The 60,948-nt window shown below is 39.1% G+C and overlaps 2 protein-coding genes and 1 long non-coding RNA gene across 5 annotated transcripts; 1 reads left to right on the top strand and 2 right to left on the bottom strand.

Annotated features, from left to right (window-relative positions):
- Window positions 1-980: 980 nt before the first annotated feature.
- LOC148154760 (uncharacterized) lies at window positions 981-18,808 on the bottom strand. The gene is made up of 3 exons (XR_015765922.1): window positions 18,694-18,808; window positions 16,552-16,607; window positions 981-1,385 (listed from the first exon to the last, which is right to left on the bottom strand). It is a non-coding gene; the product is annotated as an uncharacterized LOC148154760 (long non-coding RNA).
- Window positions 18,809-28,484: 9,676 nt separating this feature from the next.
- On the bottom strand, window positions 28,485-40,662 carry ss18 (SS18 subunit of BAF chromatin remodeling complex). Of its 3 annotated transcripts, XM_015005742.2 has the most exons (11): window positions 40,483-40,662; window positions 39,928-40,004; window positions 39,765-39,849; window positions 38,736-38,892; window positions 37,607-37,837; window positions 36,391-36,561; window positions 36,002-36,079; window positions 34,186-34,308; window positions 31,679-31,809; window positions 31,206-31,268; window positions 28,485-30,005 (listed from the first exon to the last, which is right to left on the bottom strand). In XM_015005742.2, the coding sequence occupies exons 1-10, from the start codon at window positions 40,546-40,548 to the stop codon at window positions 31,251-31,253; spliced, it is 1,137 nt and encodes a 378-aa protein (XP_014861228.1). In that variant the 5' UTR covers window positions 40,549-40,662; the 3' UTR covers window positions 28,485-30,005; window positions 31,206-31,250. The 3 variants fall into 3 exon arrangements, with proteins under 3 accessions (XP_014861228.1, XP_014861227.1, XP_014861229.1); XM_015005741.2 differs by lacking the exon at window positions 31,206-31,268; XM_015005743.2 differs by lacking the exons at window positions 31,206-31,268; window positions 36,002-36,079.
- Window positions 40,663-41,731: 1,069 nt separating this feature from the next.
- Window positions 41,732-45,211, top strand: psma8 (proteasome 20S subunit alpha 8). The gene is made up of 7 exons (XM_015005746.2): window positions 41,732-41,936; window positions 43,289-43,415; window positions 43,582-43,706; window positions 43,796-43,918; window positions 44,062-44,181; window positions 44,566-44,628; window positions 44,709-45,211. The coding sequence occupies exons 1-7, from the start codon at window positions 41,835-41,837 to the stop codon at window positions 44,802-44,804; spliced, it is 756 nt and encodes a 251-aa protein (XP_014861232.1). The 5' UTR covers window positions 41,732-41,834; the 3' UTR covers window positions 44,805-45,211.
- Window positions 45,212-60,948: the final 15,737 nt, after the last annotated feature.

Raw genomic sequence — 60,948 nt, 5'->3', positions numbered from 1 at the left:
ACCCCCACCCCACTCATATCTCCTGAATACTCTCAAACACAAACAAACATTGCGCCGCGGTCCTCCAGGGCTCTTTGCAACTTTCATTAGTGACAATGCAAGGCTTGAGTCGGCTCACAGCTCACGCAGCCGAGTCTCTTAGTAAAAGTGCACGCTCCCTCAGAAGTTTTTCTCTTTTTTTCCCCCCCTCTCTTTCAAGAACCTCTAGAATAAACCTCATGCAAAGAAGGCAGCTCATGATGCTCCGAAAACTGCCTGACATGACTTTCCCCTCATGGTTTACCTTATAAATATGGAAAGGAGAGTAAAAAGTACAAATTTTTGGAGCAAATAAAAAAATAAAATCAACCAAAATGTTCTTTTCTCAAGTCTTACCTCTGCGGAAATAGCAGGAAGGGAATCGTGCAAAGATAACAAAACAAAGCACATAAATTTATATCAGCACATGCGTTTATGCTCCTTCAAAATGTGATGTGTTCATTCTCATAAACGGCATAAGCGAAAGCCTAATTTCATTGTCCTTCTGTGGCTAAAAGCCAGTGAGATACGATTGAAAATGCAGAGGCGGTCTTCTTTTAAGAGCTTTTTTTTTTTTTAAGAAAATATGAACAGTTCTGTGTGCATTTTTTTTTTTTTTTTCCATTTTCGTCAGACCTTAAACCACCATACCAAGAAAGTCTGTGCTGCAGCACTGGAGATTTCAATCTGCCTCCCAGCAGGGTGAAATGTTCCCCAGTGGAATCTGAGGCCCTCGGGTGTTTGGTTCCTTCAGTAGCTCTTATTGACCTGTGCCCTCACTCACCCTCTGTCCATTTGGCTCAGATGGTCTCCAAAGGAAAAAAAAAAGTACTAAATAAACTTCTATAAACAAAGAAAGTTTAAATCCCAATGATACATCTCCTGTAAAAAATAATAATAACTGAAGGCTATTTAGCAGAATAGGCTAAGAGACGGTGGAGAAAGGGTGGCTTAAAAGCATAGTTGGTCAATTATGATCTTTAGAAGAGGGCAGATGCACAGACATGTAACCACACACACACATTTGACTTGCCTCATTAAAACCCATCCAGCTCCTGAAACTCAGACATGTGAATGTTTCCCTTGAGGAGTGAGGCAAGCTCATTCTGAGAAAAACAGGAGACTGAACTTTTTCTTTTTTTGTCTTACTTGCTTATAATTACAGAGATTGCTGGAATGCATGACCCCGGAATAAGGCTGAATCCTGGGAGAGTCCACTAGGAGCATCACCGTCTTCAGTCTGTGGTGCCTCCCCGGTTGGATGCCACCCACACTGTGTACGGGTGAGGTCGTTGAGGTGCCTCCAACACCAGAAGAGCCCCCTCCGGAGGCTTCACACTCTGCTCCAATGAGCCAAACTCCTGAGGCTGAGAGAGGGAGAAAAAGAAAAAAAAGTAAAGAGTATGAGTGACTGAAAACGCTGGCCTCTGAGTACTGATGCATCTACTCACGGTAAACTGATTAAAAAAAAAAAGAACAAAAATTACATGGAGAGCTAACAATCAGAGGGCTTTAGATTTGGCAAGCAAGGCGTGAGTTCTGCTTTCCAACTTCACTGTTATCCAAATTGTTGCGCAATTAGACTTTGGAGATAGAAATTATCATATGTATGCAGTCCAAGCAAAATCAGAGTCTGTCTATACTAAGAAATGGTGCAAATAATGAGACATGTCAGGAACAGTTGAGGGTAACAATTTAAAGGACGTCAACAAAAACAGAGAAATATGTAGCGCAAGTGGTCATCGTCCACAGTGACCTTCCAGCTGGAAATCTGCAACTTCCATCTTCCCAAGCCAAGGAGCCCCACGGAGCAAATCCCAAAGCAGGTCATTAGCACAGTGGTGTCACCAGACAGCAGATCCTGGGCCAGAGAGGGAGTGAGAGGGGGGACTCCTGGCACCAAGGCGGCTGCTGTGCGCTTTGACATTCAGGCCTGGCTGATCTATGGGGTTGGGGAGATAGTGCCCTTGCTCTGGGTCTTCATGAGGAGAAGGTCCTGGCAGCTTCCCTTCTGACTTTACTCAATCATGAAACTGAGGTCAGAACATGTTGCACTCACATATATCCTTCATGTAACGGTAAGATGCATGGAATGTTAGCTCTACCGTGGTGACAACAGAGTAAGTTGTGTGACTTCAACATGCAATTACCGTTTATTTAGACTAAAACGTAGCAAAAACATTCATATATCCTGAGGTTTTGGGGTGTTTTTTCCATTTATGTCACCAATTAACCACAAAGTAAGTACAAATGTAAATTTGTGCTGTCCACTTGATTTCTGTTCTCTCACAAAATTCAGCAGAGAAAAACCTCAATAATGAAGACAAGAGAACACAGCAAACAGGTCAAGGATTGAAGATGAAGAGAATTTTAAAGCAATTATAAAGTAAAATAATGTCCCAAGCTTTGATTGTCTCATGGAAGACTGTCATAAGGCAATCAAAGCACAGAAATAAGATAGCAACGACTGTAGCACAACTACAAACCTACCGTTGACAGGGCCTTTCAGAAAAAAAGTTTGGATAGCATTTATCAGGGGAGCAGCCAACAAGTTTGAAGAAAATATTGAGATCAAGAGCTCAGGGGAGTCTTTTGACCAGACAGTCTTTTTTGGGAACTTAACAAGTCTGGCCTTTGAGGACAAGTGGCAAAAAGAATCTTAAAGAAATTGTTGTTGTTTTCCGTGAGCCATGTAGGAGGCACTACATGGCAAGTAACTTTTTGGTTTGCAAACTAAACAAGACTGGACAATTGCTGTACACAGACAGCCCATGCATATTCATGTCAGAATTAACGAATAACAAACATTTTGTGTTTTTATTAGGTGCAATTTTATTTTATTTTTTTTATTTATTTTTCTTATAAGACGAATAGTTTTGTGTTGGTCTATCAGATAAAATCCTAACAAAACAAATCAGATCAGTACTTGTAGTTCTGATACGACAAAAATGTGACGACTCCAAGCAGCATGAATACTTTTACAAGACACTACTATAATCAATAATAAAACACATTCACAAGCTGACTCCTTTTAAGGTACAGAACATGTTTAGATTGTAGATTTGTGCATTTAAACCAGCTTAGCATAAGTTTTTTGTTGTTTTTCTAACAATTGTGTAAAGAGTGGTACAGAGTAGTGTCATACTGTGATAAAATTATTCCAGGGGTTTCATGTCCTTCACAAATAGCTTTGACCTCCACAGCCCATATACAGCAAGTGGTGACCACTATAAACATGCCAAGAAAGAGGATCCTCTGGGGACATTAGCGTGCGCCAAGATGAACATAAAAACCTCCCAGAGGAAGATGGACATTTTTCCACTTGGCACTACCTCACAAGATGAAAGGAACATAGAGCATACCTTTCTTCACTTTAAAATGGCTCTTTTTTTTTTTTTTGTGTGTTCATTACCGCACTCTCATTAAGAGATCCTCACATTGAGATTAGATCAAATGTGCTCACCACCATATTTGCTGGTACAGTGAGTAACTATGCTGCAACATGTAGCTGTGACACATAGACCCTCATCATACAGAGCATTTTACACAAGGAGCTTGACACCTCAAGACGTGTATGTTTATCAGGTTCAGTGGATCTCACATTGAATTTATCACATCGGTGAAGCAGAAACAGTCTATTATCTGTACATTAATGAATAAATATATGAGGAATTTGCAGAGTTTCCATGAATATTTTTAGGCTTTAACTCCGTATAATAGAGATACGCAAAAGTATCCATTGAGTTTGAACTTTGTCATATTTTATCAGATTAGAATCACAAACTTCATTGTGTTTTATTAGAATTAGATGTGATAAATCAATACAAGTCGGTGAATGACTGTGAAGTTAAAGAAAATGTAAACATATTTTCCTACTTTTTTTTTTAGGGCTTTCAATGTATGAAGGCCTTCAAAAAAATTCAATTCAGAAACTTAATCAATAAATAGAGTTCCCTGCGCCATCCGCCTGTGAACTATGTTCATTATCATGCTATGGAGATACGTTTATTCAGTATGGATAGTTAGTAGTTAGAGTTAAAGAGACAATGAGTAGAAGTAAACACAGGGCAATACTGGAAGAAATGAGTTAAAGATTCATTTCTTCAAGAGACTTGAGGCTGCCAACTGAACACTGAACCTAAATATTCAGCAGTATGGAAAGATTTAGAAGAAAACATGTTTAAATAATAAAAGGCCCAGTCAAACCTCAGACCTAAAAGTGATTTAGAATCTGACTTAAAGGGGAAAAAAAGGTGCAATCTCACTGAGCTTGGAATGTTACAGAAGACTTTGCAAGCTGCAGATGTGCCAAGATTGTAGCAACATCTTTAAAGACTTGAAAATGCCACTGCATTAAAGAGTGAATTCATCTTTAATGAATATTGACTTAAGGGAGCTGCATACAGATGCAACACATGTTTTTTTTTCGTGAGGTTTCTACATGTACAATATGTACAAATTTTGGGTTTATATTTCATCTTATTAAATCTCAATCGAGTGCGTTGACATTTGTGGGGTGAGAAAATGTAAAAAAAAAAAAAAAAAAAAAATCAATGAAATTCTGTAAATACTTTTGTAAGGCACTGTAAACATTTAAAACCAAGAGCAGTCAAATCAGTTTATTTAAAATATCCCCATCTGCATTCAGTTGCAAACTGTCAATAACAATTTTGCTGTAAAAATTAAGAGCAACTGTCACCTGCATCCAATTTATGTTAGGGTTGTCTCTGGAAAACAGTCATCTGTGTAGAAAGACTGACGACGTGTGAAGAAATGTGGACTAGATCGACTCCAAAGGATTAGAAGAACTCCCACTCCCAGGCCATGCAGGCATTATTCATCCTTCCTCCTCCTCACTTCTCTCACCTTCACCGCTGCCACCCATCAACCACCTCTCTCGCTCCCCGATGACTCCCCCCTCCGCCTCTCTTACACTTGCAAAAAACCTCTCCCTGGACTGTGGTGGCGGGAGTTGGGAAAGCGTTAATTAAAGGAAAAGGTCAACACTCTCGGGGGCGGCAGAGGGTGCACACAGGAGGCTCCCATGATAGAACAGCTGCTCGCTGTTTTCTCCCACAGCGTCCACAAGGAAGGCAACCAGCAACTAGAGATGGAGGCCAGGCAACTTGGGACTGCAGGCTGAATCTGGAACCAGGGCATAAAGGATGGAGCTGATTTGACCCTCGCTCTAAAGATGAGGCTGGGAGTGCAGGCGGCGATTTGACTCACCTGTCCAGAATTTTGGTCTGAGTCTCGGCTATATGCCGATTAGCCAAGGCCTCTGCTCCCTGCTCTCACATACCCTTATTTAGACAACGAGATGTATGTCAGGTCTGTTTGCAGAGGGGAACAAAGAAATGGCACTAAAAAAGGAACATGAAGAAATGAAAAAAGGAGACGCAAGTCTTGTTGGACACTAAAGAATGGGTCAAAGGGACTTAGCACGCAGAGACGCTGAGACTCTGTGAAGACATCCTGCACAGCTGTTGTCGCTGACTGCACCATGTGTGAGGTAGCGTGCTTGAGACATCATTAAATAATGATAAATCATCTCTTCATTTTTCCCAAATATATAGCATTATGTTTTTTTAAGGGACGCTCATGAGGGAAAATGGTTGGCCTAGTTTAGGAGAGTTAGCAAAAAAAAAAAAAAAAAGGTGTTTTTGCATCAGCTGGGAATAAATGATAAATGGATCACATTGAGCAGCAATATCTTAAAAATTAATTTGTTAAATCAGGAAAAGAAAACGAGACTAAAATCTAATTATTCCTGTTCTCTGTTACAAAAGAAATCACACACTGAATTCAAAGTATGGTGCCTCACAGTCGCGATATTAAGCCAATATTTTGACATTCAAGAAAATAAAGAAGAAAGAAAACACTGATTGCCACTTTAATTAATTCCAATAAATACTCATGAGCTTTTTAGTCAAACAAAAGGGAGTGTAACACTTTTTCCTTCCTTTAGCCCCCAAACACGCAGACATAATTAAACATCTATCCTCAGAGAAGAAGTGTTCCCAGTGGAAGGTTGTTTGGTTTAAGGATTTGCTCCGTGATTTGACTCACCGGGGACTCTCCATTTGAGTTTCAAGGTTTTATATCTCTAACAAGGCTTTAATTGCCAAGGTAACAGACCACCTGATTAAGCCTGACAATACGTCTGCCTTATTTGTGGAGCAGGAGAGAACGAGTCGAACTCGCCGAAACGAAAGGGTGACAAAAACTGAGGAGGAACATTCAAATTCTGTTTTGAGGGAATTGTGCATTCATGACAAATACATGCGGTTTATTTGGGCAACGAGCTGAGAAGCATATTGTGTGGACATGCACTTCAGCAGACTGAGATCTCCTCAGAAATTCTATTTACTGCACATCAGCTTTAGAGATGCTCTGTAGTTGCAGGAAAGATCCCAATTCTACTGAGAGTGTGGAGGAGGCGGCACTCAAAGCCTGAGGTCCCATGCCATGTGCCCTCCTTATTGTAACGAGTGCATTTCTCTCCTCAAACTCTGACTGGTGAGTATGTCAAGGAAGAAGAGCAGGAGCAGGAGGAAGAGGAGGAGGAGGGTGATATTCTTCAGAGGAGAAGGGGAGCGTCTGGTGGTGGAAAACTCTGTCTTAAAGTCCCATTTCTCCTGTCAGAGGGCTGACACGGAGCATCCAGAGACTCGGGGCCTTTGGTGCTCTGAGTCTGGACACTGGCCTAGATTCACACCCTCTATCCCCCCCTCTACTCATCTCTACCACCCTTCTCCCTTCTGCAACATCTCATCTACAAAATACTCCTCAGCTGCCCCATCTCATCTGTTCTTTATTTTCATCCAGCTTTCAGTGAACTCTTCCCTCCCACTCCAGTCACAAAAAAGTTCTTGTGTGACTTGTTCTTTTCTCTGGCATCCTCATAGTTTCCCTGTAGTTATGAATTAAGAAAGTCTTTCATGTGATCATTGCGTCCCTCATCAATACTGAATTGATTTTCATTATATAGAAAAAGTTAAGTTGACTAACAGGTAGAAACACCTACAAAACCCAAATCACAACAAACAATATAAGTCAAGTTATTGTCTCGGATTATGTATGAAACTGTTTTATTTGGTTGGTTTTTATCGGGTTGATCTGTTAAATATCGCAACATCTATATAGTACAAGGTGTTAGTGTTTGTTATCCAATATAACCTGTTTTTCACAGTATTAGAATTAGGTTTTTCAGGCCTACAGTCAAGTAAAATCCTTCATTTGTTTTTAAATGTTGCATGTAACGATCGTAATTTGTGGATGACTACGATTCAATTCTTTTTCATACATATACCTGCACACTTTTTTATTAGAGACCTTTAACAAAGAAGTTGTACAGGTTTTTGAGAAGCTACTGTGTTAATGTTTGCGTCAATGTTAAATGAGGAATTATTGCAGTGAGCAATTTACAGCATCAATACATTATGCATTCCAGACTATAGTTGAATAGTTTTAATAAACTAGATTTATTTTTAAGAGTTATTTAAAGTACATCAAACCTTTGTCCACAGCAAAATCATTCAGGATCAAATCACATGAGAAGATGTGTGCAGTGTAAATTTGATTGCTGCTGGTTGAAACATTGTTTCTATATATGTGATTATGTTTATATATAGTGGTATTTTGAGAATATTAAATCTTTTTATGAAATAAAATATAGCTTTCTGTGTATCCATGACAACTGATTAACAATGCTGCTGACTGAAACCATCTGCTATGCAGTGTTCACAAAACCTACTCAATATAGTTAATGCAAAAGTAATAAGTGATGCTGGAAAAGAATCATTAGATTTTTTTTTTTAAGTATATCATATTATGTTTTACTAGCTTATAACTTTAATAATACTGGTGACAAAAAAAAAGTTTACTTGAAGTACTGTATCCATTAAATTTGAATTGTGGATTTGACAGAGCAGCTGAGATTGACACCATACATACAATAAAGTTGACTATAGCCAACTTTATTGACTATAGTTGAGAACTGCTGTTTGGGTTTTGAAAAGTTAAGCAACTTAAGTCAGTCAGTTCTCTCTGTCTGTAGCTGATATCCAGTATATATATTCTCTCTTCTGTGAAGTTTACATGCACTCAGATCTGTCCCCTGAATACAGGCCCGTCCTCATTCGAAGCAGTCCGAACATGACAATATAAATGCACCTCTGTATACAAATGACTTATGTTCACAACCCCCCGAAATAACACTTAAAGCGCCCCTGTCATGTGAACATGTTGTATCTGCCACTTTGTGAAATTCAGCCTGACACAAAGCTTCAACTTTTGCACCTCACATCATGTTGTGAGTGTGTGTGTGTGTGTGTGTGTGTGTGTGTGTGTGCGTGGATGCGTGTGTGGTTATGGAAATTTTCCATGTCAGAGTTGCGCTTTCTCCTTGTTTCTCTCTCTGGCAGGTGTAAATGGTGCAAGTTTCTGTCTTGTTCAACACCCGTGCTATTTTGATGTGTTGGCAATTCCTTTGCCAGACCAATAACTCCCTCACACCAACACTACTCTTTCATGCTGCCTGCTTTATTCTCATTCTTAGGGGAATCCTCCTGAGATACATTGGTGCGCCTCTTAATTTCCCCAGGGATGCATGCAGGAAACATACACTAGTGATTTTCCAGGGATGAAACACAGACAAAACATTAGACCACAATATATCACGACATCTACTGTTGCTGGGTCACATAACCAGTTAAGCGGGCTCCATAACTTGTCACGAGCTGATGTTTTATAATTCTCTTATTTGCTTGTCACTCATTTTAAGTTTGCTCTTTTGTTTTCCGGGCTGGGGGAGAAGAAAGAGGGGAGGTGGTGGAATTATTATCAGCAGCAACACGCAGCCAGTCAGCGAGGCAAAGTGAGGAAGAATCCCAGGAGGCGGTGTGGCCCGGCGGGTTTGGTTTGTACACCCGTCACAGACTTCTGAAGGGGTGACGTGCATCACTGCTCCACTGAGGGAAAGCCTCTGCCATGTTTACTGTCATGTTCCAAGGTATGCTACGTGGCTTCAAACACATCAAACACATCTACAGGAATACTGATTTTGGGAATGCCATGGGGAGCCGCACAAAGGTACACAAACACTCCTGAAAACACACAAGTGTGCCTTAAGCTTTCCAAAGTAACAGAAATAAATACAGTTTTAAAAATTCAGTTTATGATTATAAAACAGTGGTATGTGAATAGAGCTCAGATAGATGAAAATTACTGGATGACAAGATAATGTATTAGACAATTTCTCAGACTTGTAACTAAATCTGAAAATGTCCACTCCTCTCTGCCGTACTATTACTAAAGCTTCAAGTGAAAGCCGTAATACATATAATATGATGTGTAAGGTGAAAATGAAGTCAGTATTTTGTTCACTCTAAAAGAACTGACTACGAACTTTTTCTGCTTCAATCAGCATAGCATCACAAAGAGTCTCTACAATATGAGCATGTGTTACAGAGCCAGTCAGAAGAAATTATTATGTACAGTCATAAAAATTTTGGACATGAAGTAGGACAGAGTCACAGCTTTTCAAGTCGTAATTACAGTTAGTCTTTATCTCTTTCAAGCAGAGATGGCAACTAACGTTTGATACTCCAACTCAACTCTCGCTTAAGTTAGAGAACTTAAAGAACTCAGAGGCTTGAAAAAATGTAAAAAGTTTTCCAGGTTAGATACGTCTTATCTAACCTGGAAATTCTGGCTATTGAGAAATGTCTTTTTATTAATTAAACTTAATCACAGCTGATATGAGGCTGCTACTGTTCAGTCTGTGCTTGGGTCCAACTCCTCAAAACTATACTACATACTGTCCATTAACTTTTTAAAAGGTTTAGGTCAGCACAATTCTAGAAGTCTAACGTCAGCCTGCTTTATCCATCCTAAAACCTGCACAGTCAAAAGTAAGTAAAATAAGAACACTCTGCCAGCTGTCAAGCATTATGGTGGCAGCATCATTCTGAGGGTCTGTTATCCTGCCATAACATGGGATTATACAGAAGGATGACAGACTATTCTTTCATTTCAATTCAAATAAAAAAAAACAGTTGAAACTTTGACAGAATCCATGATCAAGCTCTAAAATGATCACAGATCACCAAAAGCAGGTTTCCAAAGTGTGGGAAAATATCCAGCCAGAAATTTTGCATGATGTCTTTGATGTCTACAGAAAGTGGGGCGTCATAAAAGGTGAAAAATAAATGTAACCTTGTGCACCCAGTTTTAAAGGTGTTTGAAAATGTTTGTCATAACATCATCCAATCCCAAATGCAAAGTTCAAATGCAGCATTAAAAATCAAAAATTTATAGAACATTCATGCCAGTGATGAGTGTGTCTGTGTTTGTCGATCGCACCGTACATGGATCAGTTGATATAAACACAAGGTTACTAAAAACGTTATTCTTCCAACACAATCAGAAGTCTTTTGGAGTGTGCCATCAAAGAGCCGAGCTTGATTTATGAGGAACAGTTAAGAGCGATTTGACTAGAGAAGGGCTCCCCTCCCGGTTTGCCGTGCACGGTGCCGAGGAAGGCTGAGTTGTTTGCTGTGCCTCTAGGCGTGAGGATGAGGGGAAGCAGCCTGGAGTTCCTGCCTGGCTCAGGGGGAGGTTGGACTGGATTAGACGGCTGACAGCTGGGCCACATCTCTGGAGGCGCGGGGCGAAGAGACCCCCCGTCTGCCTGCCTCTGCACCAAGTGTCAATTTGAGCATGAAGGAAGGATGGAGCGAGCCAAAGAGTAAGTAAGTGAGCAAAGTGGGGCCTCTGGTAGTCCTGGGTGGATTGACATCAGCTGTGCATGGACTGTGCACACCGTTAGGCATCAGGAAACACACTGTTTATTTAGTGGGTTTGGACTTGGGGTGCACAACGGAACACGGACACAAGACAAAGTACTCCTTTAAGGTTGCGGCTTTTGACCTCTCTAGTTGAAGCGGCAGCGCTTATAGTCAAACACCGCATGGTATCAGGAATATAAAGCAGCCTTAGTTATTTGGATTTAAAATATATCCTTTGCTATTAGCGGAAGCATTTATTAATCAAAGCATAATCTCCTTTCCACTAAATCAAAGCCTCTCAATGATGCAGAAATGGCAATGAAATGAACTCCCCTCAGGTGGTATCCTGTACAATTATGTGCAATCAAGATTAAAAACTACTTCAAAATCAAGCTCACTTCTTATTTATCCGTATTTTCAGTCCTGCAATATTTCATTAAATCTTACCGCCACCAGAGCTTGCATTATTCCATAAGCTTGAATTTCAACATTTGCCCCAACTTTCAGAAGATAGTTTGATAAATTACTTGATTGCTGGATGCACAACCAATGGCATAATTTACCTCAGCATCTCACTGTTAATATGAAGAATGTTCCAGGGCCATATGAGGATTCTTCACCATAATCGGTCTTCTCTAATCTTCAGAGACTGCTTTGTGTTTTTTCTGCAACCGAATCTTGGCGATCATCGGCACGTGGGATGAGGGCTGCAGTCTACTTTATTAGCCGGTGATGTTCTAATGTGATTTATTTTTATAAATGAGAGTAAGATGGGAACACAAGTGGGGGTGGAGGCCAGTATGCAAATGCGGACCCTCATTAAACACCACCAACACCACACAACATTATCCCCAGCACCTCGGATTGTTTGTGCGCATTAACGAGGTGGAACCGAGTCAGCTAACTAATGACAGTGTAATGATCACAGCATTTATGATAAAGTCATCAGAAGGCTTGACACTTATGTATTTGATGTATTATGGGGGCCTTCTGCCTCCCTAAGACTGTTGCGGACCTCAGCTTGCTCCTCGTGGCTTCATCTACGTTCGAAATTCGTAAGTCATTAAAATGTTACATATAAAATTGTCAGCAGTGACCCTTAGTGACTGCATACAGCTCATTACGTTAACTTCTGAGGCAAAAACTTTGTACATTCAGTCTAATGGAGATACAAAAATATACAGAATTGAAATCAGTTATGGACTTTTTGTTACAGTTCATGGAATCAAAATTACACAGAAAAATATGTGCTTTTATATACAAATGCTTACATAGAATGTCACAATTAAATATTTATTATTTGTATTTTTTCTGATATTTTGGGGGAAATAATATCAGAAAATGTAGTATTTCTCATCTCAGTTGAGTCTGCCTCTCAAAGTGCTAATTGCTGTTGCTGAACAGAATTTTTTAGACCCACTAACCCATTAATTACAACTCTTAAATAATGTGAGTTAAAACAGCATTTAACTTTCCCTCTGGAATATTTTTTTTTAATTGAATTGAAAAGGATTTGCTTTATTTTGACCCCTCCAGTTTTTGTACTCTTCTTCTGGTATTACGAGGAGTCATCTGTCTTTAAAGGTTTTATTCTGAACATGCCACAATTTTTACTGTCTAATTTGTCCATTTTGTGCCTGTTTGGCATCTTATGATTTTAATGATTTTTCTGAAATCAACTGATGGCGTACTGCAAGGAACAGTAACCCTCGTACAAACAGTTTTGTGATCACTGATGTGTAAAGGAATCAGAACTCCAATCAATGGATGTAGACAGTACACAAAGCCTACAGAAAATAAGCAAAAGTTCATGAGATTTTAACACTTTGTGAATAATCATCTATGTAAAAAAACGAACATACCTAACTAACTTATAACTTTGAACTAAGTTCAAATGTAAAAACATGGTTTGTTTCCAAATATTAAACATAAGTAAAAAACTGGTCAAATGGAAACACCTAGTTAAAGTTTGGGAGTATAAATTGATGAAGGGGCAAACTGACAAAGTGCTATTCTATGTAAAATCTAAATTGAGATTCAATCTTTCTTCCCGTCTTATATTGCCCAGATAAATTTCTGTCCTGTGCTCAAAGTGACTTTTATAAGGCTGAACCTCATTTGGCCTTGAAAAAACAGTGTAATATTTATTAAACCTTATTTCATGCTCAAAAACAAAACCTAAAGCCTCTTTGGTACTTCTGTATTAGTTACTAGAACCACAGAATTATGGCAGCATAAAAACAATGCCATAACTCGTACATGAACGAGTTAAACCTGGATTTAAATATTTAACACGGATTAGCATTCTTTTAAAGGCATTTTGAGAATATTTATGTTTTTTGTTAGAAATATAACAAAAAATGTGTCTTTTCTCAAAAAAATTTGATTTTTATCTCACGCCCCCCTCCCTAGTTCTCCCTGTTGTCTAGTCCCATTAGCTGGATGTATCATTACCACCCCACTGGATTCAGCACAAAATGTTGTTTTAAATCTCAGAGGATGAATCTCACATCTTGCACCACCATGTGTTTAAAACATTTCTTAGCTTGCTTTGTGTTGTATGTGCGGGAATTTGCAAAAATGACCACGCAAGTCACTGCAGCAGTTTTATTTTTGTTCCTTCAAACTTTCTTATGATGTCGGGATGAAGTTCTCTGGGGATTATCATGAGCCCATTTCTGCATGGAGATATTTATCTTTATGGCGATTGCAAGAATGAGCAGATTAACCCCATAACTAGCAGACATCTTATAGCTGATCTGAGCATCATTAGTCCACATTAATAACCCATGGAAGTGCAAATGGGCTTTTTTATCATCTTAATTACATGACATTGGAGCTTTTTATCTAAAGATGACTCTTTAAAGATGAGACCAGCCACGTGACTTCAAGGTGCTTGTTTTTTTTTTGTTTTGTTTTGTTTTTTTGTGCGCACTTCTGAGATAGAAACAAAATAGTACTAAAGTTTTGTGCATGTAGACACACAGATACAAGTCATCCAAACTAAAAAGGCTGCCACTGCCCATTAGAGAGATGGATTGACAGCAGTGCAGAATAAATCTTTGTGGCACTGAGTCAGAAATATAAATAGAGCACCTAAGATAGATTTGTCTCCGGTGTTGATGAAGTTACCTTTGGGGGGTTAGAGCTCTACCTTTTTAGTAATGAGGACAACAGCTAACAGTTTGGTCTCCTAATGAGAAATGATGCTTTTGGAGGTGTGATAGAAAAACAATGTTGCAGAATAACACCTCTGTTTTGTGTTATCTGAGTCTGAACAAAAATAAGCAGATTGGAATTGAAAGAATCAGCCCCACCTTGTGGCTTTGATGTACACACACACTTCTTTAAACAACAAAAAAGAGGGATTTGGTATATAAGAACTGTGGGTGTGCACATTTTCATTTAGCATAACAGGACAGATTGTCATTGAATTTTTTTTAGATTCTTTCAGAAATTTATCTAATAAACTTTCAAAAACTGATTAAAATGAACATGCATTTAACTGAAAGATGAAGTGCGGCCTTGCCCATGAAAATATCCTTTGTATTCCCAACAAAGATAAGAAAGTACACCAATAATGCAAAAAAAAAAAAATTCTAATTAAATCAACAAATGATGTTGGAATCAGGTAGGAGCAAGAGGGGAGGAGCGTTCTGTTACCCATTTTATCATCCAAGTGAGCCGTGTACTAATTATGCTATAGCACCCAGTCAGAGCCCACATGAGACTGATAACACAGCTCTGCCCAGGGTTTCTGTGATTGCACTCTCTTGCTCCCTTTCCACCATCTTATTGGACAAGGCTGCGCTGCTGATATTCATGCAGTAATAGGATGCATGAAGACATAAAACAAAGACAAAGGTGGTAATCCATTTCGTTCCCCTCCTTTTGTTCTCCTTTTAACCCAAGTTCGAGAACTGGCATCCCATTAGAGCTCTATTGCTAATCAATGTGCGGCATTATAGGTTGTATAAATCACAGTCTGACACCTGCTCTATGAGTCGTTAACAGAGAGGTCACCAGGGAAGAATAAAGGGAGCAAACATGCAGACAAACTGAACGACATACCTCCACCTCAAATTGAGCTATTGATACAGGAACATTAATACGGAGCTGATCAGCTGAAATGTTTTTTTATTTAAACTAGAAGGCCAAACCTTCAAATGACCACATTTCCCCTTTGCTAAAGCAAATATGTGTAATTTTTTTTTTCTAAAAGCACAATCAAAATCACCCCAATTCCAGATAATGCTTCATAATCTTGACTTAAATAATTATTTGCAATTTAGCAAACAACCCGCCAACCACCGGAGGTGTTTTTCAAATTTCAGACAGCAAGAAGAGAGAGTGGTTCCTGTGAAAATTTTTAATTGAGGATGTAGTCATTCTGCCTGAAAAGGCATGCAGGAAAGTGCACACGCAGGCATTTGTAACCTGAGCGCAGTTACAGAGGGGGGACCATCTGAAGACTTGCAGCGCCTTTGATGTTTTCTGAATACGGGCATAATGCATGTGTAATTAATAAGCCATTTGCATATGATGAACTAGGGCACTTAGTCAATGTTCTCGGGATACAAATACCTGAGGAAAACAATAACAACTGAGAACATTAAAAAAAGGGATTCTTTGCAAAAAAAAGACAAATCTTTGGCCCACTTTGGATTAGAGATACATTAGCCACTAATTATGTCCTAATTGCCAATATTTTAGCAGGTGTTTGTACTTATCCAGTGGTAATGCCCTCCTGGAACAAACTCATTAGGGTTATTCTCAGGTGGATCCCAGCAGTCCTTTGTGATTATGAGGGGAGATGGACTCATGGTCAAAAACATTGATATTAATGAGGCAATTGAAGAGGACAGTGTTCATAAAAAACAACAGTAATACTACTACTAATAATAACAATAACAATAAATACAAGTAATTATTTAAAAAAAAAAAAAAAAGAAATATGCAGAAAGAGATGCCGTCCTGGGCACAAGGAATTATAAGTATTACAATTATGATACAGGCACTTTTGACGAGATACTTTTTTTGCAAGAGCCCCTTTCAGAGAGGAATATTAATGTTTTGGTCAAATATTGCCAAAGCAATCAGAGACTCTGAGAAGTAGAATTTTCTAACTAATCAAACAGGAAATGTAACCCTGTTCTTGATTAAATATTGAACTTAGGAGTTTCAGATATCCTTTTTCATAGGCCTGCTGGCATTTGGCAACAGGGGAGAATCAAACTCCCATAAGTCCCTGGAGATGGTCCACTCCAGAAAGGAGCTGAGCCAGCAAGTCAAATTGTAGACATGTCACAGCGGGAAAGGGAATGAACAAAAAAATAATGCATCATGTGCCAGTGCTCTTCATATCAGAAATTATGGCGACAGTGTAAATAATGCTATGGAATGCAGAGTTGATGCATGCCTGTTTTCCATTACATATTGAGAAAGTTTTTATTAGTGAAACACATTTTAAGTCTAGATAGCACTGCTATGTTGTGCCAGTAAATCTACAGTAATTGATAGTACTTAAAGGAATAAATCACATTCATGATTGTTTCCTTCTATAAGACTTATTTGTCATGTTTAAGCCAAATTTTTGGCTCACCAAGAGTGTCAGCTGTATGTTTACCGTCAGCCAAAAATTAGTCAGTGGGAGGCCCCAAGACATTTGAATACAAATGTCGATATTCCATAAGAAATCAAAGCAAATTTAGAAATATTTCAAACTGTAATTTCTAAAACTAACCTTAAAAAGCCGTCTTGTTTCTTCATCTTCAGAAATATGCGCTCCATTCTGTCGGTCTATGGCATGAAATCCAACAACATTCAATCAAGTTTGTGGTTAAACAGTGTACAATTTAAGGCGGTAAAAAATAAACCCACCATTATTTACTGCTATTGCATCAACAATGATATTTAAAGCAACACATCCTGTGATTTAATAAAATTGATTTGGCTAATAGATTAGTTTACTGCTGCTATATTTTACAAAGCCAATACAAATTCATACACATCAGAGTGACAGTGCTAGTCAGAACTGGAGAGAAAATTACATCTACCTTAAATTGACCTTTTCTAACATACATTTTTTTCACAGTCAGATATTCCTGACTCTAGCAAATCACAGGCAAAGTAGACTCACTTTTTAAACCATTAAGTAGGGGCTCCCATCCTACCCACTGCCTCTTGGACCACATTTCTATGAAATTCCTTCTCCACATTGGGTAAAAAGTCACATATAAATTATATGAACTTGCATTTGAGTTGGAGATTTTACTATCAATATCAGTTTTAGGGTTTTTCTGCTGCAAGAAGCACTTTGGTTCAGGGAACTCTGGGAAGTGGGAACACTCTGAGCAAGAGGGTGAGTGGGATGCACAAATAGACGAATTATTGCAGGTGACAAGAGAGGAGAGGTTTACTGTGAATTAGAGTGAATGAACACCAGGGATGAATAATCTGGATAATCTGGAGTGTCAGTCCATATGGAGGTTTGGAGTAGGTGGAGCGATGGAGAGCGTAGCTGGCTTCCATCTTGGTGGAACAATGAGAGCAATGGAGGCTTGAAGAAGGAGGAATGGTGAAAGCGTTGGAGGGTGGATAGGTTTGTTAGGAAGATGAAGGTGAAGAAGCACACCTACTTAACTCCTCCCTCCAGTAAAGACCTGCAGCTCCAAGATTAGCTGCACCTTTTAGTCAAGTCCTGGAACTCCAGAGCAAGGGAATAAATCACCACACAAGCAAAACACCCCGGACACCTGACATCACCCACCTGAACGGCTGCCAGCAGGTGTCTCAGAGGATCCAGAAGGAAGCGAGGACTGATAGTCCTGAATAAGTATTTCGCCTAAAATGAAAAGGTGGGACACCCAAGAAAGATCCTCAAGGCCATAGCTCTCCCAGTCAATGAGATCTTTCCATCCACGACCTTGTCAACAGGAATCCACAATCAGTCACACTGAATAAGTTTGCCTACCAAAGTCACAGGTGGATGAATGAGGTTCAAAAGAACGACACAAGGTGCTGGAACAGACAATATCGTTCTGTGAGACTTAAAAGTTTGCACAGGTTATCAAGGAGGCAGTCTTTAAAGGTCCCAAATGTCAGGACCGCTGTAACAGTGATACGCATAATTTGAAGATTGGTAAAAGGGGATTCAGCAGTGGCAACCGAAGCGCTGCTTTTAACATTCAGATTGCTTCCCATTTATTTGCTAACCAGCAAACCTTTTACAGTGTACAATATTAATGTTTTGCATTAATTTTGTTTTGTAAACCTTGTTTCTTTTACTCACAAGTAACAATTGACTTCACACATTACCATCCTTCACTTAGATTAAGACAACTAAGGTGTAGTGTATTAAAAAGGAAAAATCAAGTGTTTTTAAAGATTTACTGCATTTAGCTGTATATTAACTGGTATGAACATCAAAATTTCACACCAATTTTAACTTAATAATGATCAAAAATAGAATTACAAGAATATCGAGAATTTAACATGGCATTAGCTTCTGGCAACTTTAACTTCTGAATTCCCACGCTTCGTAAACAAGGAATATTTTCTCTACGTTTAACTTCAGCTAGACTCACTTTCCTCTCAGGCTCTAAGCTACTTTATGAGACAATAAGCAATATGCACTGAATATTATTCAAACAAAAGCAAAACAAAAAAAACCTAAAACCCGAAGATAGTAAGATATCACAGTCCTTCATTTAACCCAGTGAGACTTCCCTCGCGCGGGTTGGCATCCTGCCAATCTAAACCTTGACCGGTCAAACTTACAAATTAGCAAAAATGTGCACAGGAAACGTAACACAGTGCTATCGACTGATCAAATAAGATGACAACATCGTACAGAGTCGTTTTGGTGTGTTTACCATGTACTAACCTGAAAAACAGTAAAACAGGATCCAGCAATATCGACCTAAGCACTGCCTTTAGCATTGAGGCAAAAAGGAAGTCTGCCCAAAAAGCAACCCAGAAGCAATGCACCCCAAACAAAGGTTCCCCCTTGCCACTACTGCTCCCATCTCAACCTCATGAAAACAATGCATGCAGGCAGATTTAACATGCCAAAATTCAAAAACGGCATATTTTGTTCATTTTTGAGCATTTTGATGGTAGTAGATGGTGACCAAGTGAGACTTGAAAAGGGGATTGATTCTTAGGTATACATCTACTTCAGGGTTTTTAGGCACAGTCCAAATTAAAGTAAAGGGTTTTCAAAATTATCTTTTTTCTCTTCTCTCAAATGTTTCTCAAAAACATAACATCATTTTTTAAAACATCTTCAATGACACAAACTCACAACCCAAACAGTAATGAGTTTGTATGAGTCACATAAAAGCCTGGCATTTATGACAGTCACGAAGATGCATCAAAAAAAAAAAGAAAGGGTCATATCTGTGCACAAAGGTTGATTTTATTACATCTGACTTGGTTGGGTTGAAGGTTATATTAGAGTTGAAGATATGACATCATGTCTAAATTATCTACTATGTTAATTGTTTGAAAATATTATGCAGTGGTCCGTCTTATATTGACACGGTCAGGAATATGGTTTTCAAGTGGAACCTAATAAAACACTGAATATTAGCATTATTGACTAGAGTTTAGTGTTTGTGTGGTTCTCTACAGGTTCACAGTGTTTAAAGCTGTAGAAATGTAGATTTAGACAGGTCTCAAAGTGCTGGAAATCCCTGCCGTCTACCTTTTTGTGGTATCGACAATACCCAAAACTACCCCACTGCCACCTTCCCTCCAAGTCTCACAAGTCTAAAATGTCTTTTTGACGTTCCCAACTCAAATCCCAGAGTCACATCAAAAATCTGTTAAACTTGTTTTTTTCCTCCAAATTTTTCTTCTGCTCCCCACGCTCACTGTTGCATTGTTCGACCTTGAGTGAGATGCTGTCAGGCGCTTTTTAGAACATAAGCGTTGCAGTTTCCCATAATCCACTGGGACCGTGGAGGTGAGAGCTGTGGCCCAGTAGCTCTCTGAGTGGCTGGCAGTGGATCAAAAGCAAACGAGGTTCCTGAGCTCATTCCAATTATAACAGCACACACTATCAACTACAAATACAAACAGCACATAAGTGATAGTGCTGGTGGCCTGGAGGATTGCTGCGAGAGAGCAGGCAGCATGCTAATCAGGATACCTCTTGCCATGGGCTATTTAGGGAATAGCCTCACATCCCACCAATTCCCTTTGCCTTAGCCAGGGAGACGAAAGAGAAGAAGGGGGGTGAATTCCCTGAGAGCTCAATCCAAGGACAAAATATTAGAAAATGGATCTTTATCTTTGCTCTTGGCCAATATCCATATTAATTACAAAAAGGAAAAACAGCACAAAGGTGCTAAATAATATATAAGGAGATTAGTCCAAAACATGCAGCTACAAATTATGGACCTAGATTTGTTAGTTCAGTCAGAATGTGATGTAAAATCATGTTAATATATACCAAGACAAATTTTTATTTTCTTTGTGCTTCATTTAAATCTCAGCAGTGTTGTTGACGTCATTATGCTCAATCCAAATACGCCGCGCCATGATTTAACATTTGCAAAAGCAGTGTGGAAAACATGGCCCTCAGTCATTTGCACATCACTTCGCAGTGTTTGCAATTAGTTTGGTTATCCATAACATCTTCCCCACCATTTGTTGTAGCCAATCCAGGAGAGTGATTTATATATCAGATCGGCTGCCATCCATGGGGGAAGGCAGTGAGATGTTCGGAGGTGTTCTGCTGTAACAATCAAACTGACTCGCCTCCTCCTCTTCATCCTCCTCCTTATCCTCTTCCTCCTCCTCCTCCTCCTCTCACCGACAACCCCTCAGAGCTTGGCAACTCTCCAGAGCCATGCAGGGGCGGCGGAGTACAGCGGGAGCCTGAGTGAGAAGCACACATTGTGCACGACGGGACCCCAGCAGCCCCGGCCCGAAGGCACAACTCTCAAGGACATGGAGAACTGGGGCAGAGAACTTCCGAGCTTCCCACAGTGAGGGCAAGCAGAGGAAAGGGGGAAAGTTTCCAAAAGTGTCTCGGTGTGCATGCAAATAGCATGTGAGATCTGTTGTAAGGAGAAATACATCACTTCAACAAACAGCGAACAGCACCCTTCACGTTTACTGGTAAATATGGATTTTAAGATAAATCAATTGTTTAAGTAACATAATATTACACCCAAAATCTGTGAAGATGTGAACGTTTAGCTGCAGAAAAATATCCCACATTAAGAAAAAGAACTTAGAATTGTTGATTTTTGACAAAATCAACAATTAGAGGAATTACAAAATAGTTCCAATAACTTCAGTTTACGTGAAGCATTTTTAAATATTAATCAATAATCTACAACTTCCTGTCTCCTCCCTGTACAGCTATCCTGTGATTCAGGGGATCATTTTCACTAGCTACTCTTACGAATGAGAAAGATAAGACGAGAACATGCCATTCAAATAGTGTTTGTTGATTTTCAGCAGATGGCTTCAAAAAGAGGCAACTTGCCACATTTCAAGTAAGAGTAAAATCAAGATGTAGCTCAAATTGTCACAATGAAGGCTGGATAAGGTTTCCGGTTTATTTTGGCATATCGATTGAGGCAGATAAATATCTTCAAATCTCACTGCTAAAAAAGATAAACTTAGTTTCAGACATTTGCACAACATAACAAATAAAAAATAAAGTGCATTGTTGAGGTTCTTGTTTGAAAAAGAATAGTAGTATGTTTGGAGTGAGGGTCTTTTTTTAAAGAAGTAATAGCTTAATATTCTACTTGCATTAGCTAACTCTCTTGGTGTCTTCTTTTTGTATAAATTGATTTTCGGTGGTACAACATTGTGAAGTCTGATTCTTTTCAGTAAGTCCAAGTTGAGCTAAGACCAAGATAAATTTCTACTGTGTTAAGACAACTCCAGTCTCAAAAACTTTATAACGGTTTCTGGTGCACTACTTCATGAAACTTTAAACAGTCGTTCTTTCTGTCTTAGACAATTATGTCTATAGAAGCAACTGAATGTTTACATGTGAAAAAGGTAGTTCGCCATCAAAGATCTTCCTATGTGAAATATGTACTGAGAATGGGGCATGTAGTGTTTCAAGTTACAGTAAAACAGTCCCAAATACTCAGCCAGTTGTTCGACTAGAGTGCAGGATGAATAGTTTTGAGAAGCAATTGTCCTATAGGTCGTGAGGAAGTGCTGTTGGACTGAAACACTAAGCTTCCCCTGATCGATTCTGGTACAATGCAGTGGGCAAACGTCCCACCGATGCCTTCTGTCCTTTTTCTGGGTTCTTCTGAAAATAAATGTAATGAGAAAAGCATTATTAATCTCTCTTATCATTCACTGAGGCGTTTTGATCGTTATTGATCTATAAAAAAAAACTGCCATAACAGCTGGTGTCAGAAATGGGAGAATTTGAAAAAAAAAATGCTGGCACAATCCTAAAAATCTTTTGTATTTGTATGACAGCTCAACCAAACAGACCCATCAGAGTAAAATGGGCCATTGAGTTTTATAGTGTACATCAAGTGGAGTTCTGGGTTTTGTACTCTGCTTGTGTACTCTGAAAATCTGACACTGCAGCTTTCTGTCGATTTTAGATGTTAACGAGTCAGTAACTTTATGAGTCAGTGACTATTACATTTTTGTGCAGTCTTTATTAATAATCTGTAGTTATATGTTTTTGTGAAGCAAAAGCAAAACAAACAAACAAAAAAAAAATCTGTATTCAGTTTTATATAGAAACATTTTCCAGCTCTGGTGAAACAAACAGCGGTAGCAGCAAGCCTTTCTTTCATTGTCCCTCCAGTTAGGGGTTCAGCTTTACTGTGGGTCAGCCCCCTCTCTCCCTCAACATCAGTGGGAAGGAACCACACTGATCTGAGATGGAGTACCCCCGACCAAACCTTACAACATCGACCCATGCCACCATCCTGGGCTTCTAATGGAAGTCCTGGGCATCCAGACGCCTCCCCTGCTCTGACACGGGCGTCGTGTAGCGCTCCTCTCATCACTGAAAGCAGCAGGCCTCACAGCTCTCCTCCTCTCTCCTCAGGGCAGGCCTTTTTGCAACATCGCAGGCAGATGTGTCCAGATGAGCACGTTCTAATTTGTGGACCCAGGTTAATGCCCTGCCAGAAGTCCCGGAAGATCAATAGCTTTATTTCCCTAAAATACCGGCGTGGTGAGAGGCAGCTTACGGGGTGCTTTTAATACCGCTACAGTTCCAGCGATGACTGGGTTGTATTGATTGTGCCCATGTGGAACTACGTGCGCCTTCTGGGGAAGGATCTATTTGTGTCACCCTGGGCTGGGATGGGGGCTCCGCTGGAGGAGTAGAGAGCTCAGCCAATGGAGGATGCCAAAAACATCAAAACAGCCATGTTTACAGATTACCCAAAGGGAAAGCAAATTACAGCAATTATGCAGGCTGTGGGAATACTGATATCAGCATACCTGCTATTTTACCCAGAGACTACTTTTTTGGGGGCCACAGCGCATACAAAACACCACACTAAATTTGAATTGATGGCTAAAGCTCTCAACAAACAATAGGATTTAAATGAAGCGCTGCGCACCAATCGCATGCAAAACAATGTCTTTCTAGGGTATCAACGTGTCCGTGTATTTGTGGTTCAAAAATATATTTTCAGTTGTTTTGAAATTTGATATGACAACTTACCCACACAACTGTGAAGCAAGCATGTGTCTGCTAAATTTGTGATACGTTATTATTGATAGGACATTGTTTGAACCACATGTCGATGTTAAAGTGACAACCAATCCTGCCCTGCAGAGGTTTAAATAACTGTTGTATGAATTCTGTTTTTGCACAGATTTCATTACATTGCTACTTGTCACACTTTGATGTTTCATATTATCAGACTAATTTTAACGTCAGATAAAGACAGCCTGAATTAAAAAGCAAAGTCCACACCTTCAGCAAGCAACCATATCTCAATAGCTAAGGGTCCAGACCCCCCTGAACAAAGCAATGTGTTGAACAAGCTGCTTGTTTTTACCAAGCTAACATAAAGTAGGCACAATCTCAAAAAGCAGCATAGTTTGCCATGATTTAAAGAAATTCAAGAACAGATGTCACAATGACAAGTGCACCTCTGAATGGATCAAAATACAGATGAAGATAAATTGAGACTCATTGCCGGCTATTGCAAATATTTCACTCTAATTTTTGCTGCTACGGGTGGCAGAACCATTTATTAGGTGTAGGTGGTAATATACTTTACACATAAGGCAGTGGCCTCACACTCCAGTCCTCAAGAGTCGGTGTCCTGCAACCTTTAGATGTGTCCCCTGTCCTACACACTTGGATTGAATGGCTAAACTGCCTCACTTGCATGCAGTCAGGCTCTACAGAGCTCTGATAATGAGCTAATATTGGAGCCAGGTGTGCTGAAGCAGAGAGACATCTAAAAGTTGCAGGACTTCAGTCCTTGAGGACTGGAGTTTGAGACCTCTGACATGAGATGGTGTTTGTTTGGATAGTCTTTTCTTTTAGTAAATGAAGTAAAATTTCCTTTAGAATCAGAAATATTTACGTGTCAAAAATGAAGAAAAAAAAAAAGCTGAAATAAACCTGTTGTGGGGCTGAGGGGCTGACTAAACCTGGTTATTTTAAGAAAACTTGAAAACTTTAAGTTTCAAACATGGCTTTTCTTTTATTTGAACCTTGATTGTTTGTTTTTTTTAAATCCTGAATTACAAATTGACTGTAATTCATGTCTATTGGGAACAGATAAAAACTGTACTTTGACAACCTGTGCCATATTTATTTATTTATTGAAAATTAATGTAAAATGTCTCTGTAAAAAAACAAAAAAAAACTAACAAACTAAATACAACAAACATTGTACAACGCAAATATTCTTGAGTGGTATTTTAGTTTGTAATCAAATAAAGCAAGTCAGTGACGAGTGCTGATTATTTATTTCTGCTTCAGCTGAAAATAAATAAGCAGCAAATGTCTCCTATACATTAGTGAAGAGAAAACATGTATTGAGGAGGAGCCTTATCCAAATGGAGAGCCTTTGTTTGCAGCTGTCGTGACATATTCATGACTAGGTCCATAATAGTCAGATTCCTGATATATCCCCTGGGGAGAGCAGAGAGAATGGTGTCACATCCAATTACTGCAGCACATACTAGAGGTAAATCAAGCCCCTGTGCCATGAACTCTGGAAGCTAAGGTGCAAACACACACACTGCATGAGCAAAGTTATATGAAAATTAATATAATATTGGAAAACACATTCTCCTGGTTACTTAGAGGTCATATATGGATTACACATAGAAATGAAATTGGCTGGAGGCTGTGGTTTGCCTTCTTCTAAAAACATAAATTGACATAAAGAGGATCCAGTAGTTGTGTGGCGCAGACGGTGCTTGCTCAAGATTTTGTTTTTACGGTTATAGATCTGTCTGGCACTGTGCAGAAATTGAAATTACAGATGAGGACCAAAGATTTGCCCCTCACTGAATGAGAAAACAACCAGGTCACCGCGTTCTCCCTTAAACCTTCCTCTAACCACCATTAAGACGCTTTTCTGCAGAGCGAAAAAGGAAAGAAAGAATGCCTTTGTCTTCATCCTCCACGGTGGTCTTCGGGAGGCACGTTGGTTTTAGTGGTTCGGGGGGCATCTCTGCAAGTGCACAGTCCTGTTTCACCCTGGAGCGGTGCAAAAGCTCCTGCCCAATAAAACAGGCTGCATCCCCAGGGCCCCTCCCTCAAGCCTCCAGTCAGCGCTTGTTTTTGCACCATTTATTTAGTGTGACACATCTCCAATTAAACTGTGGAGGCTGCTGCATTCCCCCCATAACTACCTCTTATACCTCCCCATAGACTTTCTGTCACACCGAGAGTGTGAGTATGAAAGAGTGAAAAGGAGAGCTGGTTGGAGGGAGAGAGAGATCACATCTTGCCTGCCAGCTATGATCACAATGTCATTTTCTCCTCAGTGGTTAGGTGCCTCCTCTGAAAGGTGCCCTGAATTATAATTATCAAAATATTGAACAAGATAATCATCCCCTTTAATGATGCTGCCACTTCACTATTTGCATTGCAGTACTTGTAGCTTTCTGCTTTTTGCCAGACATACATATATAGAAAAAGACTAAGAAGCCACAGACAAACGCGTTTCCAAAAGGCTTGCCCCTGATTCTCCATGTCTTGCATCCATCATTTTAAATTTAAGAATCTTTCATCTGAGCCAAGAGTCTCCTTGCCTCCTCTTCATCCTCCCACAACGGCCTCACACATGGTCGCAGGAGGAGTGACTTTGTCCGACCCCAATACCGTCTGCAGGAGCGCAGCTGAGGGCAGCAGCTGCCAGGGAGGACTGGTGGGGGAGCGCCCAAAACGCCGGCTCTGCCAAGCGCCCAGGCCAGGGGGAGGCCCAGTGGCAGCTGGGAAGGGTGGGGCAGCCAGCTGTGGAGCAGCAGGGTGGTGTGGGGTGATGGTGCAATGCCACTAAATCTTAGCAGGGAAACACAAATGTAAATATGAAATCTAAACATACAGGTATGGTGAACAGGTATGGTATGGTGGGAGTTAAAATCTTTTTTTTTTTTTTTTTTTTTTTACCTTGCAGCACTTTTATCGCTCTCATCATCGCTTCCACCATCTGTACCAAGTCAGTGGCCCTCTTAACACCAAACGCAGCTCTCTCGTCACGTGCTTCGGCCACACATCTGTTGTACCATCTGCATAACTCCCCCCAAAGTGACAGGTAGTCCCTCTACCTCTCTGGAGGAAGCGGCAAAGGAAAGAGGGGGCACGGAAGGTAATTTTGGGTGTAAATGTGCTCTGGACCTCTCTGGATGCATCTGGCCTAAGCAGACCACTGCTGAGCAGGGCAGGGTCATTATCAGTTGGATACTCACAACCACATAAAACAATTAGATCATACTGTCACATTATGACAGCACCAATAGCGCACATCTTGTTTATGATATGTGCCACAGGATGAATGCTTTTGCTCTTGCAAGAGTTCATATATCTGAAGCCTTTATCGTGTTTTTTTTTTATTTTTTTTAATGGGCCTATTATCTTTCCATTTTGAACAAGTTGGGGTGGGCTATACAAAACAGGTTCATTACATTTTATGCACAAAATCAATGCGCCATTTTTGATATCTGTCATTTTTATGTAAATATGTAAGCTGTTTCTGGCTGCGCCTCCACCTCCGTGTTTACTTTCACACTTTATACACTTGAAAATGGCTGCAAACAGATGCACAATTGTACAACTGCATGTCTTTGACCTGAGTCAGGCCCAGAAGAAGTGCTCAGCCATCAATGACACAGCAGTGGTGCTTGAACATGTCACATGTCCGCAACTCTTTGGCATTCAGTGTTATTTGTCCTCTTAAGTGGTCACAGGATTTCCTGCTTCTCTTTCCCTCGTTTTTTAAATCATTCCCATAAAAAATTTTAAAAAATGAAACATGCAGAACATTTGAGTCATAAAATGTAAAAACTTTTATGACTTCGGCCGCCACTTTCAGTGGCTTCACTTAGTGTCTTGTACAGCACTTGCCTTTTTCAGCAGCCATTGTACAGCGCATACAGCAGTAAAATCAGCTGACCAAATGTCCTAATCTTCTAATGAAATGGGCAGTGCTCTGCTTGGGTTACTATGTGAGAGGACTGGATTGATTGGGGTTTCCAGGTGAGGAGCAGCACTCGCCAACCGTAACATCATAATGGGCAGGTTTGTCAAATGGCTCCTTTTCCAGACACCAAAATCCAATGATTGCCAAAAAAATGGTGGAATGTTTTTCTTTTTGTTGATTTGTTTATTGCTTGGACGATTTCTAGAAGCAGTAGATTTAAATGGAAGTACAAAAACATGCAAAATGTGAATTTTACATAATAGGTCTCATTTAACAACATTCATTAAAATTTTCTGTAACAGACCAACACTAAAGAGAGAATAATTCTGAAGCATTCAAAGTGTTTTTCAAAGAAAGAGAAAAATGTTAAAATGCAGAAGGCGTTTGTATTTATTCCCTTGACTTACAACATAAGTTTATGATGCAATTTCGGCTGTATATCTACAAGTTTTGCTCGTAAAGGCTTAACAGTCTTTCCACGCTTTTTTGCATGGACAGACTGAATGGAGAGCATTTGTCAGTTGCAGTTGGATTTAGATCTCGACCTTACTGAGCGTAAGGTCAGTAAGGTCGACTCTCACACAAATATAATTTGACCTCAACTGTTCCATTGTAGCTCTCAAACTATACTTCTTATCTTCCCACTGGAAGATATTTAGACCTTTTACAGCCACTAACCAGTTTCCTTCCAGTGTTGCCCTGTGTTTTCCTCTATTCACCTGCTCTGACCAGCTTTCCTGACCCTGCTAAAAGCATCCCCACAGCATGACGTCGTCACCAACATGCGTTTAGGGTGATGTGTCGCTTTCGACCGAACAGCTACATTTTGCCCTCATCTGACCAGAGCACCTTGTTCCATGTTTGTGTCCCCTGTGAAGAAGTACCTTTTAAGCCTTCCTTCTCGCTATTCTTTCATAAGACCAAGACTTCTGGAGGGTACAATTAATAGTTTTCTTGATGAAAGGGTTCAAGAGTTACAAAAACTGCAGCAAAACAATGTATTCATAACATTCTTCGAACAAGGGGCTAAAAAAAATCCACACAAAAATATATTAAAGATTCTTCCAATTTATTAGAATGTACAGTTCACATTGCCAAGACACATTATGTGACCTCCACTTGAATGGGGTGCAGACTGAAAAATATTAAAACAGCCATATAAACAATATCAGAGGACAGTCAGTTCCTCATCTTTACGCTGCTGTACATATGGGATCAATAAAATATGCACCATAATACAGATATCAAGCCAGTGATATAAAACTGCACAACCAGTCTATACTGTGTTGAAGGAATCCACTTCAGAACATTATTTTCACATATTATGTTACATATTTGACAGTAACAATATTCATTATTCACACAAAACACTACTTGAATGACATCAACTCAGACGTTTCTTCAAAGGGGGGGCGACATGATTCCAGCAATGTCAAATAACAGGTTAGTAAAAACAAAAGAATAATCTTAGAAAAGAAATCACGTTGGGCTTTCCCATTTACCACTCTTCAAACAAGCTGTCGATCTTTTCAGAAAGTGATAATAATAAAAAAAAACAACAACTCCCAACTGAGATTAATTTACAATCTGCTACATACAGTATTACCTCTCTGAGAACAACTGTTAAGGAAGAAGGCCTTATTTTGTCAGGTACTGTGGTTAAAAAAACAAACAAAAAAAAAACAAAAAGAGAGAAAAATACCTCACTTAACACTTCAGTTTTTATGGGTTGTCTTCTGCTGCCCATATTGTTTTTAAGGAAATTTTATCTATGGCATTTTTCATAAAATATTGATTTATACAGAGTCCATGTCACATACATTGCAGATCTAATTTATTAGTCATACAATTCAATAACAAAGAAAAAAAAACTGTATGGGATTCACCGTCATTAAAAAGCTTTAAAAAAAAAAGAGGGACACATACGCTTCTTTAAAATAAACGACACAGGCTTAGTACTAGTTTTCAACATCTTATACAAAGTTAGCTTGATCTAAAAAGCACAAAATAACAGTTTTTCTTTTTTTTTTTTTTTTACATCATCACATACACTGAGACATGTACCATTGGCCTAGTTGGAAATTCACCTGGTGCATCTTTTTGTCTTCAAACCCCCCTAGCAAATCCCTATGTTATTGCTTCTTGTGATTGGAGAGTTGAAGGGCAGGGAGCTGATGCACTCAAACACATTGACAATTTGACGTTTGAGTTTTGGTGTCCAAAAATCTTTGTTGCCACATTCCTCACTCTGCAATGCTAAAGGATAAGGCAGTTCCATTTGTTTGTTTTTTTTGTTAAGGCATTGCCGCTTTGAGACACTGGAGCAAGGTCACCGACTTTGACATGTGCATGATGAACAGGGATACATTTCGCTGGAGAGGATAAAAGCCCAAAAACGGGGAAAACATATCTTGTATTCATAAGCGTGTTTGTGTCCGGGAGGATCTGAGCTGAAACCATCATTATTGTCTGCTTAGCAGCTGACCAGAGGTCAAAACTCAGAGATCAGAGAGGAGTTGTGTAGGTAAACTGTGACCATTTCTCATTGCTGGTAATTTCCATACTGGCCCTGTAGAGTGAAATACGACAGACAAATGTTACTGAGCTTTTAAACGACTCTCAGCAACGGTGCAAAGAAACATCTCAAGTTGCAGTGTTACTCTGTAAAACATGATTAATAATGTATCTGCACTGACTGGTATTGACCAGCAGGTGGCAACATGACTTCACAATTTAAAAGCACTAAACTAACTTAACATATCAAGTTTGGGCACAAAAATTACTTCTGAAAAATAGGAGGCTACTTTTAAATGAGAAAAATCTGCTTTAACAGTTCTATTTAATGCATTCCTAAACAGGGGTCGAAATATGCGTTTGGTATTAATAGAAACTATGAATTTAAACTTTGACATTACAAATTGTAATGTTAGGGGTGTAACAGCACACAAAATTATTGATTTGAAATGAACATTATTCATTTTTCGCCTGAACTTAAAATGCTTTAACATTAGAAATGCTTTTTATTATTATTATTATTATCTCAGCACTACCACTACACAAACTACAAAAGGAACTTCCACAACTGCTGCAACCTCTGATAAAATGCACAAAAACAATAAAAAATATTTTAACTTTTACTTCAGAACAATATGGCACACTGAATTTTCAGTTCAGGCCAGATTTTAATACTGTCTGTAAATAGTCATGTTTAGAGAAGTCTACTTTTTATCTAAATTAGCGAAGACACATGGTAATACAAGGCCTAATTTGGGCCTGAAGCTTAACCTTCATGCAACACGTTGCATAGGGTCTGGTAAGGATTGAAGTATGAAGAAGGGAACTTATGCGACTGACAAAATGTCCCGTGTGCCCTAGGTTTGTAGTTGAAAAAAAGGCCCAACTAACCAATAAAAAATAACTGAACAGCTTAGGACCGTCACATGTACCGCTACACCCCTTTAAACACAGTTTAATCAATTAACTGTTGCAAATTAAAGTCGATTAAAGACACAGCCTTTGGTTGCAGACCATGTATGGTTTTTTTTTTTTTTTTTTTCTTGGACCTCATTACTTACAGTTCGACCCCTGGTAGATAAAAAATAAATAAATAAGTGTAAAAAAATAAAAATAAAAAAAAGGAAGGGAGGGAAAACTACAAAGAAAGACTGAAAGGGATAGAGGAGAGGCAGAAGAAACATAACAAATGCAAATTAACGCTAAGTGGTCAAGTGTCTAGATTTAACGTTGAGGTCTTCACAGCAACCATTACCTTTGCTTCTTATAGAGCTAGTCAGGGGTTCAAATCCCCGCTTCTTTATTTCCTCATGTGCCCCTAAATGTTCAAAGATAAAGATATCAAAGTGCAGCTGTGGTCCCCCACATAAGACCACAGGTAATACAGGGCAGCAAATCGATCCCCCTTCAAAACACTGACGCAGGCCGCATCGAGTAGAAGGAAGAATCCTCTTTAAAGCCCTCATTTATCACTGAAATAGGATTCCACATAAGCCACAAAACACAAGCAAGACTGAGAATTGAGAGCAAAAAGACACTAAACACATAACTTCCACTGGGAAGGACACATTTAACCACCAAAAATGACAACAGCATGCAAAACACACTACCCCATTAATGTTTTCTCATTTCATTGGTAATAATTTGGCATTAACAGTAACAAGAAAAACACTAGTCCTGATGCACAAACAAGTCTTTGTGACCATTTAGTCCTTTGGCTATACTCACCTGGTCATAACCGTACGGGCGCTGCTGTTGGCCCTGTGGCGGTCCGGGCTGAGGGGGACGGTAGCCCCCGTACTGCTGTCCCTGTCCCTGTGGGTAGTTGGGATACTGTCCTGGGCCACTCTGGGAGGGACCTGAAATAAATATGCAGCAGAATGAGTTAAAAACAAGACACGCTTAAATTCCCTTAAGTTGACTGAAAAATCCACAAAAGCAACTTTTGACACCTCTGACAGATGCTGCTTACACCATCACTTTAAATTTAGTTTTTAAAGCAGATTTGTTTGATAGCGACTTTTAAGATGTCATAAAGTCTTGAAGTACATTCTAGCCAAACTTGGGGTGTCTTAACACTTTGATAAATTCAACCTTTAAATGTATTTTGGTTTAATTTAAGGGTCAACATTAGGTGTGACAAATAATTTAACCAAATATCTTAACCTAAATATATTGGTAATCTTCCCTTAAAGCTCTAAGTTGCTTCTCTGCCATTAGCACTTTGAAATTATGACATTTGTCAATGAAATATTGTGATTCCACACAACAACAATAAAAGCATTCTGATTGAGATTGAGCAGCATATGCATGAGCATTATTGCCGGTGCCAAGTCCCGACTCCTGGATCTGATTGGTTGCGTCAAACTGGGAGAGATGTATTTCTGCAGATGGAAGTAGGACCACAAGAAAAAGGCAGAGGAGCTAAATCTTTTCACACAGATCAAGTACCTCATGTTATACTGTCAGAAAATAATGAAGGTTTTAAGGAGTATATAAAAAAACTTTTTTATAAAAGTTACACACTGCAGCTTTAATGCCTACACCAGATATGTGACTTTAGGAAGTGAGGAGCTAACGCTAATAGTGGGTGCAAGAGACTGTATGGAATGGCAACAAAAGATGAAGATGGGCCAATATCGTCATTAAAATTTCCAGCAGTTGCATTGCTATTAGATATATTCCTAATCCACCCCTAGTACCAACAATTTTATTTATATCTGCATTTTTAAACTATTTAGTTAGGTTGTCTCCTTAATGGCCGAACCTGCAATGAGCAAGCAAGTCAGGCAGTGGTCCACTAATGCAAGAAGACCCATCAATGAAATTCGGCTGGTCTTCATTAGAGGAGGAAGTTTCATTTAAAAAAAAATAAATAAAAATAAAATCATCTCATCAGCCTCTGCACACTGCAACAAGCTCTGTAACTGCTGTGAAGGACTGAGGGTTGAAGTCAAATGAGGCCCACGCAGCATCGTTAGGCGCTCGTAATGCCTTGTGCTGTTGTGTATAACCTTGTGGGGGCCTTCGAGAGCAGGCATGTGTGTGTGCCAGATGAATCTCACCTCACAGCCTCTGCTTCTGTGCTAGCTCATTACTAAAATGAGCTTTGGCTAAGATACAGGCCAAATGGTGGAAGGTTCCAATAAAAGGAGAAAAAAAAAAAATGTGATGAGGAAACATGCCTCAAGAGATTCAAGAAGTCAACTTTAACAGCAAAGGTTTCTAAAAATGGTAAGGTGGATTTAGTTCTTAGAGTTCTGTGAATATCATGATGTTGGCAAATCTAGTAGGGAATCATGGGTCAATCTATAAGAGTATGGAAAGTTCTGTTTATCCAAAAAAGTTGCAAAGTATCTACCATAATAGCTAATCATGCTGCACAGGAATTTTAATAAAACAAAAAAAAAAAACAACTTTATAAACTGTCAACTGCTGTAGAGTGAAGCAAGATAAAGTGTCTTGTAATTGCATGAATGCAACTTTAGGGCGTTGTGGTGCTGGAAAATTGAACCTGTGATCTAGTGTCAAATCTTTAACACATATTCTTCTATGAATGCCCTGCATTTAGTTTTTTTTCCCCCATCTTCCAATAAACTCTGTTCAGTTTCCTTTTTCCAGCTCAACATAAACATTCTTGGACAGTACTGTCCATGCTGCAACAATGTTGTGCTTCTTCTCTTTTTCATCTGATGGATGGACTCTACAATATGTTCAAAGCTCGGCATGTTATTTTCCAACCTAACCTGCTTTCCCATAACACCGCAATACTGTCCATGACCTAACTGGTATGTTTTGTGGGGAAAATTACAAAGTCCCATAACAATATTCAGATTTCACAAACAATTTTGCTAAAATACAACAAACAGAGAAATTGCATGGGGCAGTAATGTTTTTCAAAGGGGCTCTGACTGTAAACCACTGCAAGAAATTACATTTCTTTTTTCTGGAGGTAATGCAAAACAAAAAAAAAAAAAAAAAAAAAAAGCACATGTAGGGTATTAATTAACACATAACACTAATGCCATGGAAGACACAGGTTTTTTTTTTTTATTATCTCCATTTCTGGATAAACTCTGAAAACATTTTGAAATCTATCTGGATTGTTAATTTAAAACCTTTATAAAAACACAGTTGCAGAGGGGGGAAAAAAAAAAAAAAAAAAGTGATCAGAAAACCGACAGTGCCTCCTAGAGGACAAATATGTCTCCTAAAGGTAAAAGTATGGAACTTACCATAACCCTGCTGCTGTGGTGGGTAACCTTGTTGACCTGGATACTGCTGCTGCGGAGGATAACCCTGCTGTTGTGGCGGGCCTTGCTGGTATGCTTCTTGTTGCTGGCCATACTGTGCGTTACCTTCAAGGAGTACGAGCATGACTTGTTAACCACATGGACGTAAATAGGATGCACATAAGTCGTTGGAAAGTGCAATCGACTTCTGCGTTACTGCGCAAGTAATCACCCGGTATAAATGGAAGGCCGTTTCTTTTTGTACGAGTCACCACTACAGCATCAAATACAAATGAAACTGGATATTTTACATATTCTGTACAAAAAGACCTTTTTTGTTTTTTTTTTAGAGAATGCTTTTCAACTCTTTCAATTCCAGTAATGTATTTGGACATAACTGAGCTGTTAAATAACTTGGAAAAGCCTAGATGACGATGTCATGTTTCGATTGAAGGTGTGAATTTATGTAAAGGCCACAACTCAAATATACTGCTTCCTTTCTGACATCCTATACAAGAAAAAACAAACAAAAAACAAACAAAAGAAACTAGCGGAGACTATAAGGTCTGGTTCATCCTTGGGTACAAATTCCAAATCCCCAAAGGAGCCACATTTACAAATATGTAGGCATAAACAATATTGGGAAAGTCCAGCTCTCACATTGTTTAAGAAGGACTTATGTGCCCTTAAAATGAACTTAAATACAAAATGTTTTTCTAGTCCCAGAAAATAAAAAAATAAAATAAGATAAAAAAAAAAAACAAAAAAAAAAAACAACATAATTTTTCTTTAAACTAAATTGGAAGTGTTTGGCCATAATGACCACTGTTACATTTGGAAGAAAACATCTGCAGCTTTGCAAGCCTCAGGTCATCACCACAACTGAAGGTGGCTTCCAAATCCTGACTCAGTTCCCATAGATCTGTCAGGAGGAGTAGGCCTAAATTCCAGGAAGCTATTGTGAGAGGTTTTTTGAGGAAGGCCCAAAATATTCGATGCATTAAAGTCAATTCTACCAACCACTAAGTAAATATGTGTAAACTTCTTGATTTTTGTAAGAGTAACTAATTAAAAGTAATAATAATAATTTAAAAAAAAACTCTTTATTTTGTGATTTGACAATAGAATAACTGACTAAGCGACATTAAGGAATAAATATCCACTCTGATTTTAATTATTTAGAGGTCAGAGAACCTCAGCATGGCATAGTGAGGTCAGATGTTGAAGAGTGGAATTTAGGAAGCCACGTTTTTAGTTCTTCACATGACTACTTTAGAGAGTGAAACGTGTTTATATAGGGTTAAATGAAAGGGGTTGGTGAGTAGAGGAGGAAAACAACAGTAAATGTTAACAGGACAAAGAGAAAGAGGTTTATATTTCTTATTTTCTAGCATGGCTGCTAGTGCATCAATAACAATCCTTCACCCAACAAGCTGGAGAGCACCAACTGTTTCAATACTACTCAACAATGGCTCGCATGTCCCTGGTTATTAAGAATTTGTTTGGTGAACATTACTAGAAACAAACTGTCCATAGCGCCATGTGGTATGATGCCATGTAATTAAAGGCAGAAAGTGAGCATTTTACATATTTTCTGCATAGATCCTAACTTGCTGACGAAACGCAGCACCTTCTCCAAATAGCGTGAACCTCTAAAACATTGTTGATGTTTTATGATTTCAGATTTAGAGCACCGTATTCAAAACGGGCATTCTCCCGGGTAATGAGGAAGAAACTGTCAATTTCAGCTTCATTACAATTTCTTGGTCTGTGTCAATTCAGTGAACATCTTCTCCAAGTGACTGGAGGGTTCTCCTACCTTCTGAGGCTCCCTGTCCTGCGTGACTGTACTGGTCCCCATAGTAGTCTTCCTGCCCTGGGTACTGCTGGGGGGGTCCTACATACAACATATACACAGGTAGATTCAAGGTGTTGTTGAATGCCTTGTGTAAGGGGGCAAGGTTAAAGAGGACGGGTTCTTTTGCGGCTTATTCTCGCTGGGGAGCTCTTTGTTGGCTGCTTCTTTGCTTTGTTCAAGGCTGAAAACTTTCAAGTTACACCCAATTTCTCATCAAGATATCTGAACTACAGTGGACGGAGTAGAAGAAGCTAAGTGAAACAGGAGCAGGAAATACAGAAGGAAGGGGTTATAAAGAGGAAAGACCAACGCTCACGACTGGCACACCTAAGAGAGACTGAGAGGAATACCTTGCTGCGGGGGTCTGTAGGGTGGCATCGGCCTCTGTCCCATGACATGGTTCCCTTGATTGACCTGGCCCATCATGCCCATTGGAGTCTGTTGCCCTTGGTAGTGTTGTCCACTACCACCAGGAGGCATGTTGTACTGCTGCGTTGGAGGCTGCTGATGCATCATGGGACCTGCAGTACACAGGCAATGCATAAAGCAAAAGCAGCATTGAATAAACTGCTTTGTTCCTCTTCAACTTTCACATTTTGTCACATCTGACAGAACACAGTGGTGTACGATGGTGAATTGCGAGTGTAGTACATGGTTTCCACATCTTTTATCAATAAAACATCTGAAATGTGTGATTTCAGATGTTCTATATCCACTCTGGGTGAGTACTTGGTAGAATCGCCTTTTGGGGTAATTACAGCTGCAAGTCGAGGACAGTAAAAACGTTATGTTCTTTGCAAAATAGGTCAAGCTCAAGTAGATATGGTGGGGAGCATCTGTGAACATCAACTTTAAAGTCTTGCCCCAAAATGTTCAACTTAACTTAGATCTGAATGCTCAATTGCAAATAATACTGGAAAATGCTTTCATTTTAACCTGTTGGTCTCAGGTTGTCATTCACAATGACAGGGGTGTCAAACTCCAGTCCTCAAGGGCCGGTGTCCTGCAGTGTTTAGATGTGCCACAGGTAAAAAACAGTGGAATGAAATGGCTTAATTACCTCCTCCCTGTGTAGATCGGTTCTCCTGAGCCTTGCTAATGACCTAATTATTCTTTTCAGGTGTGGTGCAGCAGAGGCACATCTAAAAGTTGCAGGACAGCGGCCCTTGAGGACTGGAGTTTGACACCCCTGTCACTAGAGGACCCAAATTTGGGTCCTCTAGTGACAGACAGGTTAACAACCCCCATTGTAGATCTGACAGAGTTAAAAGTTACCGCCATGCTGGACTGTGAAACTTTGCCTCATCTTCTCCAACCTCAAACAAGTAGTTCTCCTATTTCTTCCCGATAAGTGAAAAATGTCTACGTGCCTGATGAATAATCCAAAGCCACAACACGATACTCAAAATACATTGAGCTCCAACATGATAAGATGTGAAAAAGTTCAAGAGATGTGAATACTTTTGCATGGCGCGTTGTGCGTCTTACAGCAAACGCCATTGAAAGTGATGAACAGTTTCAAATCAACGCGGCCAAAAAGGGAAACTTGCGAATGCATCCGTTTACCTTGACTGGGTTGCATGTTCATGTTTGGTCGAGGCCCGTAGCTTCCCATAGGCTGACCCTGGGTCATGTTCATCTGGCTCTGAGCCGGCATGCCCTGCGAAGAGGGCACCGCGTGATTGTAAACCCCCATAGAGCCATGGCTGCTGGGGGGCATGTTCATGGAGCCGCTGGGCATGTTTGGAGGCTGGTTGGGACCCGGACCAGGACCTTGCATGGGCATATGATTAGGCCCTAGAAAACAGAACAGAGCAAAACATTAAAAATTAAAAAAAAAAAAAATAAATCACAGTAACTTGATATACTCTAACATGGTATTTAACACCAGCCTTTTCACCTTTTCGTGCAATGGATAATACAATTTGTTTCTTCATTTAAAATGTAGAATAAGTTAAGTTGTCATTTATTATTGAAGTTTAGTTAAATTATTGCATATCAACCTCTGTATTTCTGGTGTTCTAATGCAAAGAGGAGTGTATCCTGAAGTTACACTTAAAGCTTAAAAAAAAAAAAAAAAAAAAAAAAAAAAGATAGCCAAGCTTGTGCTTGGTTTTGGTGTCCCATCAGACTAAAATTACTTTACATATTGAGGTTCTAAAAAAATAATTTAGGCAGATGTAAAGACAAGGGGTCGTGATTAAATTGGCAATCGTTTTATTTTCCCCAACTGCTTTTTTGAGATACTGTTGACCAACTTATTAAAAGCATCTACAGATAACACTTTCACAAATCACAATTTAGGTTTTCTCTCATAAGTCATTAGGAAAAAAAAAAGACACCAAACTACATGGGAGTAAATGCGATTGCTGCTATAGTGATAACGCACTTCTTTCCGATTACTCCATGGGTGTTGGTTTGTCAAAAGTGACTTACCTCCACGCGACAGGGTCAGAAGCAACATGTCAACAAAGTGTTGTGTTTCAATAAAAAATAAAAGAATCAGAAATAGAGATCACATCATAGATCCCCACCACAGCACGAATGGGTGACATCATCCTTCAGCCGAACGACCTCCCTCATAGTGCTGTGGTGTTGCCAGGCAACTCAGGGTGAGACAGAAACTGTGGAAGGAGGAACAAAAAAAAAAAGAAAGAAAGACAAGAAATAGGGGCTGCTGAGACAGGGGACTTACCAGGCATCTGTCCATTCATCTGGCTCTGCATATGGGGAGCTGGAGGGCCACCGCTCACCATCCCCTCAGAGGGCATGGTGTGACCGTGAGGGGGCTGGGGAGAGGGTCCGCTCTGGTTCATGCCACCAGGCCCCATGGGCATGTTTTGAGTGGGTGGCTGTAGGTGAATACCACAAACACACGCATCAGTTGTCTGAAAAAATAATGACATCTCTGTCTGCAGGAAAGAAAATCTAGTAAAAAATAAAAATAAAAAAAATCTAAAATGTTCTCACTAATCAAGTATGATTGAAAACAGTCTAAACTACAAAGATCTTTGCCTTCAAATGCTTCCCTATAGAAGAGGCAGGCAGAGATACAAAATTGGCGACGTTATGTTTTTAATAGATTTAAATGAACAAGCTTGTACTATGAAAATATATATACTGCTCAAAAAAATAAAGGGAACATTTCACTTTAATTTTGTGTGTGGCTCCAAATCCAGGGCTCCATTGGTTAATAAATTTGATTTCCATTGATGATTTTTGTGTGATTTTGTTGTCAGCACATTCAACTTTGTACAGAACAAAGTATTCAAAGAGAATATTTCATTCATTCAGATCTAGGGTGTGTTATTTGAGTGTTCCCTTTATTTTTTTGAGCAGTGTACATTGAATACAGATCAAATAATTCAGAGAAAAAAGGAGACAGCACATAAAAAACACTCTTTTTAGTAATTTGCTAAAATCAGAATTAATTTAAACTTTTTTTTTCCTCATAACCTTATAAAAACATCACATAGTGTATTGGTTAAAACCTGGAATTTTAGAAAACTGCAGTAGCTAAAAAAATAAAAGAATGAATGAATACTTAATTTTAATTTAAAAACAAAATAGCAATAAACACATTTAAAAATGTTATTCAAATTACTCTAATTGTCTATTACTGGTAGAGGACCTCAACAGTGAGACAGTGACTAAATATAGCAACATTAACATGGAAGCCATAGTTATACAAAACATAAGTTAATTATCCCAGACCAATACTCACAGCAGGGAGGAGAGACTGTACGTTTTGATTGGAGTCTGCTATCGTAGCCAGATACACTAAATTTCTGTGCAGCATCTGTTGATAGCTGGTAGATTGAGATTGATTAATGCTCCACATTTAATTAAATGAACTGTACAGAAGAAACTAAACTTGGGAAACTTACTGAGAACATTCGGCTGTTTTGCCTTTACTCTGGAAGTCCATTATACACTGGATCAGCTGGTTGTTTTCATCAAGTAACTGGAAAAGTAAAATGCGGATAATGTAACTTCAATGTTACTTCTCATTTTAAGAAAAAACGAAATAAGACTATATAATCAGTCCCGTTAGAGTTGTGCTTTCTGGTGTTTATTCTGTTGTAGTTGGAGACAAAGAGAGGAGGTTTTTTTGTGAAATGTAAGCGTGCGTTTCACGCTAACAAAGACGTGTCTTGCATGCTAGCTGTGCATTGCTAACAAAACCAAAGGCCTTCATTCATCTAACGCACAATTTTCCACTAGCATGACAAGTTCACTTTGGTTTCCCTGTGTACACACGGCATCCTGCTTCTAGGGAGTTTCGTATTCACCGCGCTTTGATCGTGTAACAGTGTTACCGATCTGCCCACAGTTGGACTTAGATGGGCACTGCTACACAGACAATCTCAACAGCTAGCAGCAGCGTCTCAAACCGTAGCCTCCATAATGATCCGCGGGAAAAAAAACAACTGATGAATTACCTTTTGTATTCCAGCGGGTGTTATATCACCCTTTCGCTGTCTGTGAGGTGCAAAAGCCACCGACATGGTGATAAAAATTACGAATAAAAGCGAGCTACAGCATAAAAAGTCCCCAAGTGGCTAACACAGGACAAATCGGTAAAACTCTGATCCCACAGCGCTCAATACGGTGCAATTTCGTAATGCAGCGGTCCGTTTTGGGGGGTGACGGGAAATTTAAACACACTTCTTTGTGTCAATCTTTATTTCCACTGTGTTGTAACTAGAAAATCACATTTACAGTAGATAAATTGTTAGATATTAAATACTTGGTTTTCTTTGCGAATATATCGTTTTTGACTTTATCTAATTAAAACCCCCCTCCAACGTTTAGTGGAACAGTCTACAAAAGAGTAGAAAAACACAAAACGGTGAAACTGTCAAACTTTAATTTAAGTAATAATAATAATAATAATAATAATAATAATAATAATAATAATAATAATAATAATAATAATACAAAGAAATAATGTTCTTTTTCAAATCACACACACGGACATACCGCGTAGTCGTTATGCGATGTACTAATATAACTGGTAAGAAATAGAACTGTAATTATGTGTGACTGTAGCTTTTCTAAGCGTAGTTTGTGAGTGATTCTAATTTGTTGAGAATCTGTAAGCAGGGGCGTTGTTGGCCCTATAGACATGTTGGCCCCTGGAAACGAGGCTGCTGTGTCCGTCATGTTGTGGGTGGCAAGTTCGCCTTGTACAGCAATTCAACTTTGGTGAAGTTGTTTTAATTGGAGGGAATTAAAAAAAAAAAAAAGTTTACATGCAAGACATTTAAAGAGTCAGAAACACGTAGTTGCATTCGATGGTGATTTTTGAGACACAATGAACAGTTATTACATGAAAAACCACTGCGAAACGCAGTATGCTCAAAATACACGTATGCAGTTTCTTCGAAAAAATATATTAAGTCGCTTATATGTTAATGAATTACTAACTGTTGACAGTCTTATGTTTACTTGCTACATGCCAGATGTAAAACAACATAAAGAAATGTAGACACGTATTTAGTTGCAATAAAAAAAACTATATGAAATGCTCAAGCGTTAGACAGACAGCTTGATCTAAACTTGGATAATATGTTTTTTATACGTTTAGCTAAAAGATGCCACTTATAAAATGGCGGCGTAATTGACGTACAATTGACACTCACGCGGCCTTTGCCATTTTTATCATCCGCAGTTCATAGGTATCGCGCATGCGCAGTTTCATTTCTCAAATTGAGCCGCTCGTTGCTAACTAGCTGAATCATTAGACTGAGCTTTTCTCCTTTTCGTCTCTTCCAGCTTGTCTTGCAGTGCGATGGCGGCAAGATATGACAGAGCAATTACTGTCTTTTCCCCCGACGGTCATCTCTTTCAAGTAGAGTATGCACAAGAAGCTGTAAAGAAAGGTTCCACCGCAGTAAGTGTTTTAAATTGAATCGATGCTAAAGCTAACGTGGTCAGCCTCTATTAGCCAACAAACTAGCTGCTAGCAATCACTTATTACTTGCTCAGTAGTGTAATTTGATAACATTGTCTGTTACATTTTGAATTTTATTGTGGCTAAATGTTGTTGTTGAACAGGAGTTATTTTAATCGCACTGGTAATATGTTGGAGACGATACTCGTGGAGTTCAAAATCACCACTGTTAGCATTTTGTCGCTGTGTCACTCTCACAGTACTTTCGATTTTGATGTGATTTTAAATAATGAGATACGGAGAGAAAGGATGATTATAAAATAATTAAAATTAAGCCAAATAATGGTCACCTTTGTTTTTACTTGTAGCAAGATAGTATTGAGAAATGTTTTTCAGAGTAGGTATATCTTCTAATTGCTACAAATAATCACTCTATGCAGGAACAGGAATTTATACCAAATCATTTTTGGCATAAAGAAGTTGGTATAAGTCCTTTATTCTAAAAGGATGTTTATTCTTTTTGGTATAAAAATCTAAATGTTGATCAACACGTTCTTGCTATTAGTCAAAATTTGGACAAAGTGATGCAACAAAATAATTCGGAGATGAGGTTTAAGATAATTGTAAATAAGTCACATTAAATCTTTGTTCTGTAAAATCCTTCTCATAAGTATGATTTTTTTGACACTATGAATGTGTCAAAAAAGCAGTGTCCACTTAGTTGTTTTTTTTTTTATTTACACTAAGCAAACTGAGCAGCTGTAATTACAGATCTGAAAATGATTACAGGTGATGAAACAATGTAACACGTGTACTGCTGCAGAAAATGTAGTCACATGAAAATATTTATGTTTGTATAGAAACTTCTGCAAAAACAACATACTGGTGAGTAATTGTTTGGCTGTAATCAGACCCCTAGACCTGTTTAAAAAAAAAAAACAAAATCTGTCAAACGTGGAAAAAATAAAGAACAACGTGCCTTTAAAAGTGTCATCAATTAACCTCCAATCTATTCTGACCAAAAGTTGCCTAGTGTTCTTTCATTGTGCCATGCTCCTCCTGATTTTATATTTATTATTTTTAAAATAAGAAACAAAGTAATTTTTTCTATGCAAAAAGCTCTCTGCACTATCTGTTTTAATTTGGCTGTTTTTATAGGTCATTAATTATATTCAAATTTTGTTGGGACTTCCTTACTGAAACACATCCTTAGTCTTTTAAAGTTGGTTGAATACATGTGTTGTGGATTTACTCTGCATCAGTAAGTGCGTCACATGTGAACCCCTAAATATAAAATATGTGCTGTTTCTAAAAACATTTAGTAATAATCATATGCTGTTTCTTGTCCTCAGGTTGGAATCAGAGGTAAAGATATTGTCGTTCTTGGCGTGGAGAAGAAATCCGTTGCAAAGTTGCAGGAAGAAAGAACCGTCCGCAAGATCTGTGCACTGGATGAACATGTCTGCATGGCGTTTGCGGGTAACTCAGAAATCGGTTTTTATTTTTCCTTTCTGACATAGATAATGGATGCTTGGCATGATAAACAGATAATTGGATTAAAATTAGGGCAATATATAGATGTTCCTTATAATTTCTTTCACCGTCTCCTTGCTTCAGTGGTTTAATTGCTTGCTTTGTTTTTAAGGTCTGACAGCAGATGCCCGTATTGTGATAAACAGAGCTCGGGTTGAATGCCAGAGTCACAGGCTAACAGTTGAGGATCCTGTCACAGTGGAGTATATCACAAGATACATCGCTACTCTGAAACAGGTAATTTACAGATTTTGGAAAGTAACAATGGAACAATGACAAATGACAACGACTTAGTTATTGTGAGTATTCTCCCGTTTCCTTAATAGCGTTATACTCAAAGCAACGGACGCAGGCCGTTTGGAATCTCTGCATTAATTGTTGGCTTTGACTACGATGGAACCCCGAGGCTGTATCAGACAGACCCATCGGGGACCTACCATGCTTGGAAGGTCAGTGTTTTTTTTTTTTTTTTTGTATATATATATCTTTATTTTCATCACAGTGTTCTCTTTGCTTGCTTGACAAAGAAAGTGCTGGTCTGAAAACAATTCCCGTTGATTTTGCTGTACAACTTTGTGGAAAAAATATTCAGGCAAATGCCATCGGCCGCAGCGCGAAAACAGTGAGGGAGTTTTTGGAGAAGAATTACACAGATGAAGCCATCGCTGGGGACAATGAGGCCATCAAGTTGGCTATCAAAGCCTTGCTTGAGGTAAGGTCATATTTAAACCTTTGCATCAGCTTGTTTTACTAAAGTTGCTCTCTCATCATTTAATTTCTGCACTGAGTGTTTCCACGACAAAAATGTTCAAGTGAAACATGTACCTGAAGTGTAATTTTAAATTGTTAGCACAGCTCAGTAAATGTTCTGTTCTCATAAGTCCTACATGTTAAAACAGTTAGAAAAAGTACTTGCTGCAATGAAGTTGACTGTAGAATTTTAGGATTTACAGGAGTATACTTGCAACTGAAAACAGTTCTGACCTGATCTAAAAACTAGCTGTTCAGATAGTAAAGGTATTTTTTTAACAGTTTTACCAAGTGATATCCATCTTAAGTGGAAATTCTCCTCTTATTATCCCCTAATTGATCACAGGTTGTCCAGTCAGGAGGAAAGAATATTGAACTTGCTGTTATTAGACGAAATCAGCCACTCAAGGTACGCCGTTAACCTAATCTGGATAATATGTTGCATATTATTATTTTAGCTTTTGCATGATCTGATTTCTGTGTTTATAGATTTTGGAATCCAAGGAAATTGAGACCCTGGTGGCCGAAATAGAGAAGGAAAAAGAAGAGGAGGCAGAGAAGAAAAAGCAGAAAAAATCCACTTAAAACTTTTGACATAATCTTTGGTTTATTGCACTTGGATTACAATAAGATCTTTGGGTTCCATACATTAGTTTCAAAGAATGTACTCATTTGTTTCATTTGTTTGCTGAGTTGAATCTTATCTTGAGAGCTACAGATACTGCTTAAACCTTTTCAAACATTTTTGGGTGATGCACCAGATGTTAAAGAGAACCAGTTCCTAGTAAGATGACAAAGTTCGGATGCAACCATTAATGCAAACTCTGTTTGTCCACAGCCAACTGCTACTGCGTATGTTAGATGTTCTTTTCTCAAGTTTGAATTTAGATATTTTGCCAGGCTTTGGAGAATTGAATACATTCTATATGATGTTGAAAACCACAATGAAACCAAATAATAAATAAAAGTGGATTTTTTTTATGTCTTTAAAAGTTAAGTGCTTTTATTTACTGACTAAATGACTTGTGTTGGTGTGTAACTCTGAGTAACATTATGATTATTTAAAAGAAAACTTAGAGAATATCCTCACCCATTATATTGAATTCTCTACTGCAAGGCGAGTAGTGCTAACACCTAACAGCAGTATGTTGTGATAAAGTATTTTCCACCTATCAGCATTCTGTCACACAGCTGAAAATAGTGTGGGCTTGATTGCTTCATAAAGAGCTCACCTTTCCCTCAGTCGTTTAAAACAAATTAGGGTTGAGCGAATGAAGGGTATAATGGTCCTCCTCTACTCCCCCCCCCCTTTTTTTTTCTTCTTTTTTTAAGCCTCCTGCCTTTTTTTTATTTCACCCTAAATTCGCTTATCAAGCAACCACTGCTCTGAATTCTCAACGACACAATTATGGCCGGCGGTGTGGTTGGGCTGCTTAATGGGATCCTGGCCTCAGACCCCAGTGGGAACTTTCAGTGACTTTAATCTGGAGCCCTTTGAAAAGTTGTGCCGTGCTGTGCTGAAGAGCCCCGGGGGTTCCCTCTGACTCCTACCAAAGACATAATGGTGAATGCTATAGTCCTTCATTTAGAGTCATCTTCCCCAAGCCAAGATTTCCTGAGTGGCTGCCTTAACTACGTCTGCACTTGTTTTGTTTGGGAGTTGTTGTCGGGGGTTTGATTTTGGGCTAATTATATGGATCAGTTTGGCTTCTGATCTGTTCCTAACCTTGCTGTCATCAACTCCTGGGACAATTAGTTTTGTGCTAATTTGTGACATGCACACTCACACTAATTGTCTATCAATATTTAGTTGAGATTTAGTTTTAATGCTCCACCACTAGTTTGAAGGGAATGAATGGATGACCAAGAAGGCTGTAGGTAATGTGGGATTAGCTTTATCCTGGGTAATCCTCTAGCTACAGAAATCATCTGATCCGTGCTTTCAATAAACCAGGGGCAGCTTATTCTCGCTACTGCTAAGATTTTGTCCTTTGAACTGCTTATGGAAAAGAGTTTTCTTTTTATTTCTTTCCTTTTTTTTTTCCCTGGCATTGTTGTTGCCTGCAATCAGTGCTGCTGTGCCTCAGGACAAAGTCCATCTCTCTCATCGCTGGCTGCTGCTCATCATTAATGCAGAAAATAATGGCTTCACCAGAGGTCATTGAGAGAGGAACCAGGCCTGAGGACATGCACTCTCCAAGCAAGACTACGCAGTCCTGCAAGCCGTCGACGGTGCACTATTTCTGCACACGTACACGTATCGTGTTGGCCAGTCGTATGCAAAAAAAGGGGAAATGCTGGAAAATGTCTAGATTTTATTTGGATTTTATGCAACAAATGATTTCAGATAGAAAATAAATATAAACTGTGGTGTGGATTTGTATTTGGTCCTCAGGTCAATGCTTTGTAGAATTGTCTTTTGCTGCAACCATTCCACTGTAAATTTTTAGGATATGTCTCCAACACATATAAAACTGAAATATTTGCCCATTCTTCTGTGCAGCCTCTTAAGCTCAGTCAAGTTATTGCATTTATGAAAATATATTTTAAACTCTTGCCACAGATTTTCAATTGGATAATGACCAGGACTTTGACTCAATGACATGTAAGTTTAAGGTCATTGACCTATTGGAAGGCGGACCACCACCCAGTCTGATAGTACAGCACGAAAATGCCTTCTTCCATACATTCGCTGTGTCCTCAGCATGATATCAGGCTGACTGTGAATGGGATTTTTCTTGCCACTCTTGCATGAAGCCCATATTTGTGGTGTGCACAGCAAATTGTTGTCCTAGCAACTGTTTTTCCCGGGTCAGCTGTGTATCTATGCAGCTCCTCCAAAGTTGCCATGGATGTTTTGGCTGCATCTCTTACTATTGCTTTTCTTGCACTAATGGTTTTGGTGTTATTTCCATTTCTTGGTAGGTTTGCAGTTAAAAAAAGAAAAACATATAGGTCTGGAAAAAAATTAAGAGACCACTTAAAATGACCAGTTTCTCTGATTTTACTTTTTATAGGTATCTGAGTAAAATGAACATTGTTTTTTTTTTTTTTATTCTATCAACTACTGGCAATATGTCGCTGAAATTCCAAGCAAAAATTTTGTATTTATTTGCAGAAAATCAGAAATGGTCAAAATAACAAAAAAAACCCTAACCCTTGTGGTTTCAGATCTCAAATAATGCAAAGAAAACAAGTTCAAACAACAATACCAATGCTTTCACTCAGAAAGAGTTCAGAAATCAATATTTGGTGGAATAGCCATGAGGTTTTGTGCAGTGGTCTCAATTTTTATTCCAGAGCTGTACATGTATATATTTTTACACGATAGTTTGAAAACAGTATGTGAGATATAAAAAGTTGGGATATTGTCAAATAACTCAACTCTGCCTTAAACTTCACAAATATATTTCTGAACTGTGTGTTGTATTCCTTAGTCTTCATATGCGATTTGTTCACTAATGATTTAAAACAATCCTCAGAAGTATTTATAGCGAGATCAAATTAGATAGAATCTACATACTATTAAAGAGACCTCTGGAGATATCTAGTTTCTCTTCAATTTATTTGAGTAGAAACGCATGGCACGATTTTGAGATTTTTATTTTTAAACACCGTGTATCGTTTTCATTTAACAATTATGAATTAATATGCTAGTCTATCACAGAAAACTTTGAACAAAATAATCTTTAGGTTGACTGTGACATGACAAATCTCCAAGTAACAAAAACGTTTTTTGCGAGGCAACCCGTCTCTCGCTCCTTCGATTCTAACAGATTTTTATTTCCGGAAGCTTCAGGATTTGCCTCTTCTGCTCCTCGCTTCGTGGACCAGGAGAGGGCAGTGTTGCATAAAAGCAGCTACTATCGTATCGCTTACATTTTCTCTCACTTCCCGTCCTGCAGATTGACAGTGTGACTCCTGTAGCTAACAGCGAGCAGAATCCACTGGCCGCTGACATGTTTTTGTCTCTGTTCCTCAGCTCACAGCCACACTGGCAGTCCGAAACAATTGAATCTATGGAGTGGGAGTTGTTTTGCTCAAAATTGTCAGATGAAAAAGCAACATTGCTCGTGTCCTCGAGCCATGGCCGAGCTGTCAGAGTGTGTTGGGTCATAAAAGGCTACGCTCTCAACACTGTCCCTTTTCTGCGCGTCACATGTCGACAGTTACACACATACACTATATTTGTGTATAGCAAATTGGGCTGCCTCCTCTCATGCCCTTGGGGTGGCAGGCTTTGCATCAATATGAAGCAAAGTTTGCACATATTGGCTCATGCGGGCTTTACACATCTATAAGTGATCCAAATATGTTTTCTTTTAATGTTCTCTTTTAACTTCTAGCTCCAGGGGTATAGTTTGAATATCGGTCTATTATCTCGTATCACACATCTTATCTTCTATGTCCTTAAATCTCTCTTTTTCTTCCCCTAGCTCACAGTTTTGCAGCACACATTGATTTTCTACTGTTTTCCTCTTGAACTCTGCCTCCAGTCTTATCTCACTGAGAAACATATACAGCTGAGTAACAGACACCGGCAGCATCTTCTGTTGTCATTACCTTCGTGTCCCCTGAAAGGTGGCGGAATATTAACAGTTTGCATGAAGAGACTGAAGGCTTGGTTTAGAGTTACCCCTTAAGAGTCACCTGTCAGTGGGTTTTGTCTCCCAGAAGAATACTCAGAGTGCATCCTCCTCTAATTGAAAGCAGACACCACTGGCCTAGACAGGGAGAACAGGAGAGACGACTAAATGAGACGGAGAGGCAAAAGAGAAGGAAAAAAAAAAAGTGGGGGGATAGACAGAGATAAAATAAACAATTCTCAGGGTGCTGCAGGCTACGAGCAAATGGCCCCAGGGGTTTGTGGCCTCTCAGGGCCGTGGCAGAAGCCAGTCACACACATCACATAGCATTACTCGGGATGGGGTTACAGGAAAATGTCAGCCGACGCATAAGGAGGAACCATCGGCCCATAGGATAATTTGAATGCCTGAGGGAGGTGCAATCTTGCATTCCCACGATTCCACTCTTTCCACCCACACCCTCTTTTCATTGTTTTTTTGTATCCATTTTTCTCTTTTGGTTATTTAATGTGTGCAGCACTGCTATTTACTCTGGTGGCCATGTATGTACGCAAGTATCCATAGTAAACCGGATGCCTTTTTCATGTGATTTCCCATTTGCTATACTTATGGAAATTTCATGAACCATTGGTTTGAAGTGTGGCCCTTTTATAACTTGATTTAATGCTGGATTTTTACACTTTGGATTACTGAACAAATCACATCGCCCCTTTTCTAAATAGAAAAAAAAAAACCTTAAACAATCGTTTCATTTTGCATGTGGAAAGTGAGTTTTTATGGTTGAACATCTGCTGTTTTCTGAGATATTATTGTTTAACGGAGCTTCATCTCAGCTTTTATTGCTCCTGAAACATTAAGCTGCACATTAGGGCACAGACGTACAGCTGCGTATATAGGCGTGCATCAGATAAAGACAGAGAGAAGGATGGAGAGAGCAAAAGAAAGAGACAGCACAGATATCTGAGTGCGTCTGACAGAGAGGACAGCCCCGCAGGCAGGTCCCAGCCCTTCAGCACCAAAAATGACACATGACTGCTTTGACTTTTGTCATCCCCTGTCTCTCTACGCCCCCAAACCCAAGCCTGCAACAAACACTGAGGCGAGTGCAGAGACACACAGACTCAAAGACACACATTCATACACTGTATACTGCTTAGATTACATTATCCTTATCCCCGGGACATGAGCCCTTCTTGTTGGATGACATTTGGGCTTGTGCAGCAGTAAGGTTACCTTTCTTTGCCCCTGAGTTAAAGATGCCTGTCTGCAGCATGCATTCGAAATGAAGGACGGTAAGGGGGGGTGAAGGGGGGGGGGAAGAAAAATCAGATGAGAAAGATTTCCAAAAGCACTTTGATCAGAGGCATCAACAGTCATGCACAAACTTGTTAAGCAGTATGTAAATTTGGGCTGATACTGAATAAAGTTGCCAGAATGGCATGAATCCATTGTGCTGCGATGATCAAAATAAAAGAGGGCTTCATACGCTGGAGGGCAAGAAAGTCACAGACATGAAGGTTTTTTTTTTTTTCCTCCTTCCTCTTTTTTTTTTTTCTACAAAGAGGCTGATGTGATGCAGAGAGGAGAGAAGGAGGGGAGGGAAATGAAAGATAGGGGAAAGCCTGGAAGGATCTCAATCTAAATTAGCCGGGTAGAAGGAAGACTATGCTGAGCGAGACATATAATTAAAACCAAAGTGATGAAAACATCAGCACTCGCTACATGAATTTTCGTCAATTTTGCTACAGGGATGATCAGAGAAATGATTCAAAGCTAAAGGTAAACCTCACCTACTGTTAACGCACACCAGTCTCCCATTTATTCTCTGTTGGTCTTCCATCTCGCTTCACACACCTCCTCTCTCCGCCCTGTTTCTTTAATCCCTCCCTCGTTCCCCTTCTCCTCTCTCCAGCTGACACCTAGAGATGAATAGACCCTGTCAAAGGGAGTCTTGTAGCCTGTCAGTTTTTAAACTAACAGTTAGCAAAAGGCACACTTTCACATAAAACCTCCCAGTGTGAGAGGAGGTTATCGGCTTTGGGTTGTGTCCTGTGTTTATGTGAGGAATCACCCTGTGAGCGTATCAAGAAATACGACCTCGTACAGGAACTAGCTTAATGTCTCATCATAGCACACACGACTGCTCTCCCAAACCACTAGACACACTGAATAGTTTGAGAAGTAAACATGCTATGATTGTTTGTTGAGAATGGCAATTAACCATTTATTTATGAGTTCAGATTCATGTACAGATAATACAAGATTACAAATAAAACTGTTACAACTGAACAAAGAACTATTCAATAAGTAATTTGGCTTTGTGATTCCAAGCATCTCTTTTCCAGCAGATGAAATATACTTTAGTTTCATAGGTTTATTGCCATATTTAAATGAAAGCCAAAAAAAGCAGATAAATTACAAATACATTTCCTATTTCAAGACTGTCTTTAATTTTTCTATATCTTTTTTGAAAAGCCTGCAAACTTGCACCCTAGCATTTATTTATTTTTTTATGTGTATCTGCATCAACTCCCTTAGTGGCAAATAGGATTCATCTCATTATTCTTTTCTGGTTGAGGGCTCCACAAATTCATTCCAAGTGCTGCATATGGCCACCGGGTCACAATTTGGAAACCTGTGGTTTTGCTCCTATTTATGACAAACAGCATCACAAATGATACTTTAGACCAGTGCTTTTATGAAGTTAGTTTTCTTGAAAGTGAACTGTGAAAGTATCTGTAATTTCAAGTTTGTTTACATCAAATGTAGTCTCAAGACCCTTTAAAAGACAAGTCAAACTCACAAACTGATGATAAATAATCCAAATTAGTCCAAATTTATTTAACATTTAATGTATTCTAATATGGTGCAATCATGTTGCCAGATTCTGATTAGGTCATTCACAGTCCATTTCCTTTCTTTCTTCTATTTATTTATTTATTTATTTATTTTTTACAATGCAATCAAATCCAGTTGATTACTTCATGAAAAACAAAATGGTAGGACGCTAGCTTAAACCTCGACTTTGTATCAGTGGTGCTTCCACAAGCCATTAAGTCTGTGTACTACTTCCAAGTACATAGACTTAATGGCACTAGAAGCCATTACCTTTGGTTTGTGGCTCCCTCCAGAAATGAGACATAGGTCATTTTAATTGGTAATCAAACACAAAAATAAAACAACTCTCAAAGATAATACATAAAGTTGACGACTCCATCATAAAAAGAGGCGCAGCTAAACATACAGTCTCTGAAGTAAGAGTGCTATCAAAGCTAAAGAATCCATTAAACAAACGGCAGCAACAGAAGTTGTATTATAGATGTTCAAGAATACCAAAGCAGTTCAAGTACGTCATGTTTACTGCCTTTTTTGATGTAAATTGTCATAACACTAATCGATTTAATCTATTTTTAATGTATAGATTGTGCCGAGCAATCTCTTCATTAACATGGGGTATTGCAGCGTCTGATCTTTTATTTTAATTTCTAAAACCTTGGAAAGAAAATATAAATTTTTTAACTTCTGCTTTAGTAAATTAAATCAGAAATGACCAGACTCACTTAAAAGGAGATGAACATTTTCTATTTTGTTTCTGATTATTCCTTAACCAGCTGATCTTTACTTAAAACGTGGCTACTTAATACAATGTGGCCAAACTTATGCTGTAGTTCAAAAGTTTGGCAGTGCCTAAACGGTTTATTATTTGTTAGTGCCTTATTAAATATTATTAGTCTTGTGGTCTTATTATAATGAATCAACAGTGAAACTTCTGTTAATTCTGGCAGCCTGCATCTGTAACAAATAACAGAGAAGCCATTCCACCTGAGTGCCTTTTCGTACCCTCCGGTACAGCGTACCTCAAGTAAATAAGTCCTCCCAACAACAAATGTGTCAGCACTAAAACGGTCCCTCAAAAACAAGTTTTTCCCTGGAAAAAAAAAAAAATCCACCCCCTAAGGTGTGTTCCCTGCCTTACCTTCTTTCCACACCTGCACTGAGTATCTCAATGCCTCTGTGTGTCTCACCACACAATGGAAACAGTGCATAGCCTCTGGCAGCTCTCTCCAGCTGAGAGCCACCTCTCTCCAGAGGACAGGAAAGGAAAGCTGCCAGCACTAACAACTGATCCTGGCAGATAAAGGAGGAGATAGGAGAGGCGAGAGCGCCTTGGACAACACTTGCCCTTCCCTGGTCATCGGTACTGTTTCCATTAGCTTTTGTCATTTTGTTACAGCTAGCACACATTGAAAGTTGATTTTTTATTTTCTATTTCGATTGACACAGCTCTCTATTTAAATGTTTCCCAACCTATCATGGAGCATTTCAGGTTTTCTGCAGATACTTGACTGTTGAGAACGTTGTTGATGTGCTGCAATGTAGCAATGCTAGTCCAGCCGGATGACCCAGCACCAGATCAGTGCATCACTCACACTCCTCGGGGTAGCTGACTAGAAAAGCACTTAGGCAACACAGCCTTCACAGGTCACGGAGGGCACAGCTGGGAAAGCCCTGGGCCAAAGCCTCAACCTAGTGTGATTAACTGTACATCAGCTGCATAGAAGGATGATATACTGAAATAGTTGCACACCAGAAGACTTGGTAAACTCCTCTATATCTAATTATTCCTATTCAGTCAGAGCAGCGTGTGTGGTCTATAAGGTCCGAACACCTGGTATTTGTCCTGAGAACGACCTTGATGGAGAATGGGGTCTGAGTAAGGGTGCTTATTTTATTCTCTTTCACGCTGCTGCAGGCTATAGCTGTATTAATGCAATGGCAGGGATCTTTGAAGTTGTGACTTTATGAGACAAAAGCTAATTTCCTTTCCTTTGTTCATTATCGAGAGAGACTTCCAGCCAGGCGGAAAAGCATGCTGTGCTAATTATTCCATTCATGAGTTGTTCTCAAAGTATGTAATGGATTTCACTGGGCTTTTTACAGGTAGGTAGGCTGACATGATGCACATTTAAGTCAACTTACTAGTTTAGAGCCATGGTTCTGGGACTGTGAGAACCAGTCCTACTGGTGGTACACTGGCTGCCACCAGTGGTGCTCTGCCACAATTATTAGCAAGATGAATGATCATTTTTAAAATAACAGGTGTGAAGTACAGAAAGTTTTAAGAATTTCCTGTATAAACTAAAGGGCACGAAAGCCCATGTGCCAGGAAACCAGCTACAGTGGACTTTTAGTGAGCACATCTGTTTTGGGCTCAATCACCACAATATCTATGAAAAGAACATGGGCAACCACCCAGGACAGCAACTTGAGTGGGGCAACATGAGCGCCCCAGGCCCCCCCACCTGGTCCTCAAACACCCCAACTACGTCTGAGTGAGTCTCTGAATGGGTCAGTGAACTCCCAGCCAGTTTCTCACTAACCATGAATGAATGTAACCTATCTATATTCTTGAGAATATCAGAATATCAGTTTACTCCTTCAGCTTGAAACATGTTCATTTCAGCTTCTGAATAAATATGGGATGCATATTTATTGATTTAATTTGCTTTCTTAAAACTGTTATTTTTTTCCACATAACAAACAGAAAAAAAAAATCACAATGTCCTGTGGCACTGTTTTTTTAAAACTACTTATAAAAGTTTGACAGCCAGTGATATTGAGTAAAAAATATGAGAACATTTTCAAACTGAAACCCCTAGTGTACGCAGAAAGGAAAACACCACTAATTCGGTTTTTCAAGTTGCAAGTTTCCTGTCAGCAAACCTGAGTTCAGAGCCGATGCACAGCTATACTTTCTGTGCCACTACAAATATATGCACCGCAGACATATAAGACCAAAACCACTTTGCAACTCATTAAGATCTGAACCCAATTTCACAAATGAGTTTCAGAGTTTGCGGGGCCAAGTTAGGCATGTGACATAATGGGATTTCCATCTGCCCCTAAAACATAACTTGGCAGAACATGAAGGCAAATGCAACATTTCACATTCCATCTTCGCCGTGCGCGAGGATGCCGCCCACAACACCTGAGCGCTCCCAATCAGGAAGATGTGTGCGTCCTGACATGGATGTGGGTTTTGTGCCCTGTGAGACAGAGTCGGATCTCGAACACGCACATGCACACGCTTAAAAAGAGTGCAGCTGTGATGCAAGTGAAGCAATATACCTCCTCCGCTGTTGTCTGACACCCCTCCTCTCTCTCTCCTCTCCCTTGCTTTGTTTGTGCTCATTTCATTCCATGCACAGCCTCCTGACAGGCAGGTCAAGGTTTACCCTCGCACCACACACCATTTCCCTCACATGGCGCCCGGGGGAGGGACACAAGAAGCCGGAGGCAAGGGCAAGCCCAAACAGCTTGCTAAACATTGCCGCCATCACTACCACAAACCATACGGATAGGAGGACAGAAATAGTCAGCTGAGAATCACAAAGTTGCATCTTTATCTTCTCTTTTTTTTCCCTTCCTCCCTTTGTTTCTCCAGTTATTGCTTTTGTCCCTTATTTCTCTCTCTCTTCTTTTATCTTACTCAAGATTATTGATTTCCATCAGTAGTAAGGTATATGTCGATTAACCGGCAGATTTAATAGAGCGACAATAGAAAAAGTACTCATTTGTTCCTCCTATAGTGTTAGTGTTCATTTTGAGAGCCTGATACAAACCTTGGCTAGAAGCTAGTGCAGGATTTTTAGCTGTAAATGGAAAACGCCTGTGGGCTTTTCATTTTCTGGGCCCAGACGTTCCCTTCATGGTGTCGGAGCCCTTGTGTTCACAGAGTTCATGTTTCGCTCCAGGGCTTTTTTTTTATTTTGTTTTATCTCATAGCTTAGACTAGCAGGGCTTTAACTCCCATAGGACTTCTGCGTAGCAACACCAGAGATCAACAAAGTAAGTTTGTTTATGTTGGCTGTGTCCGCATGTTGTCGACTTATACATTTCTCAGTCTCCATTTCCTGCCTCTCCTTGCCCCAGGGGAAAGGAGCCCTCTAATTGGATCTTGTTCTAATTGAGCCTAATACTGGAGCTAACCGGAGTTGGGCCCTGTGGCTAATGAAGAGCTGAATCAAAACTAAGCACTAAAACTTTGACTGTGTGTGTATGTGTATTCTGCATGTAGGCATTTTTATTCACAGTCCATCGGGAACACATTATTACTCATTTTGGCTTAAGACGCATTCTTTTTCATCAATGCCTTTCTAAGTTCTGTCATTTCACAGTAGGAACAAATCTTGTTAGCAGAGTTATGACAGATGTAGCAACAGTAGTCTCAATAGTAAGGTATTTGTGTGTTTTAAATGAACTCCAACAAAGGAATTGACTGACCTTATGTTCATTAACACGTATAATATTGCAACATTCTTTTCTGCACATTTCTTTGGTTTGGTTTAAAACAAGCTTAATGTAAAGCCTGTGCCAGAGTCCTATGCTACTCCAATCATCTCCAAATGTGCATCGTCGTTTAAGGATGAGTGCGCATTTAGAGTTCTATAAGGTGGGTTTGCTTATGCTTCTTCTGTAAACGTTGATGAATGAAAACAAATGTTATCAAATTTAACCTTGGATTCTAAAACTGCAGTGCAGATTAATTTAACACAGTGTACGTGTGGCTTTGTTAAAGTGCAATTGTCATTTTAATTTCCTCCCGTCCTTTGTCTTCGGCTCATTCGAGGTCAGATCGGAGAACACATCTTATCTTGAATGAGATCAGGTGGGTTCGATGCCACGGGGCCCTCTGACCCCCACCGGCAGACAAGAGAGGTGAAGTGCCTTGCCCACGGACACGACAATGGCAGGTGGTGGAAGGATCGAACTAGCGGGCCTTCCTCTGTTATTCAAATTATGATCTTTTCTTTGTTAAAACTTTCAATTCCTTTGATTTTGCCGGAAAAAGTTTTGGATGTTGTGATGCTGGAAGGATTTTTGCTAATTTTTTTTATTTTTTTTTTTTACTTTTGGCCATTTGTTATGATGAGTAACCACAAAACTCTCTCTAGAACCACAGAACGTGACTGCCTATAGTTATAATCAGAAAACGTACTTTTATCTTACAAAAATACACACATATCTAACTCTTGCACAGCCACATTGAAGCTTAAGGGGCCATCTTCAAACTGTTCCTTCAGAGTCAGGAGAATGAAGTTGCCCAAAAGGTGTGTTGTATTACCCAGCATTAAGAATTCCCTTTACTAGAACTAATAAATTGACTGCAGACTCCTGTAGAACAGCCCCCACACCACAATCCCAGATAATCAAGCTAATTGTTAGAAAGCAGAAAATTAAAGAATAATCAAGAATAATACGACTGAAGACAATGTGGTGAAAAAGAAACCTCAAAAACAGGAGTTACAAGACAGCAAGAAGTAAATAAAAATGTATGAAAAACGAAGATGGATCTGGAAAATAAAACAGGAATTGAGGTTAACAGGGTAAATTGCAACTAGCTACAAGTCCAAAATAAAATTCATGAAATGCTGTAAGTACACAACAAAAGCATGAAATAAGACACACATAACGAAAGTCCAAAGGAGTGCGACAAGGAAATGTGTGGCTCTGGTGATTTTCTTCAAGTTATTTTTTTTCTTAATGTGGATTTTTTTTCCCCAATGTACTCAAATCCTTAAAAAAAACTCATACTGTGAGATACAGCCACTGAGGTAAAAGATTTATTGATTTTAAAGCTTTAAAGGCATCTTTACCAGGGGTACCAATAGATGTTAGCTGTGCGTAAAGTGCTAATTGAACCCAAGTTAAGGGTATGGCAACAATAGTGCCACAAGCAATTGAAAGAAAGTCAACATAAAAGAGTGTAACCATTTACAGAACAAAGCAATAAATCAGAGAAATAAAACCGATTGCTCTATAGATACATTTTAGATGCACAGACAAGCCCACTCCTTTGCTGGAGGGTGTCAGATCACTGGGTTTTATGTGAAAGTCAGATGTATCCGTTTTGCTTGCTGAGCTTTCATGTGTGGGCAGCAAACCTTTCCCTATTCCCAGGCTGTGAAATACTGCTGTTTTCTCAAAGCCCTTGGCATCTCTTCCAGGTACACAAGGTGTCGCTTAATGGCAATTCTTTATTCATACGGCAATATTAAATATCAGCAGTAAGTTCATTTTAGACTACTATATATATATATATATATATATATATATATATAAAAGGAAATTTAAAATGTGACAGGCAGTGTGAAGATGACAATTTGTAGACAATAAAACTTCTCAGCTAAGACTTAGCTAAGTGTTTTAAAACATAAAATGTATTTTCTACTTCTCAACATTAAAATGTATTTTTTGGCATGTTACAAAATAGTTTTTAATGCCACTCTCTTCATTAATGTTAAATGTAGGACATGAGGCCATTGGCGGGAAATAAAGTTTGGATTGTTAAACATGAAATGCAGGCTATTGACAAGTCTTTGACAGAAGACATTAATCTAACCTTTTTTTTTTTTTTTTAACCATCCTCCAGCTATTTACACATTTATTAGCTGGTGTTGACCCACGTTCAGCGGTTTGAAACCCATTGGTGATAGTCCTGACCAGTTCTGAAAACAGCAAATAAAGAAGGCAGATTATAACACAGCTACTTACTCGTTTTCTTCCATCACAGGCTACGTTTTTGTTTAAAAGCCAGTAAGTGGAATGCTGCCACTGATAAACCAAAACCTTTTTGTCGCCCTCTTTCTTCAGTGCAGCTCTTTCACACCTCAACATCACACTCTGCTCAAATGAAAACTCGTTTTCAAAGAACCAATTTTCCGAACTTATTCCCTCGTCGTCTGTCACGCCAAGTGTCAATCCGTTTCAAAGTAAAATGAAACCAAAAACGAAGCCGAGCATGTACAGCAGTTTCAACAGTTGCGTAGGCAACGAGGAAATGGAAATGGAAATGCCAGGTTTGCTGCTGGAGGGCTGAAAAAGAAAGGCTTCTCTTTTGCCTCCAACTAAGACAAGATACTTACATATGTATTTATGTTCGTATGTCTGCATATTATTTTCTCTACATTAGAAAAGATACACATTTATTTACATAGCTGTACTTTCATGTCTTTATTATACAACTGCTTTATTCAGACTTTTAGGATATTGTCTGTCTGTCTGTGTGTCTTTCTGTCTGTCTGCCTGTCTGTCTCTGTCCATCTATCTTTGTATTTTAAAGTACAAAATCGTTTACAGAAAATTATTCTTGCAGGGCAGATCCTGTACAGGTATTTTCCTTTTGTAAATCATAGACACATCATAGGCTTCATTCAGCCAGTGATCAGTGTATCATAGCAAAAGTTAAATCAAATTAGGCCCAGCTGAATTACCGGTACTGTTGGGCCTAATTTGCCAGCAGTCCGTGGTGGCTCCAGGTATTGCTGCACTAAGTGTTGGCATTTAAAATACTGTATTCCAGAATTTCAGTGAACATTTGAACCTTGCTCTCTGTCTAAAATGTCCACTTTGTTTCAAAAATCTGACTTGAAAATGAAACCTTGTGTTTCTGTCTTAAAAAATAAAGCGTATTGTATTATAATTCTTCTCAGTTGCATTGGTACGTTTCTCACATCATTTTGCACAACAGCTAGTGCGTTTCTTAAAACAACTAGTTCAAGCTGCAAAATCTAGTTAATAACCTGAAAAGTATGTCACTTGTTTAAAATGGATAGCTCATTTTTCAAAAGCAGCTATTTATGTTGATGAGTGTAAGTTTCGGTGTTGTTAAAATGAAAAGTCCTGACACCATTGTTTCTGAACAAGATGGCTTTGTCGTGTTTCATTACGACAGTTTGCTGTGTTTTCCAGTGCAATAAAGTCATTACATTGTGACACTACTGATAACCTGGACATGCTCAAGATACTATTAGCAGCAGAGCCATTTGAAAATATTCAGTTATTGTAAGTGAGATACATTTTTTTCAAGTTGACAAAAATGTCTGTTTCATGTTTTTCCAGCATATACTCTTTTGCGGTTCTAATTTGTTCACAGCATTGCACGAAGTCAAAGTAAAAAATTATTTACAACATACATATGAAATAACCTTTGGGTAAATCCATGTACAATTATAAACAATATGACCAGGGAAATAAAATTTCATTGACAGATTTTTTTTTAATGACTCACACAAAGAAATGAAGACTATTAGCTTTATATGAAATAACTTTTTGACTGAGATGAGATAAGCAAAGGATAACGTTATAAACCAGCAAAGAACTGTATGGAAGCAATTGATTCATGTCCTAAAAGATTTGGAATTTGCTGGGAGGAACAATAAACAACTACTATGATTAACACAAACGAATCGGTATTGTGGAGATTGAACCGACAGTTATGGTCAGTTTAGTTCTGGTCAGAGAAATGCATCAGAGCAATCAAGAAAAATTGTAAAATTCTCACTCTGTTTTAAACTTCTCCAGAACTTTACCCCCAAACTGTCTGTTGTGCTCCTTGGTTCATTAAAGTTCTCTAAGAAACTTTTGAACCCTTCACAAACACATTATGACAGAGGAAAAGACGGGAAAGATCAGGGGCTGTGGACATTTTTGCGAGGCACTGTGTGTCCTGCGTTTTGAAAAATAACGTTCTCATCCTTGATTAAGTAAATGTTAGAATCTAAAATCTGAGTCTATTCATTCTCCTGGAGGTTCATATAAGCACAAACCTTTCAGAAAAGGGTCTCTGACTTCCATTAAGAGGTTTGTTGGGTGGAGGCGCGGCACTGCAGGTAGGCTAAGTTGCACCTCTTCCCCTCAGGCACTGTGCCTTTTCTTGTGAGGGAGGAGGGCACAGTAAAATGGTTCCAGAGCAAACAGAAGCTTCCAAGTCTCATGCCTCAAGGACGTTGCCTCAGGGCGAATGGGAAGATTGGAACCAGATGAAAGAAAGAAAGTTAGGTGGGGCTCATATTTCCTCTTATGAAAGCCAGCAGAAAGACATTTTCTTTAAAATGTATGTAAGACTTCACAGGCTCCCTTTTGTAGGTATGATCTCTTAGGCATGTGTAGACCTGAGAGGATAAATGTGCTCAGGCTCATTTGAGAATGGGACTGCGCTGCCATAGCAGCCCTCCAGGTCTTGTCTTGTTTGTTGACTGTAAGAAACAAATGGTCAGAGAGCCTGATACTCTGGGGGAGAAGAGGCGGGGGTGGGGGCGGGGGGGCTGAATGAAAGGAAGTCTGTGTGTGCATTTGTGTGC

This window comes from Poecilia mexicana, unplaced genomic scaffold (assembly GCF_051168715.1).
Source record: "Poecilia mexicana isolate PSO_F unplaced genomic scaffold, ASM5116871v1 scaffold_17, whole genome shotgun sequence".
Lineage (NCBI taxonomy): Eukaryota > Metazoa > Chordata > Actinopteri > Cyprinodontiformes > Poeciliidae > Poecilia > Poecilia mexicana.
Note: the sequence above shows the minus strand (reverse complement) of the source record. Positions and strands in the feature narration are given on the sequence as shown.

Excerpts from the sequence above, each read along its gene's own strand:
- ss18 (XM_015005741.2), bottom strand. The coding sequence starts at position 40,548 with ATGTCGGTGGCTTTTGCACCTCACAGACAGCGAAAGGGTGATATAACA. Across the intron at positions 31,810-34,185 it reads ACCACAGCAGCAGGGTTATG|GTCCCTCCCAGAGTGGCCCA; the intron begins GTAAGTTCCATA and ends TATTTATTTCAG. Across the intron at positions 30,006-31,678 it reads GCCCGTACGGTTATGACCAG|GGCCAGTATGGAAATTACCA; the intron begins GTGAGTATAGCC and ends TTCACTCTACAG.
- psma8 (XM_015005746.2), top strand. The coding sequence starts at position 41,835 with ATGGCGGCAAGATATGACAGAGCAATTACTGTCTTTTCCCCCGACGGT. Across the intron at positions 43,416-43,581 it reads TGTCTGCATGGCGTTTGCGG|GTCTGACAGCAGATGCCCGT; the intron begins GTAACTCAGAAA and ends TTTGTTTTTAAG. Across the intron at positions 44,182-44,565 it reads CTATCAAAGCCTTGCTTGAG|GTTGTCCAGTCAGGAGGAAA; the intron begins GTAAGGTCATAT and ends AATTGATCACAG.